This window comes from Lepisma saccharinum, chromosome 24, assembly GCF_977018435.1.
Source record: "Lepisma saccharinum chromosome 24, izLepSacc3.1, whole genome shotgun sequence".
Classification (NCBI taxonomy): Eukaryota; Metazoa; Arthropoda; class Insecta; order Zygentoma; family Lepismatidae; genus Lepisma; species Lepisma saccharinum.
Genome location: NC_139252.1, coordinates 57,564,218 through 57,636,306, shown reverse-complemented (window position 1 = coordinate 57,636,306; position 72,089 = coordinate 57,564,218). Strand labels below are relative to the sequence as shown.

The following is a 72,089-nucleotide window of genomic DNA, read 5'->3' as shown; positions in this document are numbered from 1 at the left end:
ATCAATCTTGAGTACAGGGTCCAAGCACTGAGACTGCAAGCTAGCTATCTCGGACTGGAGGCTGGAGTTGAGCGTGGACTGGAGGGCCTGCAGATCGCTTCGCAACTTCTTGACCCTGACGTCGAGCATGAGAAGCTCGTCGCCATGGTCGTCGCGTTTCGTATGGCCAAAAATATCGTTAGGCATTATTGTTATTTATTATAGGATAGCTAATTTTCATTTCTATGAAAAAAGGGATGAGTTTGTCGTAGTCGTCCAAGAGCTCTATGTACAGGCGATCGCCAGCAGATACATCGTACGTGGTGGTACTGTTCATCCTATCGTGTTTGATGCGATAGATGTTCTTGCCGGAGGAAATTTTGGCCTCTCCTTTATTCTCGGGATTCATGTCAAACTGCAGTTTGCCGGAGATGGGGAATTGGTAATAATTCAAGTTGTTGTTGAATATGTAGAAAGTTTTGCCCACATCCTCGTCGTACTGGGTCAGGATGCTATTCAAGTGTATAATCAACAAACCGTTGAGTTTAGATAATAGGGAGGGTAACAGGTCCAAGCTCGCAGGTGGCGACGGTGCACTTTGGGCGAATGCCTCCATAGCCTGCTTCCTGAAGCCAAACAGGTTCATAGGCATTGTTATTTTATTTTATATTTAGCGATTTGTTTCAAGCGTCAAATAATAATTCGAGCCTCGTCAGTGCTGCCAATTCCTATTTGTAGGTTAGCTTAGCCAGTAAAAAATTATATAGTAGAATTTTCTTTAAATAAATTGGTAAAAAAAAACCAAGCCTCAAAGAAGGCTACGCCGAGTTAGAAATACTGCTGGTGAGGTTAACATACACCGTGAAAGGCTACGCCGAGTTGGCAACACTGCTGGTGAGGTTAACATACACCATAAAAGGCTACGCCGAGTTGGAAACACTGCTTGTGAGGTTAACATACACCATAAAAGGCTACGCCGAGTTGGCAATACTGCTGGTGAGGTTAACATACACCATAAAAGGCTACGCCGAGTTGGAAATACTGCTGGTGAGGTTAACATACACCGTAAAAGGCTACGCCTCGCCCAAACACATGTACACTCACACACAAAAAAAAAGCTAAAAAAATTATACACCGTGAAAGGCTACGCCGAGTTGGAAATACTGCTGGTGAGGTTAACATACACCATAAAAGGCTACGCCGAGTTGGCAACACTGCTTGTGAGGTTAACATACACCATAAAAGGCTTCAAAATATCAGTTGGTGAAATTTTCGGGGGGTGAGTTGGCACCACTGCGAGCCCCACATGATGATTCGAGCCCCAAATGAGGATTTAGAACCGGGCCACCTGTACTACTTCGTTCGGCGCCCAAGGCCGACTTTCGCCATTCCCAGATATGTTTCGGGACTTGATAATACTAAGAAAAGCAGGTACTGCAAGCGAAGCGAGGAAGAAAATTTTACGAAAAGCATTTTTATTTACATAAAATTTGAAGTTGTGGGCGGTAATTGCCCCTTGCAGATGCACTTGGCCGTCAATGTTTCCCCCCCCCCCCAGAACTCATTTCCGTCGAAGGTTGGGGTGGGGGGCAATGCAACCCTGTAGTTGCGCCACTGTTGCATGATCTCCCTCTGCTGAGGCATGTGGGAGTGATGCCGGCAGTATCTTGACCTGCTTGGACCTTTGCGCAATGGGTTATAATTATAATTATTGTTTACACGGAGAGAGAAATTGTATTGTATAAGCTTCATCATCCTCATCGTCGCGATTAAACTAAGAGTTATAAAAGCAACGAAAATAATAAATACAGTCAGTTTATGTGAATTATAAGACTGTGTTTTCCATAAAGACCTCGTATGCTTTCTTTCAATTTTCTTTATCTTGAAACTTTTTCCCATCAAAGTTGATCTAACGGTGAGGTGAATATAAGTGTAATAAACTTAAATATATTGCTCTTTATATCATTAGATTAAGAAAGACGAGATGGAGGAATAAAAATATGAAACTGGGAGGAAGAGCCTCCATTATGGTTGCATCTTAGAATTTATCCGGAGTGATTAAGTACAAACTGATACACGTACCTATATTTTCTACATTTAATGGACAGCCTCAGTGGCCAAATGATTTGAGTTATCGACTCAAAAAATCTCACCGCCGAAGATTCCAGGTTCGAACTTCGCCCTGGGTAATGTACACGTTTTCTTGAAAATTCTATTAATGTTTGAATTAGTAAGATTTTCGGACAGATTTCATTAGTGTATATCCCACGACATATATTGATTTCTGATCATATAAATTAGAAACTATCTGTTGAAAATATAAATTACAAATTTGCGCTGTCTGGATGTCGTTCAATTTGTCTTTCGAACATGGATTCGTATAAAGTGTACGCAATTGAGGCTTTTCAAATCTCATTTCACAGTGGATGTTTTTTATGTGGAAGCAATTCTGTGAAGACCGAACTAAATATAATCTAAAAACTAATTTCTGATAAGCACAGAAATAAGCATAATATTTCTAATGACGCCTTCTTTGACGAGATCCCAAGAGAAGAAATGGAGGACCTCTTCAACCTGGACATTAACGATAGGTTAATTATCATCTCTTAAACATGTAATTCAATTTCTGTAACAGTGCATTAATTATTATAATAGGCCCGAACCCGAAGTGACATTGGAACATGCTCTTCACAGGAATATTAGAAAATGGAATCCAAGAAGTTAAATGAAGATAGAAGTGTTTTAGTGTTCCAATGTAAAAACCTGCAATTTTGTGACTGTCTTCGTTTGGATATCACTTTAATTCATTCCTGAATTAACAAACTTACGGGCAGAAAACGGCAGCAAAAGTTTCACTAGAATAACTTACAAAAAAGAAGCTCAGTTGTAATAAAATAAGCCAACTATTTTTTTCAGCGAGTTTGCAGATTCAAAATAAAATACCAGGCTGTTCCAGAAGACCTGCACCATACTAGAACGAAAACGAAACACAGAATATCAGAAACAAAGACAGACTTTATTCAGCAAAGTACAGGCCTCCATGTTCAATTACCTTCACCCACCTCTGCGACAACAGTTCAATCTGATGGCGATACCAGGTGGCAGGTTTAGAATTGAAAACCTCACGACAGGCAGAATTTACCTCATCATATGAACTGAAGTGCCGACCACACAGGAAATGAGAGAGAGCGAAACAAACCGTAATCCGATGGTGCAACTTCCAGACTATAGGCGGGATGAGGTAACAACTCAAATCCGTCAAGCTCAGCTAGTGTGTTGGTCACTCTTCGAGACCGGTGACTGGGAGCATTGTCATTTTGCAGCAGTAACCTCTTCCTCCTCGTTAATGCCGGGTATTTCCCGTTCAGAATGGCATACGCTCGGCGTAATTGTTCAGAATACATTTCACCTGTTACAGCATGGTCTTCTGGAACAAACTCATAATGGACAATCCCGTCAATATTCCACCACACACTCAGCATGAGCTTTTTCCCAAATCTGTCCTGTTTCACATGGGCGATGGCCTCCTGCCTTCTTTTCACCCACTGTTTACGTGTATCGGGGTTTTCAGAAACACATACTTCTCGTCTCCTGTCACAATTCTCCTCCAAAAACGAAGATCATGCGGGTTTTGTAGCAATGTCTGGCAAATTGCAACTCTGCGCTGGGCCTGCACCTCTGTCAGCTCGTGTGGACTTTGTCGAAACTGTTTATTGGTGTAATCCATGTCATGCAAGCGAAGTTTTACTGTCGACTTGGATGCCCCAACCACTCTGGCTAACACGTGTGCTGGATTGTGGTGTAACATGCACAGCATCCTGCAGAGACTCGTTAATGTCCATCGGAGGTCACCCCGTGCGGGCCTTGTCCGCGAAGCGTAGATCACCCGAAGAGATTTTTTTAAACCAACTGGAAGCTGTCCATCGATTCACCACTTCTTCGTTCTCCACACGACAAATTTCCTCCGCTGCCGCTTTTGCTGTTAGACATTTTTTCCATAAAAAAAAGCTAGCACTGCACGAAGTGCAATTTGGTCCTCACTCATCGTGCCCACTTTAATTTCAAAGGAACACTCGCTACACATGCTGCGCGTGCCTTCACTTGATCGCACGAACCTGTCCTCTATGCCTGCCAACAGCCTTTCACCGGTGGCGCCACCTACCCTCGCAAACTTCATCTCTTAGGGCTCAGTGTGCTGATGGTGCAGGACTTCTGGGACAGCCTGGTATTAGTGTTGAACTAGTGTTTATTGACTAAATTATATATTTTACGCATGTACATATTTGTTGTGTGTATATGATAGGACAGGGTTTCGCCGATAAGCTGCCATTCTTCTGCTGGCTTCCTGCTTAATTGACTTCTATAGTGAGTACAGTTTTAATTGAAATTATTGATTTGATTTGCTTTCTTTTACTTCGCTTTTTGTGCCATTTTTGTCTAATTTGCGAGGATGGTGATGAGGAATGATATGATGAAATTGATAAATGGACACTCACAAACATCCATGCCCAGGCCGGAATTCGAGCCCAGGACCCCTGTCGTCGTAGCGCGATGTGCTAAGCACTCCGCCACGGGGGCCGGCAGTTTTAATTACACAATTAAAATCAATCAATTTAATAAAACAATAATCAATTTTATACGGAATAATATTATATATTTTTTATCAGAAAGGGGTTTGTCAATAATAATGAACAGAAATTAATTTAATGATGATGGCTTGAGGAACTTATATGCTATAATATTGCATTGCTCCAGTGATTGGTAACTAATTTAAATTTATATTTGTCAGTCTTTATGATTATACCACACTTTCAAATTGTTAGTATAAACTATAAAAAAAATGAAAAGTATTTACGAATAAATTTGTTGGGATTGGGCATCGTCCTATAAAATAAAAAAAATACTAGGCGGAGGTCTTGAAAAGGTTGAGAACCACTGGGATAGAGTAACCAACCTACCATCTGCTCTGTGTTCCTATGGACACAAGCAAGTGGAGAATAGAAGCTGCTGCGAATTTTGTCACGCTGCCCCTGCCCATGGCTATAGTAAAAGGCCGAGGCTATTTATTCTGGAGGAGGCAGTTCACTCCCCCCCCCCCTCTCTCTCAATCCCTCGCCATAGAAACCACTGCCCGCTCGGTCCCGTCGATTCTCGAAACCTGTTTTGTTTACCCTCGGAATCGGAAAGTGAGAAGCCGACCATTTAGTGAGGCAATTGTACGCTGTTACCAAACTCAATATAATTAAAATCAAGTATGATATCATTATTGCTACAGAGAATTTGAGTGAATAGATTATGAAATAAACCTTTAAAAAGTGTCCCATAAAAATATGAAGGTCGTAAGTCCAATAGTTACCGAGGAGTGGAATTGATTATTTCTTTTACAAATAAACGGGGAAAACTCGTCTTTCTAGGAAAGGGAGGGGGAGACGGTCGCGCTCGGGCAAGGGGCATGATTTCCTCTTAAAATACTATTTTTATATTTATAAAGTTACTGGACAAATGACAGTTATACAAAATTTTATTGCTTGAGACCTCAATTCGAGATGTTGGAATGAGCTCTAATTTATATGACTGAAAATGTAAGAACATAACCATCAACAAAATTTTCAATATGCAGTTATTCTCACAAAATACTTTAAAAATGAGTATTTCACAAAATAATCGTTTATTTTTTAAAAATAGATTTATTGATTTAGTGTGAAAGTTTATACTATTTGGAGCAGTTCTGAGAAAACCAGACATTCATAGGCGTCACCGTTCCCGAGAAATATCAAACCAAAATAAATCTAATACGGTGGACTATTTTGAACATGGGAGGCATCGGCACGCACATAGCGATTGGCTCCTCGACTGAAAATTCCTTAAATGGCATAACAATTATACTACCAAGTCTCTTGCTTTTATCAAAAAAGTGTAACAATTCGTCAATCATTAGGGACTTAGCCGCTGGACAGTGATCAAGATGGTGGGTACGAGTCCTCTATTTGGAGACACATCTTATGGCGATTCTTTGATTAAATACATTAAAACTTATATCAGTTTAACGCTTATAAATTAGGCTATAATTTTTATTCCAAATAATTTTCTGTCGCATAATTTATTTGATAGTTACAATCGAGAAAATTCTAAAAGTACAGGAAGACTTGTCTCTATTTTACAGGGGAAGACAAGACTTGTCTTTATTTTAAAAGATGATTTCTTACATAACGTGAAAACCACTTACATTCGTATCATTGCCTATCCTTCCAATTTTCATTTATTTCGAATTGAAATAAATGAATATCCCACATCTATCACCACGTGGGATCGTACTACGGGTAATGTAGCTCATTCATCATTCATCACCCCAACTATTGGCATACTCGCTGTTCATGGCAAACCTGATGGTAAGGTGCAAGTGGTACTGACTAAACACATACGTGTGGCTAGGGTTAGCACTTAGCAGATCGCTGTAAGGGAAATGTAGGACATGCTATCCAAAATGTAGGTAGGTCACAAAACATTCTCAATAAATAATATATATTTCTATAGAACACTTTAGAAAGTAGTTGAAAAGTGACACTTTTCAGTTTTAAAAAAAATAATTCTTAATGAATTTTTAAATGCAAAATTTCAAAACTTGCAATCATACTAATCAATGCACCTCTCACTACATGATTTAAGCGGTACTTCTCAAGGAGACAATCTTTATCAAAATTTCAGGTTTAGCCAAACTATATTTATGTTAGAGTGGACAGTCAAACTCTTTGAAATTATAGGGACCAGTACCAAACAAACATTTTACAGACTTCATGAAAAAATAATTTCTCTCGTGAGTCTGTTGTGCTGATGGTAATGAAAGTACTCTCTCAACATTTGAATTATGACCTGTAATGGCAAACAAATATTCAGCAGTTACCGTAATTGAAAATGGTTCGAGAAGTTTCATCTTGAGTAGTGTCCAGGGTGTCTACCAAAATAACACATCCAGAATTCTTGACTTTTTCTGGACTTTTCTATACCTTTTTCCGTTTTTCTTAATGTCTATTTATTCGACCGCTACTTAGGTAAAGTTGAAAATTAGTAATTAAGAAAATAAATATTTATTTAATGAAAAACCCTACTAAAGAGCCTGAACTGTGTTTGGCAGATAAGCGAGGCTTTGGCGTCTACTCATGTGGGGCTTGTGTCGGTTGTCCCTATATGTTTGTGACTGTCTCTTCATCCATCTTATCTTACCACCATTCATCCTCATCTTCGCGATTAGCCAAAGGGACAGAAAAAAGTGAAGTAAAATAAACTAAATCAACCAATCAGTCATTATGATAGCAAAACTTCTTGACCACAAGAATAATTTATTGCCTTTTTATTGACTTCTTGACCTACTTGTTAATATATTTACTTTTTCTTGACTACCATGGCTTTCTTGACTGGCAGACACCATGAATAATTTTGTTATCTATACCCCTGCTTTACAATCAAATTGTATTGAATATTGAATCAGAATGGGCAAGACCTTGTTCCATCAGTATAAACCCTAAGGCAAGAAATTCTGCTCAGGCATTGAACAGTGACGTTATCAGAAAGTGGTCCCAAAACTTTGTTCATTAAGTGCTTCCGTTTTCCTGTTTGTTTAATAGCAGGACAAACTTTTTTTTTTGGGGGGGGGCAATGACTCATGGCCGCGTTCACCAACTCCGATTATTTCGAAGTTCAGATGAACGAGATCAATTTTAATCCACAATAAATGAACTTGGTTTAAGGATTTGCATTGCACCAACGAAAAACGACGTTCAGGAGATTCCGTTCAACTGATCCGAGATTAATTTGTAAGGCTATACCTGATTGGTTGGCTAACACAAATCACAACCAAGAACTCCATAGAGTAATGTGATGTGATAAAGTATCAACATGTAGGAGAAGAAGATAATTCGGGCTGCAAACTTCTCTGAATTTGAGAGATGTACTAATCAACCTTGTCAATATGTACAAGGATGTAGTGGAGTGTAAAGAAATGATGATATTAAAAAAGAACTGACGGCACAACACAAAAGGAGGAGAAAGCATGGAACCTTCTTCTACGGGACTTTAATGCCTTACGAAATACATTCGATTTTGAGAGAACAGTGTACGCTGAACCTCGCCCGCAATAAAGATATATTATTATTATTATTTCTATTATTACTGTACTGTGGTAACTATTTGAATTTTTCATTTCTTAATTCTTATATATTTATATTGTCGTGTCGTGTAAATAGCCAGTAACATGTATTTTCGTAAATTTATACAATCATATTTCCAACACCATGTAGCAATATCGTAAACATTGCTGTGTTCTAATTTACCTTGCGCGTAATATATGACATTTATATATGTTTTGTGTTCTGGGATAGAAAGTACAGTATTTATAAATATTACAACTTTGCACCACAGAACCACAAATTATTATTATTATTTTAACAGTTTTTAGTTTACATAGTTCTCGAATTATTAGCATTGTACATCCAACATCTCTAGCGTTTGCACGCCCTCGATATCACTTTCCGCTCTTTTTATATTAAAAAACAACTGCCTGCAGTCGAAGCGTCAGTATCGTGAACCAGGATCACACACCAAAACGGTCGCGAATGGCCGATCAGAAGGTAAACAAGTGTTGAACCGTCTTCGTGCAATGGAATTTTCCAGTGATCCTTTCCCGATCCGAGTTTAAAATTTGATCTTCGTTCGTGCACACGGACATCAATGACTGAAGCAAAATAAATTTCACTATTGAGTTTGGAAGCGTAGTCCATAGACTTGTAACTAGCATGATTTCTTTCTGTTACCTATTTTCCTAATTAATATTTTGTGACGCTCAAAATGTAGGACTTTTATGATATTTTTCAAATTCCTCCCGGACGCCGGACATAAGGCTAAAATGTAGGACATGTCCGGGAAAAACCGGACGTCTGGTAACCCTACGTGTGGCAAGACACACCACTTGAGTTTTAAACCCCCAAAGACTGGATCAACATGACTTATTGGAAAGGGTATACTTGTCTCTGCACTACTGAAGATATGCGATGAGAGGTTACGCTCGAGACCATGGTTCTAAGACTAGTAGGTTGGCTCATCCGGCGGACGACTTTCGTCCCTTCCAGCGCATTACGTCATCTGGTGAGCAAATGTCGCAGCCAGCGGGTAGAAAACACATAGCAGGGGTTCTTTTTCATTGAATGAAGTTTTCCGGGGAAGGTTTAAAACCTTATTTACTGCTTAAAAGGACTGGTATTTCTTTGTGTACAAAGTCAGTAAAAGTAGGAATGAATAGAGCGTAGGGGAGGAGCATACGGAAGAAAACCTGTAGCTAATTTAGTCGCTTTTTCGTCTGTATCTCAAGTTGACACATGTTGCATTGATTCTTGTAAGTGTTTGGACAATGTGATAATATTTTCGCATTTTCACCATGGCTGTTGCTTTTTTCTTCTATATTTCGCAAAGGCAAGTAACAGAAATGCTGTACCCGGTATTCGAACTTTTGTAACTCACTACACACTACTTGCGTTTACTAAATGATATATTGTCTGATGATACGTAAATTTAAAATGAAGCCTACGTATTTAAATTCCTAAAATGTAACGTGTTAAAACACATTCTAAGATCCTTCAGTGTCATTGTACTAATTTCAGTTAGTTTAATATACCCATATCAGCGTTTGTGAAAAGTAGTAAAAAATAGGTTAAATATAGTACATAGGGAGGTAGTCACATTAGTCATCCAAGATACAGTTCGTCGGGTAGAAACAGTATCAAAGAAACAACAAAAATCTAAATTGAATATTTTCTTTAATGGAAGAATGAAGAATATAAATATAAAATTTTATATAGTGTTTTTTTTTTGTAAATGATATTTCCAAAACGCCAAATGTTTAGTTACATTATTTATAATGTAAGTTTGTACTGCAATTTTTTTTTTGTTCAACACAAATTTTATAAAGTACTCAAACAAAATTACAGTACCACACTGGGGGGGGGGGGTTTACAGGGGTACATTGTACCCCCTACATTTTTGAAGGGGGTACTGTACCCCCTAAATAGATTCTAATTGTACCCCTTGTACCCCCCTCAGATACAAGATGCTACTGTTAAAAGAACCTAGTATTTTCTAATTGCTCAATATAAAATGTGTAAATTGTAAGCATTATTTTCCTTACCACAGGAATTCAAACCGTTGTAAACTTATTCTACATGTACTACATTGTTCTTGCTACTACAGTTAGTTCATTGATCTTTTTAAGGAGATGAAAATTATTTAAAATATGTGTGGAACGATGGAATGAGCTAAAGTTTACTTTCAGAAAATCACGCTGCAGACGAATTTCTTTCGTATAAGGGGGGTACATGTTTTGTAAACAAGTGATCGCGTCGATTCGAAGATATATCAGAAGAGTATATGACTGACCTTCTTTCATTTTGAATTTTTCAAATGGAATTTTCCGAAACGAAATACTTCCACAATTCCTGCCTCGTCTTGTTTTCGAGACGCGACACGACAGACCAATTTCGGGAGTACAATATACCTCACCGATTATATTTATAACTTCGTCAGAGGGTGTTCGGAAAACTGTACTTAAACCTATATATTAAGAGATTTTTGTCTCATCTCGATACTATTCCTAGTTGAAATGGATCAGCGATATTTCCTAGACATTAAAACAGGGTGCCATTTGTGATTTTATCAGAAGGAGACATTACCTATGAATTAGATATGCTTAGAATTGGACATAAATTGCTTAAAATCTAATTTTGATATTGAATGCAACACAAACACAACACCATTTCAAGTTAAATTCTAAAGTCAAACTGTAAGAAAATTACATTATTCAGTTGAATGCACGAAATTAATGAGACACTGCAGGTTCGATGATTTGCCAGTTGGCTTGTCAAGGACACTGCAATGCTTGCTACTTGATCCATTTTGTTGCAAATTTTTCTGCATTAAAACAATGCACTGGGAGTCTACAAGTATTGAAAGAAAAAGCAGGTTTAAACTTCTAAATGATTTCTCTAATCAGTTAAGGTAAAGTTCATGGCACTGACCCCGCTTTCACACTCAGCTGTCGATATTGGTACAATTTGGATTGGATTCACAAGGTCTTTGAGTGAGGTGGGAATGTCTATTGAATTTTCTTTGTAGATGCGAAAATCTTCGACTGGTGACGCGTACATGCTTTCGCTTACATTAAAGTTCACTTTTTGATATAAAGGAGGAATTAACATGTCACCATAAAACACACATATGTATCTGCATTTAATACGACTACACCCGAAAATAAACCTACCTTTTTAAACCGGCTCTTCATATTGTCCACCAACCATTGAAAAATTTATTTCGAGCGTATGGTTTTCCTCTAACTTTGCTTGCTCTGAGATATGAAGGATTTCGGTTTAGCATATACAATGATAGTACTTTCAGCGTTTGAAGAACAACATAAGGTACAGCTAATTACATTACAAATAATTACTATGTCAAATGTTTTACAAATACCTCAAAGTTAGATCTGTTGCGAGTTGATCGGGAATCATCTCGATTCAGTATTTTTTAAAAAAAGGCAAGACAACGCTATAGCTGTCAACAAGCGTTCGAAAAGTGCTGTTAACATACGTCAAAGTTTTCGTATTTGATAGAAAAGTACATGTAAAACACCTTCTAGAAGTCTGAGAAAATACCGAATACATGGCTTCTAAAGGACACTGCATACGGTACATATCTGTCAAAAATTAGTTTAACCTTTAAAGAGCCGAGTCGGTTTTCGGAAGTAACCCTTCTCTCGCCGCGGCCTTTGTGTGCGATTTTTAAATTTTTACACTTATTTCAGAAAAACGTTATATCTCTGAGACTATTTGAGCAATCTACTTCGGATAACTTTTGTTTGAAAGCAAGAACATTGGATTACGCGACCGTGTACAATTCAGAAAGCTCAAGTAAGAAAAACGGGGTTGGGAGGGGCCAAGTCCCGAGATTTCAATGAAAAAAATATCTGGTGTTCGCCCCCTGTTCTCCCGTTATTTTCAAAAAAGGGCGCAAACTTTTGCATTGTTTTCAAAGAATAGACCTTCTACAACAAAGTGAAACTTGTTTCAAGTGCCTAGTCCTCATACAGGCTGAAATATGACGCAATATGTACAATCCTGCATTTTGGCAAAAAAATAGCTAATTTGCATATTAGAGAAAGGGAGGGAGGGGGCTGGCTTTTCTTCCACATGACATTTCAAAGTCTTATCTCAACATCTGTCAGCGTTTACAACCTCACATACAAGTATAAAGGTCCTAAAAGCACGTGAATGTTGTAATCGGCACCATGGGTCATATATGACCCATTAGCTGTTTTCGCCTATACTTTCTATGGGTCATATATGACCCATTGGCTGCTTAAAGGTTAATGATATTTTATATATAGTTATGGAGTTCTAAAAGTACGATATCTTTAAAAATATGATTTTCATATTCAGTGGGTGGGAAATGTTTATTCCTGATTTGGAATGAATCAAGTTAGAGGAGGGGGAATACTCCTCACCCCTTTTATATAGCAACCTGCATTAAAATGAATACATGTAACTTTGCTCGCAATTTTCATATTACAAACTCCTGATTTTCCATCCCATTAAATTCAAAATGAGCTCAGAATAAGCTCCAGAACTTTATATGTTTTGGAATTGTTATCTGGTCTTGAAACCTGTTTTGAAATAGTCATAAATTGTAAAAGCTAAATAATAATAAATAAATAAATAAAAATCATTTAGGTAAATTTTGCATTAAGAACTCTATATTCGCGTCTAAAATGGAATTCCCCATGCTCCACATTTTACCTAGGTATACATATATGTGTGAAGTACATACGCTTCTACAAAGCGAAATCCACTGTTTTCGTGCATTTTCATCTCTCGGAAATCTAAAATACCTAACAGCTCCTTCTTTAGTCTTACGGTTGTAGTTATTACATCGGAACACAGCACAAGCCATTTTGAAGAAAACTCTCACTAAAGAAAGAAACGTCTATTTGTTAGCGAGAGACAAAGATTCACTGCCAGATGTAGCGGGCGAAATCTCGAGTTGCTCACCAGTTGACGTCACAGCGGTCCCGGGGAACCCCCGGCGATGCGCAGGAGCCTACCATGTCTCTTAGTATCATGCTCGAGACTATACAAAGAGTCTGACTTGCGACTCGTCTCGACACGGTCTTCCCAAGGCGTCCTCTTATCTCTCTTCGTAATCCTCGTACTCGCTCATCGATTGACTGACTTAGAACTGACCACTGACCTCTCTCCTTCCAGACATTTATTCCAATCGAATTTACTAAGTAATGCCGACTCAGTTATCTGTAGACTCTTCCTTGATTGCGATCGTTTACACCTGTTTGCAACGATGGCGATCAAGGAAGCTCGGCAATGTCTGACAAGACATTCATTCCTTAGATGGTTCTAGCAATTTCCTGATTTGGAAAGTGATGGCTAAATGTCTGGGATTTTAGAGTTCGTTGTACGTTACATTTAAAAGATTCTACAGATCGTTACGATGCCCCTCTCCGGAAAATAATTCCTTTGAATTCGTCTTTATATGTGATCCAATCTTATAGGGGTATCGTTCATTACCAAAACATAAAATCCTACAGATCGTTACGCATTATTGAACAACGAAACATTACCTTTTCTTCAGTCTATCTAATGAGGATCAAAAGTTTAATAGAAAAATAACTGCTTAGATATAAGCCAGTAACTAAGAGTCTGTGAATCCGATGCTTGAGGGGAAGCACAGGGGAGAAGGACGTGAACTTTTGAGATTTTTTTCTTCTAGTAGAGGTCTAACAACTGACCAAAATCCATCTTTTACGGAATCATTCCCAACATTCGTCGTTTTCAACTTAATTTTTTTTGGCTAACACAGAAGTTTTCACAACACTCCCACATCTCGTCCCCATGAACGCGGCTAAAAATATGAAAACAGTAACGTATAAATTAGCAATAACAGCACAAAATAAAGGCAATTATCAAGAGGAATATCATCTCTCCCTGAACACTACGTATGTATATCCTCTAGCGCGACACAAATGAAAAGTCTCATTATAGCTCAGTTCATTGCTGATGCAGGACAAATTTCAAATTCATTTTTCTCTCTTATATAAAAAAAACACCTTGATAAAACTTTATTAGTATGAAGAGGAAGGATGGTAGTTAAAAATATTCAAAAATGAGAAAAATCGATGAGGGGATGTTTTGAGCTGTTCAAACTTGAAATTTGAACATTTGAACAGTGTGTTCAAATTTTACAAAGTTTCAACATTTTATCATCTCATAATATGCAACCGTTTTTCCCCTTTACAACGAGCTCAAGAACGCTTCTGTATCTTCGTTCGTTCCCGAGATATACTTAATTGAAAAGAGCATGATGCTCAAAACTGACATTTTGAACAACCCTCATATAATTCGTAATAATCATATTTCAGCAAAATCCTTTCACAGGTTCTGGAACAAAGCAAAGCTGTGTCCGAAATATCATCAACATCGTGACTATGAGGGTCAACTCCTGCCTGATTTGACATGGAATGAATGACCCGACACATATTTATATATATAATGTCATTAAATGTCTCAAATTATTTTATAATATATACAATATATTATATCGACTGTCTTTCATTCAAAATGTATAATTGCAAATAGATGAACAATGATGTGCATAAGGGAGGAGGGATAAAAAATAAGATATATATTAAGATGATAATAGTTTCATGTATAAAATTCACATATAAATGCTATTACGTGTTTTATTAATATATCTATGTACTTCGTGGTTGCTAACGAAAGACGATGAGAAATGGAGAAGAAGTAACAAGTCGGTCCAATTTCTGTGTTCTGGGGATTGCTGGGTTTAGTGTCCTTAGAGGTGAGGCTCTTTGTTGTCCGTTCTTTTTGTATGTTCTCGATATTATTCCAGTCATGTATATTCGAATCTCAAACTAATTGTTTATATTTGTTGTTAAAACAAAAACTCTTCCCCCCTTGGAAGAATTTTTGTAGGGGGAGGGGGGGAATTTCAAGACAAGATCGTTGGTGGGAGGAATTCCCCCGTCTCCCCGGGATTCCGCACCCTGGTTTGGAACATTTATGTTACATATTATGCTGTTCATTAAATCACATTTTTGTAATCTGTAATTTTAAGGCAGTATATTGTTTGAAATAAAATATGCCAAACCATTTCAAAGGTAGAATTACAAGTATTGTCAACTGACCCCGAACATATCGTCAACTCACTCCACATACAGGTTGAATTGACAATTGTCACTCTTCAAAAAAAAATAAAAAAATAACAAAATAAAAAAGCAATAATTTTACAAGTTTTTTGGAGCATGGTGAATTAAAAATTTGTAGTGGTTCAGGAAAATACAAATATTGCTCGTAGGATTTCATCAATAGTATATCTTAATTTTTAAAAGCTGCAAAAATTTAAACATAAAAACATGGTCAAGTACGATTTGATGTTGCTCTTAAAGTAGGGTGACCATAATATTTTGACCCAAAGGTCACTTTACTCCCTCCTGAAAAATTGGTTAGGCCTAATTAGCTATAAAATTATTGTCATTAACGTATTATTATTATTATTTATAGTAACCGCTGTAGCTCAGTCGGTGGTCGGCCTCCGTGGAGGAGTGGTTAGCATAGTGGTCCCGGGTTCGAATCCCGGCTAGGACTTGGATGTTTGTGTTGTCCGTAAATTTAGAAAACCGAGAATATAGAGAAAAACTGATATGTACGAATGTTGAGAAAATGTGTGTGAATGACGGGGGATACCTCGAATAGGGGAATTTATTTATTTTATATATAAAAAAGTCGGTATGGCGTCTGACTACCATGCGAGAGGCTCGGGTTCGATCCCCGGCTGAGAGAACCGGGACTCACCTGTTTATGCGGCTCCGGCGCTCGCCCAGTGTTGTATAAAGTGGATACCTGGAGAAAACTCTGGGAGGTAAATGCGGCCAATGGCGTGGTGGTGATCACATCACTCCAAGCTTCGGCCGAGATACGCCTTCATGGCGTGGTGCAAAGCACAGGGGAGCACTTTACCTTTTTTATTATTTATTATAGTATGGATCACATAAATGATACATCATGAACAATATCTATGTAAAATATGATCTCTCGTTGTCAAGAGCTATTAATTTTTATAATCTCGGTATGACTACTATGCCAGAAGTATTTTGCAGAAGGACCAATCTTCTTGAGAACAACTTTATTCTTTATTAACCGTTAATAAAGCTCCCCGGAAAAGTTGCATCACATATTAATATCTAACACAAAACGCGGGATTTGACATTTGAATTTCCGCCAAGACACAGAAAGTCATTCTTTTTAAGAATCTCTCAAATTTAGACTTGGTTTTCAAGCTAATTCCTAGACATTTAAAAAACGGGACAAATAGTGTTTCTTGTATAATATCGACGGGACAACTGGGACACGCCTATGAAACGGGACTCTCCCGGTCAAAACGAGACGAATGGTCACCCTATCTTAAAGAAACGATTTTATTTCGAGCAAAGTGAAACAAAAATTATTTGAATTTCACGCTATTCAGTTCATTTTCATTTCTTGTGCGTCGGGGTCGAGTAAAGATTGTTGCAGTCAAGAAATGATTGTTGCGCCGGTGCATGGAATTCGCCGCCCCCCGTTTGTACTTCAGTTATGAGCTATTATTTTTTTCTTTTTGCTCAGGCCAATCGGGACTAGACCTACAGTTTAAAGTGGGATCCGAACCACTTGTAGCTCCACCGAGTATCGAACCCGGAACCCCTTGATTACAAGGCGACGACGCTACCACTGAGGCCCACACACTGTACTCGTTATTTCAAAAGTGGTAATGAAAATTTCCACAAGCGAAGTTGAAATATTTTTAAAAAAAAGTTTTTTGAGAACTGAATTTGAAAATTCAGGCGCCAGTTGAAAATGCCTACATTTTACATTCCCAATTTCGCCTTCAAATAAACACTCAAAGAATCTGTTAATTGCATAGGAAAGGCAACCTTACTTTCGAGTAAAAGATTCCGAAGAACTTTGCGGTGGCGGAAACGCATCACCCATCCCATCTCTTCACCCCACCCCTAACAGCGGTGCTTGGAAGGGAACCAGCGAAAAAGAAAGCCCTTGCCATTGGTAACAGACAGGAGGTCCTCTGACGTCATCACTTAGAAATGCGTGCAGGCGGGGCTTCTGCTCGTCCCGACAACTTAGCATGAGCCGCGGAAGCGACAGAAAATTCACTTGCTACTGTGTAAAACAAGTATCTTACAACTTCCTGTGCAAAAATCTGTGCTCCATTTCTTGGAGATGAATTATGCCCTAGCAGTATAGTAGTATTTACTATAATTCAGCCACTCGGTAGAGGGTTTTCCCATTAGGGTGACAAAGAAAACCTTGTAACAGTCAATAGCTGAACACGTGAACAGCCTTGTTCGCTGAGAATACATAGGTTAGTTCTGACTGGCAAGAACTTAATGTTATAGGAATGCCTTTTCTGGAATTACAGTTATTTTCGTCATAATATTTTCTTCATAAATTTTAAGATAATACTTTTAGAACACACTGGTTTACCCGCCAATTTCTGCAATATAAGAGGTGATACGGTATAAAAAGGTACGGTGAGTTTTTCAATTTCCTGCAGTAAATGACAGTTCTCTTCAGTTAATATATATATTGCAAATTTTTGTATTTAGCCTACTTTTACGTCGCTTTTCCCCGTTCACTTTGTTTAACCGCAACGATGAGAACGCATGGTTAATTTATTAATTATCATGTCTAACATCACATTTCTTCCCACTTTTGGCTAATCGCTACAATTAAGATGAATAACTACAAGCTGTACAAGCAGGAGTACACCCCCCCCCCCCACACACACACACACTACTACTAACTGCACAATCTAAGTATCACCCAACCTGATAAGAGACGAACTTTTTCTTCTGTCCCATCTCATTTCGAAAACATTCACTTGTCCCATCTCCTTTTATGAGACGAGACGGAACATGCCTCGTCTCGTGAGCAACACTAACATTAACAATAGAAGCATCCCCTTAGCTGTCCCCAAAGTCTCGAGCAAACATCCTCCCATGTAACAATTTCCAGTTCAATGAAATGTCACTCACAAGGAAACAGTCATGCCCAGGTCGAGAGTCAAACCTGGAACATGCGACTTCCTCAGATAAATCATGAATTTTGTGTATAATAATTACAACGCCAGTTCATTCCTGGTAATTCTGAATCAGCAGTTTGGTTTGCATATATAAGCAGGATAATATTTAGTTTTCGAGGGCTGTACCGTCGAAACGAGGAGTCAATAATAATAATAATAATAATAATAATAATAAAATATTAAGAAAGGATTTTTTTGTATTTATAATGATAAGCCTCTGCATACGTTGTTAATTCTATATTTTTTCTAGACTTGAGACGAGAACGAGAATTGCCCTCCCAAACCGAGACGGATGTTTATAAATTGAGACGAGACTGTCAATGAGACATTTACAAATAAACACGAGACAGACATTTACAACTCTCAACGAGAACGAGACCAAGGCTGCCATGTCTCGTCTCGATAGGATCCTTAGTGGTGAAGTTGTGAACCAACCAATTAATGCGTTCGAGGTAACGAGATGAGGCGGCTTTTTTCGCAGTACAAAATTCAAAATAATTATATCGTACCATTTCAGTATGGTATATTGTTATACACATGGGCGTATATATAGTTCACGGGGGGAGGGATGGATCAACTTTTGGTATGATTAGGGTTGCTTTATTTCGTAAGTGAAAATCCAGGACACTGCTGGCCTGAAGCTTGTTGGGGAGCATGGGGGAGGGGATGTTGGACCCGACAAAGTTGTGTGTTTGTAGTCACGAAGTATTGATACTTTTCTGTTCATCTTCTGTTACTACGTTTTTAAGAACCAAATTTCTTTAATATGATTCGAGGGGGAAAAAATAACTGATTTGATAGTCTCAATGCAGTTTCTTATCGCAGAAATTCCGAAACTATCAGGAAATTGCAGATATTGGTCTGCAGTCCCATCTGGTTTGTGGAATTACGAAATTTCCTTCCCATCCGTACCCCGAAGGATTTTTTTATGAACAAGCGGATAGAACAAGGAAACTGGTAATTTTAGTGAACCAAAAAAGAGAGGGGTTGGACTCGTTGAATCCCCCTTTCCTTAAATACGCCCATGGTTATATACATTATTTCCTTGTAATAATTATACATAAACTAAGTACAGATATCATGGACGTCCGCAGGATTTTTTCCAGGGAGGGGCAAGGAAGGTATTTTTTTCCAGGGGGGGCAAACAAGGCACATTTTCCCCAAAAATAGTGTTGTTCCCTAAAAAAACATTGCTTAAATTTGAATTTATGGTGTTCATGCAATAATTAACACATATTATTGTGGCTAAAATGAAATTATAAGTGTGAAATACATAATTTTTGGTTGACTTTCATTTTCCAGGGGGGGGGGCCACGGCCCCCCCTTGCCCCCCCTTGCCCCCCCTTCCGGACGCCCATGACAGATATGTACTGTGCAACTAATGTAATCTTCTCAGTGTGTTTTCTCTTATCTGCACAAAAATGTTTGATCATAATTTGCGCAACAGAAATGGAACACAAACTGAAATTGCTTTATGGAAAAGAAAGTTAAATAGGCTTTATAAATAAAGTTAAGAATGTGAAAATTCCTATTTTGCACTACATAGGTTACGGTAAATATCGATAAATATAAGTTTAAAAAATATTTTTGAGTGTCGTGTCAGCAACCAATTTTATAAGCAATATTTTTCGCATGGCCTGAGAACACACACGCAGCTGAACCCTTTCATTAATCTTGCACGTGAGCACCACGGATATTTCATAGAAGAATGATCATTACAAAGTATAGCTTTCCTTTCTCCTATCGCTCCTTCTTCCATTATTTAAATCGGTACAGATTTGTAAAACTGCTGCACGTGTTCGCTCACCGTGGGCTACCCATCCGGAACTGGACGCTCGAAGCAGACGACAAACGAGCTCTCCCTAAGGAGTGACGTAATCAGCGGCGTATACTCTGGGTCACCTAGGTAATCGGAGATGACCCGGCTATAATTTTTAAAAAGATGTTTTTTATTTCTTTGCAATATTCTTCCGAACCAATCTTCGATTCACATATTTCTGTGCTCCCAGTGCGCGAATGTTTTCAACCGTTTGCCGCGGAATGTCCGCGAGGCTTTTTCTCCAGCTGGTGGAATCTGGTGACGTCAGGGTGAGATTCCGCCGGCTCCCTTTAAATTCCCTTGACGGGAGGGAGGGAAAGGAAACACTGCTTCTCAGGCGCGGTTATTCCGTGGCAAGGGTAAGCTCCTTCTGGAGGAGAGTCCATCGGTCGCACTCTCCACCCCAGAGTCTTTGCCGTTCCCTTGGCTGTCACCCTCTTCTGCCATTGTTCCCCGATGGCCTTTGTATCGTAGATAGGAGCTGTGTTGTTTACGACAGGAAAATTTCTCTGGAAACAGAATTCTGGGTTCACAAATTACGTACTGAAAAGGAAAGTAGAGAAAATACATCTGAAAATGCGCGAGAACAGGGAAATCTGAATAACATTTGCGAACCTATTCTGTTAATTCTCAATCTCATTTTACGTTTGCTCCTGTCTTCCTGATCTCTGCTATTTCCACAGATATTGTCAAAATAAAAAAAAAGTTTTATATTGAAGATGAAGGTAATTAAATAAATTAAAATTTGAACTTGAAATTCAAAAAATTACACCGACCTCCGTTGCGGAGTGTTAGCACAACTCCCTACGACGCCAGAGCTACAGGGTTCGAATACCGGCCTGGGTGTTCTTGGTAAATGTCCCTTCATCAATTTCATATCATCACTCATAGTGATTAGCCAAAAGTGGCAGAAAAGCGACGTCAAATAACAATTTAATCAATCGATTAATGAAGTAATTAAACTATTTATATGCTTACTTTTTCATTTTTGTATTTTAAAATGCGTGATTACTTTCTTTGTAACCTTCAAAACCAGTGAGAGTACTTCTTTCACAGAAATGAATAATTTTTAAAAGGGAATGCTATCAGAAATAAATTATATATATACGTATACACATATATTAGGTAATTTAAGTTGCTTTTCCCCCCTCTTTAGATTAATAATGATCATAATGATAAAAGATGTTTGAATGTAAAATATATAAACAAAAAACGCAATGATTCCAACTTATAGAACCTCGCTCATCGCAGGGAATATAAAGCTGGGAAAGGGAATTTTTCAGCATCCATAGGGAACTTAATTCTGTGTCAAGCAGGAATGAACCACAATAGAAGATTGGCGCAGGGAATTGAATGCGTGTTGTAGCGATTCGAGAATTTAATATTTGTTTAGCTGTTAGTGGTTAGGTATTCGTGCTAGTTCTGTGTTTACTAAAGTTAAAGGCAATGGATATAATACAATATTTACGTGTGAAAAATATTTGGAACGGGATCTTTTCCGAGAAATTGGAAATAGTTAATGTAGGTAGGCATGGGCGTCCGGAAGGGGGGCAAGGGGGGCCACGGACCCCCTGGAAAATGAATGTTTACCTTAAAATTATATATTTCACACATAGTTTCATTTCAGTCACAGTAATTTATGTTAATGATTATAAATTCGTTGAAGAAACATGATAATTTTAGAGTGAAATAGTGTTTTTTGAGAGGACATCACTATTTTGGAGGAAAATATATGTCCTTTGCCCCCCTGGAAAAAAATTACCTTGCTTGTCCCTCCCTGGAAATAATCCTGCGGACGTCCATGTAGGTAGGCCAGTAGAGTCTCTTGTACCACAGGTCTTGAACTTAAACTTCCGTGTATAAAAAGAAAAATCGGGAATGTACGAGTAACTGGGTACTGGGGTAACGTGAATTTTACACTTCAATTAATATTGAGGGTTTTTATTTCACTACCGCATTCCTTTCATATTCTTTGTTACAGGTTTTTTCTTATAGATTTATTATATTTTCTTATTTTATTATTTGAAATTCTAAACGTAGATTAACTGCAAGTGCAATCACAACAATTATTCGACAGTGGTTGCAACAATAAGGTAAAATTTTTAACACATATATTCATAAATCCTGTATGGATGTTGAGGTATATTTGCATGGAGATTTCAGGAGTGGTGAATGAATCAAGTGTCGGAGATTACCCACTAGTTAAAACCAGCATACGCCACTGGACGTAATAACATGGCGGCGGCGTGTTTTCAGCGCAACGCTAGCCTCACAACTTTGGAAGTCTCGTTTCTGCCTTAAACTGGACGCAGAGACACGCGAGAACTTGCAGGGGTCATTTTTCCAGGGTGTAGTTTTTAAAATTGTTGTAAAAAAAATTGAGTGGAAATGTCCATTTACGCCACCTCAATAAGTAGGCCCAAGTCGAGATTATAGGTAGCCTAGATTTCGGGCCAAAACATAAGGCGATAGGCGACAAAAGACTGGAGCCCAATCATTCAAGCGATAAGTGTGTCTTGGCAACAGACACTCAGAAATAAATGCAATTTTTTAAACCAAAGCGACACTACATACTGCACTTGTTGTTCAGGTGTCACTCGGACTGGGTCATTTTCCCAATACCATACATAGTGTCGCTTCGGTGTGTTGTTCGTGCATCCGCGATGAATATTTTGCTTTGGTGAGAATTCACACCGAAGCGACAGTCGTCACTTGTCGCTTGAGAACGAGCCAATCAACAGCAAACATTTCACACCATAGCGATATGACAGGCTGCACCATCAGAAATAAATGAGACCTTCCAAAGCTACGTGCCAAGCTGCACGTGTCGCTCGGACTGTCCATTTTATTAATACAGTCCATCGTGTCACCTCTGTTTGTTGGTGGCGCATGCACAGTTAATTTTTTTGCATCAGATTGAAGGGGCTCGTGTCGCTTGTGGCCTTAAATAATGGAGTTTTCAGATCTAATATACACGCAACTTGTGTCCGTCGGAACGAGCAAGCCGACGTTTACTTACACCTGCCTTAACGGCAAGACAAACCGCACAAGGCTGCATTGGTGAAATCCTCAAGCTATATGTCGTGTCCCTTGTCGTTTGCCACTCTGGTGTGAATTCTCAGATGCTCACGCGACACATGCCGCTTGGGAACAAAACTCAACAGCAATGTTTCACACCATAGAGGTGTGACAGGTCACACTAGCCTGCCTTCGATGGGTGAAATCCTTAAGCTACACATGCTGCTTGTCACATTTCAGTGCAAAATCTCCCTAAGCAAGCATTCACCGCAAATGTGCTAAAAAGAGACCAAGGTGACACGCTAAACGCTACTGGGAAAACGGACCATTCTGAGTGTCACAGACAGCTTGCCTTGTCACATTGGTTCGAAAAGTTGCATTGATTTCTTAAGGTTTGCTTCCAAGCAGCACGTGTTGCTTGTTGCTTCGATAGAGATATTTCACACCTAAACATCAAGCGATGCCTGCCGCTTTGAGGATTTCACCAATGCAGGTAGGTGTAAACGTTGGCTTTGTCGTTCCGACGCAACATGAGTCGCATGTACATTAGATCTGAAAACTCAGTTATTTGAGGCCACAAGCGACACGGGCTCCTTCAGTCTGAAGCAAAAAAATTAACCATGCATGCACCACCAACAGGCGAAGGTGACACGATGGGGCCAGCAACACGTGCAGCTTGGCATGTCGTTTCGGTTCGGAAGATCTCATTTATTTCTGATGGTTTGTTTGCAAGCAACACGTCTCTCTTGTTCCATGTCTGAAGTCTCTCTTTGTCCGTTCAATGAATTTACATTTCACAAAGTTCTCAACACGTATAAACATTTGCAATAGTTACCTTTATGAAACGTGCGAACAATTTTCGGTAATCTGATGTGTCACAAATTTGAATTTAAAATTTTATATATACCATTAATAATAATACCAGTAAAAAATACACAACAGAATGTGTATATAATAAACTTAAATATGTTGTAAGCATGTTTATCTGGGGACCTCTCAATTCCTTTTTTAAAACATTTCTTGCCGCTTCTATTGTTGTATCTGAAAGCTGCGTAAAGAGGCATAGCTTCTTATTTATTATCTACTCGTAGTGTCACTGAAATGTACAGATAGTATGCACTATAAATGAACTTTCCACTCTCAAATTCCTACTCCCACAACTGTATGCACTGTATCATATGTAACTGTGGCACATCCCAAGATGGCAGTTTTACCTCACCCCCTTCCCCTCAGGGCTTCATTCCCCTCGCCCAGAAAACACGCTTGCACTCTCTCTATTCCCTTCTATACTCTAAGGTTTGACCAGTTTCAGGTTGAGAAGAAAGGGTGTGTGGGAGGGAAGTTTTCGGGAAGACATATGTTCGAAATTTTCCAAAACTTTTAAAAGCTCGAATTCTACACACTATATCCCAATCGAATGTGCTACTAAGTACGATTATTTAGAATATCCAGTCTCTTAGAGATCTCGAAAAGTTGGGATTTTTTTCCGATCCCAGCACAGACTTCTCGAGATCTCGAACACCCCCATATGAGAAGTACACTGGGATCCATAAGTATTGCTCACTAAATTGTTAACGACTATTTTTGTTTGTTTTTATTTTCATCCTACGTATTTTTATGTATACTGGTTCAGGGGTTGTTGTAAGCAGATTGTTTGGTGTTTTGTCAGTTCTTTAATCTCTCATTGTATAAAACAAAGGTAGTAAACGTGGTTATGATCAATTTGCTTGGTAATAGTTATGGACCCCACTGTACAGGTAAAAAGTAAGTAAAAACATAGTTTTAATTATTTTTCATAGCACTTCTCATCGCACTTAACTACAATCTTATACCAGCGTTTAAGAAATATTATTTTTCATGTAATAGTGAAGAGAACATGGGGAACTAACAATATACATGATTGCTAGAAATTCCAGACTGTTTGGGATACTGAATTGTGTGGGAATTACTTTTTTCCTGTTGGGAATTACTTTTTTCCTGCTAAGATTACAGATTCTTAGGGATCCCGTAAACCTGAACAATTTTTGCCTTCGTAAAATGATGAATGTTGACCAACACAAGTAGCAAGTGCTGGTTACAATGGAGCATTCCTGTACTGAGAGCTTTTAGTTTTGTGCTACTGGGGGACAACCTATTCAAAGGATGCCATTCACCAAATCTCAAATATGTAGTGTTAACCGGTTATATTTTAAAATCAATAGCTTTGGAGGATCTTCTTGTATCCTGCAGTTTATTGCAATGTTTGTGCAACAACATGGATATGAACAAAAAAAAATAGAAGCAGAAACATTCATGAGAATTCGTTTCAATGTGACGTAAAAATTATTTGGTATTAAAAAAATAGTTTAATGAGAACTCCCCACCAAAATGCATATCTTGTTCCTCCTGACAGTCTAGAAAGAACATTGCAATTCTAGAGTGTGATGCACAGGTGCATGACTTTCCTGCCACTTTTGAGTAATCGCAATGATGAGGATGAATGAAGATTTGATTACATTAAATTAGTACTGGGATCCTGGCAAACAAAATACTAGCTGGAATATTCAGTGGCATGATTCTGATGAACCAAAGCAGCACAGAAAACCTAAAACCAATTTCTCTGTTTGTTCTCGTGAACGACATCATGTAGGCATATAGGGGAATGCGGAGGTAGGGTCCCATGCATTCATGGTAGCACTTCTGGAGGTGATGTAATCACACCCTGTTCTCTTTTACCCTCCCAGGGTTATCCCCAGGTACCAATTTTTGGAGCCTTGGTGAATCCCAGATCTGCTTTATGCAGGAAAATTTCCACTTTATATCACCTATCCAGGAATCGAATCTGGGTATCCTGCATGGCAGTTAAAGATGCCCTACAGACTGGACTGCCATGACTCCCAGAAAACTTGAGCCACCAATAATATTTGACATAGTATACATTTCAAAAACTTGGTCTGGAAAGTAGGCAGGGTGATTGACTTCCCTCATGGATCCATGCCTGGTACAGATTTATTGTTACGGTGTATCACTGTTATATACTGAAGAACGTAATGGAAGTCATTCACAGGAGAAAGAAATTACTGCGTTGTGTATATGTTAAACCCATTCATCAAATATTAAAACAGAAATGCTGTGTGATGAACAGTTTTCAAATGCCTTTTATCCACAGTTGGCAAAATACAACTGGGAAGCAAATTCAGAAGCCCCTTATTGCAAGGCCACACCATTACCATTAACACCAATGGAGGAAATGCACCAAAATGTCATTGCAGCAATCCACTGTGTACAAATGAGTGAGAATTCACTGTGTGAATTTCCATTTATAGTCTTCCAGACAACTTGTACCCACAGTACAACACTACTACACACTTTTAGTTCTCTCACAATATGAAAATTCATTAGGTCACATAAAAGTGGAATGAGTGCTTCATTTCTTCCTGGTCATTGTTACCAACAATCCACAGAATTCACTCAGTGACAAACTGCTTTGTGTTGCAACCTCACAGTGATGATGATACCTTAGAAGGTGGTGCTTGGAAAATGGCATCAAACCCAGGAGATTGGCTTGTCGCTTCGGTGTAAATTCTCTCTTACTGATTCCTAAAGACCTCTGTGGCAGGGTGGTTAGTACATTGCACCATGATGCAAGGGGTCCCATCCCAGGTTCAAACTCAGGACTGGGTGTTTCATGTTCGCAATTAGCCAAAAGTGGCAGAAAAGCAAGGCAAAATATTTTTTGTCATTCAATGCAGAACTTTTGTGCTTTTTCATACATTAGTAATTGGTCACCATGGTTTTTAGTTTTCAATCCACCAATACAAAAACATGCACTTCAATTCAGAGTACAGCCTTATTTCCACAACTGAACAAAAGGAAAAATATTAGCAATAAAAATTACAAATAAAATTCAATTCATTTATTCTCATTCAACATTATGGCTTTTCCCAGAATTATAAATAATCAAAAGTCCATAGAATGCAAGAATCAATAATACTATATCACAAAAACTGAAACCAATTATTATTTGATATCACACTCAAACAGGTTCAGTTCACTGACCTTCAAAAAATCTCCACCTTGCAATCATCCGAAGCTTGTAACGATCACAAAATATTTATCCAAAAACTTACACACTAATAAATAGCTCAGCAAGAGTTCATAAATATATATATGTATTTGTATGTACAGTCACAATGGAAAATATAACTTATGCACACAATATTTTAATGATTGTATTGCATAATAAATACCCCACAATTTCCCCCCCTCTGTCTGTCGGAATGTGTCTAAATAAATTCAATTCCTTCATATTTTAAATCACCTATATTAGTTTCTTGTAAAAGAATCTTCCCTTGTATTGTGAAAGCCATAATGTATGAAGCAATTTTGCCTTTGTTTTCTTCTGTCTTCAGGGCCACTATCACTCGATCATCAGTTCCAGGAATGAACTTAAAACTTGAAAATCCATGTGTGGGAACCACATCTCCAATGTAAGATACCTTGAAGAAGTAATAAAGGTAAAATCATACATCGCAATACAGTAAAATTTGACACAGCATAAATACAAGCAGGATAAAACAATAATACATTTAAGAAGGTGGAATTATTTCCATGCTGCTGTCTATTAAGCCTTAGACGCCGAGGCTGATTTTCCAGGTATTTGCACTAATGACGAGTGTGTTTTCAGCAGGAAATTTGAAATTCTGCATGCTTCTAAATGAAATTTTATATTTCCGGGACTAAGAATGTTAGAGGTACAGATGATACCTTGTTTTGTTCAGTATACTTTGGGCTAGAATCCTGTTGCACAAAAAATAAATTCTCTGTAATCAGTTAGAAGAAGAAAAAAGGAAAGTAACTATTTTTGTGACAGAGAAAAGCAGTCGGATGTTCTCCAATCCTGGAGGATTTGGCTTTCTTTCCCTGCTGCTTCCCCAACCAATGCTTTTGGCACCAGGAATGTAGGAAGGTCGTACTTCTATTGCCAAAAGTGTGTTTTGAAACATCAAAATTGAGAAACAAGCAATGTTTTCGAAACTAATTAAAATAAATCAAACAAAAAACAAAAAAATCTGACACCTTCCAAATAGTAACAATGAAATTAAAAAAAAGGTAAAGTGTTCCCCTGTGCTTAGCATCATGCCTCACCATGAAGGCGTATAGGGGGTGTGGGGGTAACGCTCCACACTTTCTTGATCCGGTCGTGAATGGGGGTGATGTGATCAGCATCATGCCCCTGACCGCCTTTACCCCCCACGTACCCATGTTATTCCACGCTGGGTGGGCGCCGGGGCCGCTTCCAACATTAGAAAAGTTTCTGGATTTGAACCGGCCGGGGATCGAACTTGGGACCTTTAGCATGGTAGTCAGATGCGTTACCGACTGAGCCACCGCGGCCAATTAACAATTTTCATTAACAATGAAAATAAACTTGATTAGTTGTTAATTACATACCTCTGGACCCATGCAGAACTCAAAACATGTATCTCAGATCATTAAAAAAGTAACATAGTACGAGAAAAAGCTGCTTGTGACACCCTTAAGGGAAATACTTCCTGCTGTCAGTCTGTCCTTTAAGGGTCAAAGAACCTATGCAAAAATCCATCAACCTGATGATGTTGAAAGTGGATCTCCCAAATGATTGGTTTCCTGAACAACATGTACATAAGAAAGACACGAATCGAACTAAGATATAGATACACATTTTGAAATATGATCTTAAAACATTTAATTTATCCAAAAACTCAATATGCTGACCAAGGCAGAAATTTACTTTATTTTAAAACTAAATGTTACATTTCAACCTTCCAACGTTTAGTTTATATTTTAATCACTTGCCTGATTAACCGAAGTTAACTCGGAATTTGTTTTTGCTTTACATATTATTTACCCGAGTTATCTCATTAAAATCGTACAACTGCAGTGCACTTTTCTGCCTACCCGGACAGTCTTGTTTGAGCTTTAATAGGTGTTAATTCCCATTTTGGCCACTAGGTGGAAGGTGTAGATAGCTTGTTGAGGTACTGCTGCCATCTACCAGATTCCCGTGACACTACATAGTTGTCGCCTTTCCAGTGCTGCGAGAGGAAAGAAGGATCATCGCGAGCCAAGATACTATTGCCCAGATTGTGATGTTGCACTCTGTGTTAGCCCATGCTTTTGGATTTATCACACTGTGGGTAACATTTGATGTGAGACAGTATGTGTGATAGTCTGTAAACTTGGACAGCATTAAAATGTGAAGACATTTTATTTTCGACAGTTTATACATATTTCAAACATTTGTAGTACTTTGCATATATGTACGAGTTAACTCGGGTTAATAATTATGGAGGTTTATTTGAATAGTCTTGTGACCTTATTTGATCCTAAAAATATAATTCCGTTACTATGCCTTAATTGCCGATATTGGTACATTACAAACACACAATAAAAAAATGTGTAAAATATGGACCATTTTTGGGAAAAAAATGTGTCAGGCAAGTGGCTAAAATAAAATAAATATTTGCCTTGGTCAGCATATTGAGTTTTTAGTTATCATGGAAACAAGGCTTAATGGTGTTATAAGTTAATATATTAATTAATACAAGATTGGATTAAAAGTATATATTCTTGCGCCACAGTGGCATTCCCAAAGAAGGCTCAAGTGGTAGCGGCATGAATAACTATGAAATACATTCTAATATATGTCCAACTAACATATCATCGCAGATTTTAAAATGTGGCTAGCAACAGTGCAAAAATTTGTAATGTCATGTTCATATTCTGATTTAATGATGTACGCAATACAGAAAAAAGACAGAAACATTAAAAAACACATACTGTGCTGTAATTTTAAAAAAAGCACTGAATTAGAAAACTCAAGTGCCAGGTGAAATTTTTCAGGCACCATGGTAAGCAAGTTCCCTATATTTGGTACTACTTTACTATAGGATTGACACCTATAAATCATTTATTTCGCACTTTTTTACATTGCTAATGTACTATTCTGGAAGGAGGAAAGTTTCTTTAGGTGAAATAATGAATTTCTAATGAAAATAATGTCTATTTCTTACGAGTACTTACTGTTACTTGTTATTTCGATTCTGTAACACACATTATGGCGATAGCGTACTGGTTCATCGTGCATTGTGAGAGTGTTTTGTCGATTCATGCAGTGTTGCAATCTTGTTCACCGGAAAAGACCTACTTTCGTGCCCGGATTTGAAATTATGCTAATACTTCGCAAACCATTGACGTTAGCCCCACAAACCATTTTCCGTTAGGTTAGGCAAGCATAGTTAAAAAAAATATTTAAAATTAGGAAAATACTCTACACGTCATGTTATAGTGAAAGCACTGTGAGTTTGAAACACTAACTACGGGGTTTACGTCATCTAACACACGGAACATTGTGCTCTCGTGCAGAAAGCAAATGGCGGCAGCAGAAACAGCATGATGGACAGAGATTTTCGCATAAAACAACATGCATTCGCATTAAAATGGATCCAAACTACATTCACGAACTTCCACAATGCTACAGAAAATTATTTGCGTTAAGTACTTTCTCCTGTAAAAAGTAAGAAATCCGTCACCCCTATAGTAAAGTGTTACCCTATATTTTTCTGCCCCTGATTGGTACCCATTTTACACAGAAACAGGTGACAAGCAACACATGTCGCCTAGGTATGTTGTTCATGCATGCAGGGTGAATGCTTGTTTATAGGCTGAAGGAGACAGTGTCATCCATAATAAAGAAACAAGTACCTGAATATCTGTAAAATGTTCATTTGTAGTTAGCATGATGTTTGTCCCTCTCTCTTCATCAAGGTTCTCATTATATCTTTCCTTTGAGGCACGGCGAGGTAAAAAAAACCATCTACTGTGAATATCACTCCAAACTGCAGATTCATGAATAACATATCCTACCGAAAGAAAAGTTCAATAATTTCAGCATGCACACATCAATCACCACTTCACACTGTATGTTTGATTGCATTAGTAGTGAAAGCAAGAAATATAGAATAACTAATGACATCTACACAGTATCATGTTTCACGCAGGGTGTCATGTTTCACGCAGGGTGACACACACACATTCAAATTACCCAATGCCCCTAAAGAACTACTGTTCAAAAAATGCATCTAGATGATATCAAACTACATATCTCCCCATTGTTCGTGATATTAAAGCATTTTTCGATCATCCATACTTCTGAAAGACAGAGAGAAAGAAGGAATCCTCTCTTTCTTCTTTTTTCTTTCTCTCTCTCTCGCTTCCTCTATCCTTCGATCTCTCTCTCTCTCCACTCTTTCCTTCTTCTCTCTCTCTCTCTCAATCTTTCCTTTTCATCTCTCTCTCTCTCTCTCAGAGTAAGAGAGAGAGAGAGAGAGAGAGAGAGAGAGAGAGAGAGAGAGAGAGAGAGAGAGAGAAAGAAAGAAAGAGAGAGATAGAGAGAGAGTGGGAGTGAAAGAGTAAAAGAAAGAGTTCTCTCTCTCTCTCTCTCTCTTTCTCTTGAAAAGAGAGAATAAGGAGAGAGAGAGAGAGAGAGAGAGAGAGAGTATCTTTCTCTTTCTTTTCTGGAGAAAGAAGGAAAGAAAGGAAAAAGAAGAGAGAGACAGCTCTCTCTCTCTCTCTCTCTCTCTCTCTCTCTGAAAGAAAGAAAAGGAAGGAAGAGAGAGAAAAAGAAGAGAGGGAGAGAGAAAGAAAGGAGACCTTGTTTCTCTCCCTCTCTCTCCCCTCAGAGAAAAAGAAAGGAAGAGAGAGAGAGAGAGAGAGAGAGAGAGAGAGAGAGAGAGAGAGAGAGAGAGAGAGAGAGAGAGAGAGAGAGAGAGAGAGAGAGAGAGAAGTACTACTTCAGAGTTAGGGCCACATATTTATGCTGAATAAAAGATCAAGAGTTCATTAAAAAAATTGGACACATTTCAGGATCAAAAGCAGTATATAAAATAGCAATTCGTTGTAAAAATGGTAAACATAATTCTGAATTTGATATTAAAATTACATTTATTACGCAAAATGAAAATTTTCCTTTTAATAGTATATTTATGTAGTTACCAGAGTAGGTAAGTTTATCCCTGTTTAAAGAGTCCATCTTTGCTTCTCAAATATTTACAGCAGAATTAAACAATTATCTGTGAATTGCATAACTTACAGGTTAATTCAGACTTGAGAAAGTATCACGTCGATATAGAAACTCTAAGTTTCATGTTTTACGAGTTTATTTTGCACCATTTCTGGAGGAAACATGGTAGGAAAATGTACCTCACAACTTTCAATATGAAAAATGAAGATTCCAGCATCCACACTTTAGTCAGGAAGTGAACACAGGACTACAAGCTTCCCGGAGATATTACCCAACCTAGCAACAGCTATGAAATACATACCTGGAAATGCTATACCTATGGCTGACCTCAAGGCATTGTACTTGTCGTGCCAATCAATGTGAGTGACTTCGCCATTTACAGTAACGGTCTTAATAAACTGCGGGTTCAAGTTTATAAGTTCACCTGTTCCGGATGTCCACTCCTTCCCTAAACCACCAACATACAATTTATGTTGTTTCACAGCAGCCCACTCACACTTGAAACCTGCAAATAAAGAAGTTCTTCAATGTTCAAATGGAATATGTCTAATTTAGTGTTTTAACATTCTTGTCAAATGTACAAGTTACCACATAAATGTTATGAAATGCTTGAATTCTAATTAATTTTATCAGAATCACCCTTCTTACATTACTATTCAACAGTTTTTCCAAATTTATTGATGTACTTTTCACAGTGGGATAATATTTTTTACTCTCTCCTCTTAGAACAAAGTTGATGAGGTGTGGAGTGCATGCTCTGTACATGTATGTAAGGATATACTGAACAGACTTAATTGATTATTAGCTCTTTTCTAGAAAATACTTTCTTCACCTTCTTTCGTCCAGAAGTCAATTATGAAATACTACCCTAAATATGGGATAATAACTATTAGACAGAACCAAAGCTACACGAGTAGGTTAGGCGCTCTTAGCCTTTCTCTCTCCACTCTCTCACATGCTTGAGGCATTACTATTTATACATTTTTTCTTTATAGGTTAGGATTTATGTTTCATTGCCTTATTATTTTCACACAAAATGGTACAGACAGGAGCAATTTGCGCAATATATTTCTCACCATAGCACAGTGATCTAGAATTCTGAAAATGGGGACAAAAATCGAAATTCCAATTTGAAAAAGCAGAGCCTTTAAACCATTTGTTACCTGTAGAACAATGATGGGCCTGCCTCAAAATGCAAATATTCCATCCAGGCATTAACATAAATGACGATTTAAGTTGGGCAAAACCAATACGATCGGCAAATGTCGTTTCACAAACGTCTCGCGCAAAGTTTCGTTTCATCCATTGAGACTTGTGTTGAATTATCAGAACATTATCTGTGTGGGCTACTGTGGTACATATTCTACATATCACCAAGGTATCCACTTTCTGTGGGTGCAGCAATAATTCATTTGCTGAATTGTGGGGATTGTTACACGAGCAGGTTCATACGCTGCAGTTTTCAGCTGAGTTGCAATGATGTGTGTTTCTTCCCTTTGACTTTCAAAATTTGTAGGGTTAGGTGGGATGAAGATATCTATGCCGAATGATTCAATGGGGTCTTATAAATGCAATCAAGAGAACACTGGCTGCCAACTTGTGCCAATGCGGAGTTACGAAATGCAAAAAGAATGTCAGTTGCATACGACTTCACACTGCCAAATAAGCCTGTATTGAAATGGAATTGCAATAAAATGCAGTTTTTAACGTAAACCGAGCAGAATCGAAATACAGTGGTGACCACATACAGCATCTCAGTAATACATACCTCTGTGTTGGCATTCAGGAAGATCTGACAGTTTTTTTCCACATAAGTTTACAATAAAGTAAGTGATACAGCATCTACTCAGATGTGTTACATTTTTGCCACTTGGCCGACAGAAATCAAAATAATTTACACAAGATCACTCAAAGAGCGGCAAATACTCAGTTCTGACTGTCAATCCTAAATGCATCGATATGATTCTTGAGTTCCTCCTTCACATGTTGTATCAACTCGAATTCAAGAGGAGGCAGGCTTGTGGAGAAGACAAAGCAAAAAAGAGAGCCCGGAAACCGAACATCGAGGTAATTATGGTCATTATCGTTGATAAGCCTAAACAAGGTGGTAGTGACACCTCCAATGATTGCAAAACAACACACCAAATCTTACAGAATCCTAAAACGTCAGTTGAAATTACAGGCATCAGCGAGGTGTAGCTCTATTGTAAACACTATCGTCAAGTCACCACACAAACATCTACAGTTTTCCTGAACATGCATTGGAAACTGCAAAACGTCTTGTAGCAGAATGTTCCTGGTATTAAATGCCCGGTGGCGTACACATCAGATGCCATAGCAGCAGCTCTTCCTACGGTTGGCATCTCTCTGAGGAGGCTCAAGAATAAATAATCAAGAACATTAACCGATTGACATTCCACGAGATATCCCGAATTTATATCAGCAAAATGTAGTGCACCATCTGCTTATTTCGTCTGATCCAATAATATCAAGACATCAGCCTTTGCCTGATAAGAAATCATGTACGCTTTCTCGACATTACGGAGTGTAAAATGAACCCCAACAATCACCTGGCCAATGAAAAATCTATACTACTAACAGTGAAGGGTAAAGTTTATTTCAGTCAGTATGTGAACACACTGTGCTTTAATAAAATATATCTCGTAGTGTAAGGTAGGTGATATCCACCGTGCATACTGCACCTGGCCATGTAGGAATATAGGGGAATGTGAAGGCTCCACATATTCACGATCTCAGTCATTTGTGGAGGTAATGCGATCAGCATCAAGCTGCCCCCCCCTCGGAATACCTCCAGGTACCCATTTCTTGCATTTTATGTAAACAACAGTCGCTTTTATGCAGGAACAAGGCCGGAAAAAAATGCGACCATAGATCACGCACCCCGAAAATCAAACCATAGACACTCTACCGACTGGGTCACAGTGGCTCCATTTGATAGTGTTTTCATGCCACCAAGCACAGGATTTACCTGATTTTATGTGATGTTGCAAACTATAGCTTTTCTCAGTAGATGAGCACAGGGCATTGTTTGTACACAAGACGTTACTTCATTATTTTGCACTGCCATCATGCGAATAATTACAAAACTTCAATCATTTTATTTTTTTATGTATTATATTTGGTTATTAGAAATACTGACAACGTAAAGTATCTCTATTCACCAATTCAGATTCTTGTCCCCATTTTCAAAATTCTGGCACACTGTGCATAGGTATAATTTGTCCAAACTTAGATTGCCACTCATTTCTAATAATCTAGACGACTTCCCCATGCACCTGAACAACTTTCAAAAATCATTACACAGTTGCAAAGTAATATAATACAATTATTTTTAGTGATTTTTATTCTTCCTGCAACATTTCATCCTGGGTTTACAGATCTTTTTCAAGCTTACACAAAAAAAAACACGGTAAGTATGCGATATCGCCCGAACGGATTTCTTCAAATTTACAGGAGAAACTACTTACTGAAATCAGTTTCTGTAGCATTGTCGAAGTTCTTCGAGGTATTCTCTTTCGCGAAAACTGAAAACTTCAAGATAGAATGCTGCAGAACAAAAAATAAACTTGCATTTTCTGACATTATGCCGTTGTTTCCATTATGTACCTGCAGATGGCGCGAGCGTGGAAAGTCACGCGGTCTTGCCAGTGTTTCCAAACGTGCCTTTCTCTTACGAGAATTTTTTTTAACTATGCTTACCTAACCCAACCCAGCCTAACCTAACCCTGCCGGAAATGGTCCGTGGGGCTATCGTGAATGTTTTTTTGGAGCTATCCGTCAATCGTTTGTGATGACATAATGAACATGAAAGTAGGTATTTTTCGGTGAAGAAGGTTGAAACACTACATACCCACTCCAAATCGACAAAACAAAAGCACGACGCGTGATGATCTGTGACGAGTGCACGTCATATTGTCTGTTACCCAAGCGGAACAAGGAATACAAATAATGACTCTTAATATGAAAAGTTGGTACTATTTTATGGAAAAGGGCATAACTTCACCTTAAAGAATCTTCCGCAATACAGAATAGGTAAGTATCAATGCTAAAATTAACGAAATAAACAAGTGAGAGGTGTTCGGGCAATATCGCATATTTTCCTAAAAAACACACCCTTTAATGGCTAGTCACTCTACTTTTCACTACAAGCTTGAAAAAAGTTCTGGGACACCAGTATGAAACATCGCAGGGAAAATAAAAACCACTAAAAATAACTGTATTATATCATTTTGCATCCACAAAAAGCTGTTATGCAAAAGAACATAAACATTACACAGTTGGAACTCAAAACAAAAAATGTGTGTGTATTCATTGACAGGTTAATTTATACCAATTTTCTGAGATAAATGGACAGTTTATTTATAGTTTGTTCAGCCTGATTTCCTCACTCACATTATAGAAAAAATGTAGGAACACAGCACTATTTCTCCTCACCTTTTGAAACTTTACCATCTCCATCTGTTAAAAGCACCCATGGTATCACTTTGTTTCCTTCTACTTCATACACTACACCTGTCCGATCGTCTACAGCATACAACTTCCCATTAAAAACCAGAAGTTCTGAAAGTTCCATTCCTCTCCCTCCTTGTGATAATGTTGATTTTAACACATGTGGTTCTCTGCTGTCCCAATTCACTGTAACTGAATCGGAAACAGGATTCCACAGTAAATAACCTTTATGAAAGTAACTTATCCACGTATTATCTTCAGTTTTACTCTTAGAGTTCGAATCTAGATCACTTATAACACCTATTCTGTATTTTACTCCCAACCTAGATTTTATAGGTTGTGTTAATGGGTATGTAGTATTATAATATTCAGTAACCGGTAATATATGCTGATGTCCGAATTCTTCATTATGAAGTTTCAAACTACTAGTCAAACTTGTTTTTGATCTTGTTGAGGATAAAGCATATAAAATCAGCAATGCAACTAATCCTACAACAGCTATCAAAGTAACAAATTGGGTTTGTATTCGAAGTGTACTATTTCCTACCCGGTACGTTGGGGGTGTAAGAATGGCTTGTCTCCAGTCTCGAAGAGACATGTTCATGTCATCTTCCTCCAAATTTTGTGGCATGTATCAAAATACAAGCAAATCTGCTGCACGTTTCACAACTCACTCATCTCTTTCACTTTCAAGCATAACACTTTACGCTGAAAATTTAAGGAGAAAGTACTGAATATTACAAAAGGCGAAATAAAACAGAAAATCATCACAAATTTCAAGTTATATATAGAAAATTATTTCCAAACTGAACGCACTTTACATATAACACACGCATCTTTGTAGAAAGTTTACCGAAGAACTACATTTTCGTGTAAAAAGAATGCCAAATTATCTTGCAGTGACGAAGACAGATGTCTTTTGTTGCTGAAAGGCAGGCAGGTGTAGGCTTTAGGAATCGTTCAATGTGACGAAATTAATGATGAGTTAAATTACTTGCAATATGCATTTTTATGTCGATATCGGAACTATAAAATAAGTGTACTTTTACTAGTGCAGAAATTATCAGAAACATTTATTCATAATTAGATTAACAAACTAATTATCTTACGGCACCAGAGACTATTACAAGGACGCCTCCACAAACACCCACTGTTGGAAAATGGAATGTTACGGCTGATGGAAGCAAACTTAAGTGATTAATAGCTATTATAGATAGTGGATACAAGAAGGACACATTAGCACTGGAATGTATGTTAACTTTCATCATGTTTTCTTAGAATACTTATGATCTGAGATGTAGTAAAGGCGTATTCGATTTTTCCCTTCAGATGTATTCAAACTATGCATGCAAAGTGTACCACAACATTATGTGAACTTCACTCCTCTGCAACGTTTAGTGATTCTGGAGATGCCTGTGTGAATATTTGTGGTGTTCGAAACACGATGAAATAGCATATAATCTTTAACATTAGGTCTGCTTCTGTGTAGGAGAGCAGACGATTTGTCTTCAAATTGTAGTGTGTGTATTTCAAGTATGTCTACAGAGAAGATGTAGCCTAGTCTATTTTGGATATATATGATGTGAGTCTCCAAGATGAGTTCAGGAAAAAAATATGGGCGGTAAATATTCTTTGGTTGTAACTATCATACACATACAGGCATTTTTTAATGATGACATATTAAACAGTAATTTTTACTGTATATTTTGTATGTTAAGAGAATAACAATAGTGAGAAAAATAATAAAATTGTGGAGATGCTAATAAACAGTCACGAATCAAATATTTTAAATAATTAACGGTGAAATGCATAATAATGACACCTAGATATTTACAAAATGAAATGTTAAGTATCCCCGAAACGGCTGGAATTCTTATAATTTCTTCTTTTTCACATCGGTACTTATGTATTCTGCATTCCTAAGGATTCTTGAAGGTGTCATTTCATTTGTTTTTTTTCACGCAAATAATCTCAATTTTCGACATATCGAGTAATTCTTGTTTGTTCGTTTTGGTACTACTTTACTATACCGCAGACACTTATCAATGATTTATTTCGCAATTTTTTACATTGCTAACGTACTATTCTGCATTGCGGAACATTTCTTTAGGTGAAATAATGAATTTCTAACGAAAATAATGTGTATTTCTTACATTAACGAGTACTTACTGTTGTTCCTATTTCCCACAAACCATCCACGGGTAGCCCCAAAAACCATTGACGTTAGCCCAAAAATTCACGAAAGCTCCACGAACCATCAGGGAAACGAAGTATGCCTACTAGGTTAGGTTAGGTTCCATTAGCACTCCTTTCGTTCAATTTAGCATATACGAACAATACAAGTGTATTGTGCTCTCGTGCAGAAAGCAAATGGCAGCAGCAGCAATACCGCGTCGGAAATAGATTTTCGTAGAAAACCACATGCATTCGCATTAAAATGGATCAAAACTACATTCCCGAACATCAACAACGCTACAGAAAATGATTTGCGTAAGTACTTTCTCCTGTAAATTTGAAGAAATCCGTCTCCGGTATAGTAAAGTGTTACCACCCCATGAACCATGCATGGATAGCCCCACGAAAAAGGCATGGCAAGGTTAGGTTAGGCAAACATAGTTAAAATTGTCAGTTTGAAAATTGTTAAAGAAAAAACATTCATAAATAGCCCCACGAACCATTCACGGATAGCCCCATGAACCATTCATAAATAGCCCCACAGTTACATGCACGTTCATTTACGTTATACTACTGTTACACAGTGGGAGAACCGCGTGTTTGGAAACACTGACTGGTTGTTACATCATCAAGCGCACACAAAATTTTGTTCACGTAGTAGAAGGACATCAATGAACAGGTTTTGTGCATCTGAGAGACATTAATGTTGAAAAATAAATGGTTTTCCGCGAAAATTCATTCAGCGAGGGGAAAAAACACTTCCGAGACCTTTGTAGAGTGTACAAACTCTTTTCGTACTTTCTCCTGTAAAATTGAAGAAATACGTTTCAGAGATACTGAAATTTTACCCATATCGAGTAAGTTTTCTTAGTTTCTTTTTGCCTTCGGTAACACGCAAAATGGCGGTCACAGTTTCACTATCGTACTCGGCATGCAGTGTTTCCACCCCACTGCACCCAAAATTACCTACGTAGCCCCACAAACCATTGACGCATAGCCCCATGAACCATTCATACATAGCCCCCGAACCATTTGCAGTAAGGTTAGGTTAGGTAGGGTCACGTTTAGGTTACAATAGTTAAAAATTGGTATAGAAAAAAAAATGTGTAGCCCCACACACCATTCTCGCATAGCCCCACGAAACACGTGTTTGGAAACACTGACCGGGATTACGTCATCACACACAGGCTACATCCACCTGGAAGTAAATGGATGCAAGAGATTTTGTGCATCGGTCACACATTTATAACATTTGATGTGAGACAGTATGTGTGATAGTCTGTAAACTTGGACAGCATTAAAATGTGAAGACATTTTAGTTTCAACAGTTTATATGCCATTTTCAAACATTTGTAGTACTTTCCTTATATGTACGAGTTAACTCGGGTTAATAATTATGGAGGATTTTTGAATAGTTTTGTGACCTTATTTGACCCCAAAAATAGAATTTTGTTACTGTTCCTTAATTGCTGATATTGGTACATTACAAACACACAATAAAAATGTGTAAAATATGGACCATTTTTGGGAAAATAATGTGTCAGGCAAATGGTTAAAGGCTCTGCTTTTTCAAATTGGAATTTCGATTTTTGTCCCCATTTTCAGAATTCTAGATCACTGTGCTATGGTGAGAAATATATTGCGCAAATTGCTCCTGTCTGTACCATTTTGTGTGAAAATAATAAGGCAATGAAACATAAATATGGGATAATAACTATTAGACAGAACCAAATTTCGTGGTGTTTTTAAATTTTTTTTTAATTTAGGTATTTTTCGGTGAACAAGGCTGCAACACTGCATGCACACTCCAAATCGACAAAACACTTAAACACTGGCACGTGCGATGAATGGGTAAGCTATCGCCATATTGTGTGGAAATAAGGAAGAACAGTAAGTACTCGTTAATGTAAGAAATTCGTTAGAAATTCATTATTTCACCTAAATAAATGTTCCGCAATGCAGAATAGTACGTTAGCAATGTAAAAAAGTGCGAAATAAATCATTGACAGGTGTTTCTGGTATAGTAAAGTAGTACCCTTTTTTATACTACATGCAGTGTGGTATTTAAGAAATTTCCAGTGGGGGTGGATTCTGCTGACTGTCCAGGGACAGCATGAGATAATGACTTCAAGCCGTATAACATATCCCCCATGGATAACATTGGGCAAGCACGAGGGGAGGACACAAGTACCCAGAGGGGAGAAATCCCCATACCCCCTTAAAATTACCACCCTGACTACATGGAAGGGAGGTTGACATGTGGGTGTCTTTGCAAAGGGTCAGCCTGGTCACATTACACACATCCAAATAAGACACAGTAAATAAAAATGTTGTGGTAAAATTTAAATATCCCTGAAACGTATTTCTTCAATTTTACAGGAGAAAATACTTACTGAAAAGAGTTTCTGTATACTCTACGAAGGTGTCGGAAGTGTTTTTTCCCTTGCTGAATGAATTTTCGCAGAAAACCATCTATTTTTCAACATTAATGTGTCTCCGATGCACGAAAGCTGTTCCATTGATGTCCTTCTACTACGTGAACCAAATTTTGCATGCGCTTGATGATGTAACAACCGCTCATTGTTTCCAAACACGCGGTTTTCCTACTGTGTAAAAGTAGTATAACGTAAATGAACGTGCATGTAACTGTGGGGCTATTTATGAATGGTTCATGGGGCTATCCGTGAATGGTTCGTGCTATTTATGAATGGTTCATGGGGCTATCTGTGACTGGTTCGTGGGGCTATTTATGAATGTTTTTTTTTTAACAATTTTTAAAATTACAATTTTAACTATGTTTGCCTAACCTAACCTTGCCGTGCATGGTTCGTGGGCCTATTTATAAATGGTTCGTGGGGCTATCCGTGCATGTTTCGTGGGGTTTTCGAACCTGGAAAGAAATACGAAATCAGTAACACGAAAGTAGCTATTTTTCTATGAAGAAGGTTGCAACACTGCATAACCACTGATCATCGACAACACTAGTCAAGATTTCTTCACCATATTGCATGTAACGCAAGCGAAAACGAACAAACAAGAATGACTCGATATGTCGAAAATTGAGATTATTTGCGTGAAAAAAACGAAATGGCACCTTCAAGAATCCTTAGGAATGCCGAATACGTAAGTACCAATGTGAAAAGGAAGAAATTAAAAGAATTCCAACCGTTTCGGGGATACTTAACATTTATTGAATGTACTAACCAAATAAGTTTTCCTGATGAAGTATCAGAGGTTCTCATGATGTCCCAGTCACTGTTTGAAATTTGGATATTACGTGTGTAAGGTGTAATATATCGCTTTTCATAATGGCGATATTTCTCCGGAAAGAAGTGTGGAATGTAGGCACTGAGTTGTGCTGTCTTACTGTCATTTGAAGTATGTTAGCCAAACCTAACCTCACCTAACGTTACATGAAATTTTCAAGTTACAGACGTGACCAGGAAATTGTAATGTCAGATTTGTGTTGAGGAGGCCTCTTGTAGAAAGTATACACAATTTTAAACAAATTAGGGAACACTCCCGTCATCTTCAATTAAGCCGCAGTTTGAGTTCTCAGAGCATGTTCATGCCATGTCCTATTATTTGCATAACAGCACAGTCTTAAATTAAATTTCATACTGCGTGATGATGCAAATTGTAAGTATGCAAACTGTAAAGAAGAATCATTGTGTATATGATCTGTAATGAATTTCTGGTTTTGGATTTACGGTTAAGGAATGGAAGGTGACATAAGACAACAAGACATATGCTTGCAGAGGTTGGGCCATAGGAATCAGAATGATGGCAATTTTTTTTCAGTTCACTTAAATAGAAGGCATTCTTTATGTAATTTTGTCCTAGTAAAGGAGAACAGCAATTAGAGCAATAATACTTACCACAGGAATAATTAGATGATTTAATCAACAATGAAACTTTATACTAATTATGTGGGCAAGATTCAATAATTCAATGATGACAAGACGTTTCTCGAGAGGGAACGTACCAGGGCTACATACAAATCAAGTTAAAATTTTTCATGAACATTGGCTCTCCATATTTACTCTGGTTTGAATGTTATATTTACCTTTCTCATTTCTATTTTAATCACCTTTGTTTAGTGTTCATTAACTTTTTAGTGTAAATTATAAACGTATAATACGTACAAAAGTGAATGCATGGTAATATCTTCGTAAAAATTATAGCATGGTGTTCAATAAAAATGTGTGCCTTTTTTTTGTGAATGAAATCCCTGTTTGACTCTAAATATCAGTGGCGTAGCATGGACATTTCGGGTGGGAACGCCAAGTCCGAAGGAAGAGTCGGCCCTTTCTTGCTTAATAATTTACTTATGGTATTAGTCGCCACAGGTATTATTTGCCTGAAGTAAGCTGGGTTTTCAATAAAACATCATCACTGCATGTTTTAGCTAGAAAATTAGATGCATCACTATGCCACAGATGTTTTGAACTCTGGTGTTCTATACCTTTTTTTATATCTTTCTGCATGACGCAAGTCATTAAAAACCTACCTGAATCACAAGCACCTCTGCACAACAGTAGACGTCATTGTTGTGGGCGATCCAACTACTGATTGATTTGGTTTATTTTACTTCGCTTTTCTACCAGTTTTGGTTAATTGCGAATATAAATATGAGTGATGATATTGACGAGGGGACACTGACAAAGAACACCCGTGCTCACACCGGGATTCGAACCAGGGACCTCTGTCGTCTTGGTGCACTGTGAAAAGCAGAGTGCATGATCCAAATATCGTACACTCTACTGACGTAACAGTGCCGATTAGTAATTCAGACCACTGTTTATTACATCTTGAGAATGCTGATAAACATTTTAAAATAATTTTCTCCAGAGACCATTCGATGTTAAGAGTTTTCAAATGAATGCTAAACATTTCCATTCACACAATATTAAGTAGTTAGATAATTACGAAAAAATACAATAAAAAAATAATAGTTTTGCGGGTTAAGTGGTAGAGCAGCCACAGGCTGAATTTCTATCACGAGGACTTCACCAACTTATTTGACAAAAACTGTGTTGATCTTTTAGTTTCTAATACACATCGCTGTTCGTGCGATAAATTATACAATGCAGTGGCCATTAAGAAGCAGTATATTTGAGATTGGTAAAGTTACATCAGTCAATATTGCGTATTGTAGCATCACACAGCACGAGTTGCATGAGCGCGAAGAGCGAAGAACCGGGTAGGAATTCTGCCGCTGTCGTCTGCTTCAGAAGGCAGGAAGGGTCACATGAACCAATCACGGTAGACCTTTCGTACGCTGGCGTAAGAGAGCCCATTTACGCGCGTGCTGTAGAAATGGAAGCTTTCCCTCCATAAAGGCAGCAAGGAATATAGGAGTCCTGTACGCCGAACCTGCTCGGCGTCCGGCCGGGAAAGGCATTGAAAAGAGATGCTAGAACGAGTGGTGAGAGTGGAGCGTTGCAAGCGGATCGCGAAAAATAGCCATTATAATGCCATGAAGGTCAAACATATATGAAATTAGTCACGTTTTACTTTATAATCACAGCATTTAAGCATTTTTGAAATTTTAAATCTGGGAACGCCGGGCGTACGGGCATACTTTAACGCTACGCCACTGCTAAATATACTGACTGAGCTCTCTCCTGCTTACAGTGAGCATGAAATCAGCATGGTAGCTTGCGATTTGACATTTTAACAATCCCTGTTATTTTTATGGGTAACAGTTCCGATTGTTTATCGTAGCACAATGATTAATTATCATAGAATTTTGGAAATCATTGTCACACGAAATTTGAACCTTTCTTAAAGTAATGAGCCCTGTTTCGACTCAAATTTTTTTTATTTATGTTGAAATAAACAACTTGAAAATTACCTTACACACTTTTCATGGACAAGATATTCTCTGTCGACAAGCGACAGTAAATATCGTAGAAGCATGGGAATGAATGTAGAAGTAAATTGGAACCTTAGTAGAATGCATTTAGGGACTTTATTTTAATGCTATGGGAACCAAACCTAACCTGCCTAACCTAACCACGAAAGCATATATTGAACAGAACCTTAAGTAATCGCTAAAACTCCACAGTATGTGTTAACAGACATACATCGAAATCGAACCATGTAAAAATTGCATTCGTAGCATGATGAAATTGCAATAAAACAAAAGGAACTTGGGCCTTTTTATGATTTTGCCAAGAATTGTTAACAATTTTATCTGATTCAGTTGTGCTTTATATATTCCAGGGCTGTGAATGCCTTTGCAAATCCGGGCAAAGTCAAAACTTACCATGGACGAATATAGCTCCTTTGAATACCAATACTAAATCTCAAGTGATGACTCAAAAGTCCAGCTAAAGACAAAAGAGGATTCACAATGCAGGCTAAACAAAGCGTGGAAGACTGGCACCTAGCAAAGGAAGGGATTCAGTTACTTCTCAACAACAACGTAAGCGAGGCAGAGGAATTGTTCAAGAGTAAGAAGAACAGCCTCCAAATGACAGCCGGGCATTGCTTTGTAACCTTCATGGTAAGTATTTACGTTCTAATAATTTATTTTTGTTCCACAGTGAACTGCGGCAGCTCAGTCATTAGGACATCTGACTACCATACGAGAGACCCGGGAACGATCCTGGCAGTTGAGAACAGAGATTTTTCCACCTGTCCAAGTGGCTCCGGCGCCCACCCAGCATCTTATAAAGTGAGTACCTGGAGGAAACTCGGGGGGGGGGGGGGGGGGGCTAAAGGTGGCCAGGGGTGTGGTGCTGAACACACCTCCTATATGTCTTCATGGCATGGTGCAAAGCACAGGGGAGCACTTTACTTTTTTTACTTTGCAGTGTACATGGTTATGGAGAAATCATCATAAGTAATGGCTGATATCAAGTGGGTATTGTAATTTCTACCTGCAACATATGGACTTAATGGCCTTACTATCTAAATAAGCCTATAGTTATTTGTGAATAGTTACCCATGCCAGTCCTCTCACGTGAGCATCTGCCAGCTTAGCACAGGGTAGAAACCTCTAGGTACAGATCTGGGTGACTAACACTACGAATATATTGGAAAGAAACAATAGATTTAAGCCACTACGGAGGGTACAATTCGTAATATATTCTTGAATAATATGTACAAATACTAGATAACTTTGGAAATATTTTCATACAATATTTTTTCTTGTATTTCTATTTCTTATTAATTGCAGCCAATCTTCTTCTTTGGGCTTCTTCTTCTTATAATTACTAAGGCTTCTTCTTCTTATAATTACTAAGGCTTCTTCTTCTTGTAATTACTAAGGCTTCTTCTTCTTATAATTACTAAGGCATCTTCTTCTTATAATTTCTAAGGCTGCTTCTTCTTGTAATTATTACTAAGGCTTCTTCTTTTATAATTACTAAAGAATCTTTTTCTTGTGATTACTAAGGCTTCTTCTTCTTGTAATTACTAAAGCTTCTTCTTCTTATAATTACATACTGTATATTTACATCCTTATTTACAAATTCCTGATGCTACTTGAGTTTCTTCATCTATGTAACATCATCCTTTCCTTATTCTTTATTTACATCTTTTGGTTCATTCATTGGTCTTGCTAACCTTTGAACCTTTTAGATCCAGGCTGGATTGATTTTGACTTGTACATGGATCATTAGATACGCTTCCCTTTGTATCTTTGTATATACTTCCTGGAACGGTATGTATATCTAGGTTCTGCAGCTTATATACACGTTCTTGTTTGGAAACGTCGTGCAATAGACCCAGTGGATCATAGTTGATGATTGGAGGTTGTATGATTTCTCTTCCTTCCCTTTTTCGTCTTGCCAGAATAGATTCTCTTGTTTTCCTGCCTCCTCTCTTTCCTCGTTTCTTTGGCATCACCTTATACAAATTGACGGAAATATTAAGAAAATCTATCTCCCAGATAGACAAATAGAAAGGGGTTAGTTAAAGATCGCCGCCTGGCTGGCGCTAACCTTAACTTGGAGCTGCAATAGATGCGCCTACCAAAAGTGCTTGGGTGCCTGCCGTGAAATGGCACTACACCTGGGAAAACAACCCAAAAGCCGCATGAAACTCTCAGTTCGTGGGAACCGTAATAGACCCAGAATCGTAATTACAATTCGACTTCTTTACTTTTATGTAATGATCACTTATGCTATTATTGAATATTAATTACCCTTTCCACCTTATTTATATCCTGTCATTGTGCTAAGTTAATTTCTTTCTTTCATTATAATTAGTATTAATATCTACAATCATTATTTCACCACATCCGCGCTTTTCCTTTTTCCTTTTTACAATGGTAGCTGTTTTCTTGAGTGCTGCCATCTCTAGCCCACTTTCTAAACTGCTTTATGCATCATCAGATATGAGCGTTGTTCTTTTTGCAGGCTTCCATCTATGATCCTCTACCTCAAACAACAACAATGCAGTTTGTATACGTGACACCCACAAACTAGTGTCCATTAATTTAAACCTTACATGTAGTTTTTTTGTTTTTTTTTATCCAAATAATATGTATGGTTATAATTGGACGTTAATAGCTTAAAATCTAATTTGAATTTTGAATGGAGCATGATCTTAGAATGTGTCTTACGATGGGCATCCCACATTGCCTTTGAACTTGTTTATAAGTTGCATGTGAACTGATATGTGTTCTCTGTTTATTTCAGAATGCTTTAATGACCTTTGAAGAAGATAAACTTCAAGAAGCACAAAACGAACTGAAGTTAATGGAGAGAAAATGTGCCCAAGATATTGGATGGCTCAAAGCTGTGAAAAATAAAGTGTTTGGAGGAGGCTGTAACGAGGTAGGAAAGATTGGTGTCTGTTGAGATTAGCGTTTGTTACTGGAGTTGCATGATTTAATAGGAAAAGGCTAATGATGCAGTTTAGGTCACTAATACAAAGACTGTAAAGTTGGCTGTAATATGCCAGCAATTATTCACACAAAATTGCATTCCAAGTTAGTGATTTACAGCTTTTCATGTGAGTATGATACATTTCTTTATGTAGGGCTAGAGAAAACACACCAGTAATTTATTTGTATGCTACATCAAAAAGCATGTTTAAATGCTTGTAACAGTTGTTATCTGGCAGAACTCTAGTGCTAACAATACAAACAAGAAGAAATATGGTACATATATCTGTGCAGAAAGTTCAAAACTTCAATTTTTCCCATCCTACATAATATTATACTAAGAATAGTATTTTTCATATTGTCCATACTAACAACGTACATGGGTACGTTAAGAAATGGAAGTTTTTCAGAAAACTACAAAACATTGTATGAGAATAGCTGTGAGTTGAAAGTCTTAACTATGATTCTTTTTCAAAAATTATATTGACTTGTTGTAAATTGTATTTCTCTTAAAATGTTATTTAAGGTAAATTTATAAATCTAGAAAAAATAGGGGTTCAGTTCGTCTAAAGACTTCTGACAAACACTAAGTAATCTTAAAAAATAGAAAATGCCATTGTTTGGTTCGAGAATTATTAATTACGACTTTCTGAAAAACTTCTATTTCGTATTTTTCAAAAATTGATTTATTGATTTATTATGAAAGTTTACACTATTTGGAACATTTCTTAGAAAACTGGATGTTGATAGGAGACACCGTTCCCGAGAGATATCAAATCAAAAAATATCAAATATGGCGGATTATATTCAAGATGGCTGCCTTCAGAGTGCAGATGTCGATTGGCTACTCTACTGAAAATATCTTTAATGATAGAACAATTAATCCTACCAAGTCTTGCTTTCATTTTTTTTTCAAATTCAAATTCTTTATTCTTTATTTACGTGGGCGAGGTTCAGCCTGAGGCTGTTCTGCCACCTGTCTGCAACATGTCAGTGATTCGGGACTTAGTCTCCGGCCTGTGATCAAGATGTACTTTCTTGTGCTTTTGTTATGAGGTCCGAAGTCATTTTGCGGCGGGTGTATATGTCACTGTCGATTCTACATTTGTGATTTCTCTTGGCAGTAACATGTAAATGTTTTGCATTGCAGTATAGAAGTGAAGCGGAAAGGATAGAACAGCAGCTAATCCTGGCTGATTCCCAGGTCTGCCTGGCCTTGCTAACGTTCCTTCAACAAGATCTCTCCAGCTACGTGAAAGGTGGGTGGATACTGAGGAAAGCATGGAAGGTTTACCACCACACACATTCCATCATATTGGACATGTACAAGAAAACGTTCGGGTCAGCAAGTGAGGTGCCAGGTAAGAGTTTTCTTTTTTTAAATTAAATGCTTGCACTCTCATTTTGCTGTATGTTCACATCATTAACGTATAGCTGAGCCGATGCTGATGAATGGGATGTTGACTGACTGATACAATGGAGCAGGCTTCCTTTTATACTGATGATAAGCTGATACATATGCTAGTATTTCACAGCAGAGTCATTACATGCCAAATCATTCAACCATTTAAATCACCATCTCAGATTTTCTCAAATTTGTTCCTCATGTGATCCTTAAAAAGAATGTAAATTTTTAATATTCTTCGACATTTAGTTTAGAAGACACAGGGATGTAATGATGACAAAAAATAGGAATGATGCATTTGTCTTAAAAAATAAGTGAATTTGCTTTGAAACAGTAGTCAATTTTATGAAATTTTGAACCCCCCAAAATTCTATTTGTGCTGTCTGTGTGTGTTTCATTAATGGTTTCAGACTTTGCTCACAAAACAATGAGCAAAAGGATGAGATATTAAATTTGATGTATGTTTGATGCAGAGAGCTCATGAATAGCCCAATTGTTATTGCTCTTGTCTTTGAGTGGTCCCATGTTTTATTGCTCATAAGAGCTCTAAAAGTTTTTTTATTAATCCAGTATTATGAGGGTAATTGAGAGCTACTTGAAAGGAAGTGGTGTTTCCTGGTCTAGGAAGCTAGGAAACAGTGCCAATAGGGTTGGTGACCCTTGTAATCAAGGGGTCCTGGGTTCAATACCTACTGGAGGTACAATTCGTTCAGATCCCACTTTAAACTGTAGGGCCAGTCCCAATTAGCCATCGTCAGGGGTCCGAGGTTCGAATCCTGGCCAGGCCATGGATGTTTGTTAGTGTCCATTCATCAATTTCATCATATCATCACTCATCCCCATCTTCGCAAATATAAATATATTAATAACTTATGTTTTGCGAGTATCTATGTTGCTCCTGCGACGTTTCGGGACGCAACTTCTCCCTTCTTCAGGCTGTATTGCAATTGCAGCACACGCGGGCCATGGCTATTCATAGTTTTAAAGTTTTAACATTCCAAAGAGCAGTTTGTAATCGAGGAAACAGCATGGTACTATGACGTGCACCTGTAATGGGTTTTAGATTTTTTTTTTTTAATCACACACCTTTTACCAATCCCATATCCTGTACCTATGGAGAGGTCGACATGGTTATGAATTATATATAACCTAAACGTGAACAGCCTGAAGAAGGGAGCAGTTGCATCCTGAAACGTCGCAGGAGCAACATAGATACTCGCAAAACGTAAGTTATGAATATATTTATATTAAATTTGTGAGTAATTCGCACAACTTTCATCATGAATTCATCTTCGCAAATTAGCCAAGAGTGGCACAAAAAGTGAAGTTAAATAAAGCAAATCAATCAATCAATCAAACCAATTAGCCATCGTGTACAAAAAATGAACTTAAAACCAAAAACTCACCCAGCTCATTAATAATATTATTATTATTATTATTAAGAATGGAGCATTATTAACAGATTGTTTTGAGCAGAGGTGGTATTTGGAATTGTCTTAAACATGTGTTGAGCCAGTTTTATCATAATTATATGGTGTTGATTTCTGTTCCTCTGCTTGAAATTATTTCTTATTGAATGTATCATTTTCTTCCTTTGTAAGGAATTAACATTTGTGTTCATTTGTTGTAAGGATCTGAGTTTCAACCATGGAAAGTAATTGTCCGTGATCCTAGCAACCCAAATTTGCTGAGCCCGATGTCTTCTGAGTGGTCTGTCCCTTCTCCAACAGAAGAGACAGGGAATGTAACCGGATCCTCTGCATCCAATATTCCAAATGGAAGAAACGGCTACAGGAGTCCTCTTTCATTCATCACATCATCTTTTAGTTATTTTACAGAAAACTCAGGCACGTGAGTAAGAATGATGTTATTCATTTTTCTGTAAATAAATCCTACAAGAGATGTATACATGTGCATACATGAAAAACTAGGATCAGCATGCCATTCTATTTTGTTAAAATTCTGAAAAGAATAAATGTATTGATTAAAAAATATCCTGAAATTACTTCTTTAGACAGATCTTATTCCCATCTTGTTATTTGTTAAGAATACCATTACATATAAATTTAGTATCAGAAGGTAATAACTTAGTTTTGAGGGAATTTAACGTATTTCTATGTTGAGTCTTTTAATCATACACAATAGGTCTCAGATCCAATATTTATTTATTTCTTGTTTAGGTTAGTGTAGTTAAGGCACAAGCATTTTCTTGCACTTAACCATCTCTACTTTATATTTTACAAATTGATTATAATACATTACAGCTTGAGAAATTTATATGAACTAAAATCATTTAAGAAGAAAAAAAGCATACAGGAAAAATCACACATACACTGGAAGAACACTAAAAGTATTCGTAAAATATAAACATACACTTAATAAAAATACACAATATACAGAAGAGTCAAAGAGTGCTGGTCCTACAAGTTTGCAACTATGCGTAAATAGGGGTTTATACGATTGAATTTCCCTGTTTTCAGCACTGGTAACTCCAGATGATGATTTCTTAGTTTTGATTTAAATTGGCTGAGAGAAGAAGAATTTCTTTTCATTTGGTAGATTTCTCCATGCTCTGGTAGCAGTAACTGTAAGGAATTTGCACAAAACATTGAGATGGTGAGCAGAGAGTTGTCTCGCGAAAGGGTGGTAGAGAAGTGTGCTGCACTTAGGGGCTGAAATTGTGATAGTAGGTAGGGGGAATCCTCGTGAATTTACTATTTTGTAGAGCACTGTAAGATCATGGAAGTGACATGGTGTGGAAAGGTCGAATCAACCTGGAGCTGTGAAACAATATTCTATTGGTTTCCACGAAAACTGATGTTTAAACATTGTAAAAGTTTAATTTTGGCATGTCGTTTCTATTGGACATTATCTGTTGTACAGTTATTCTAATACTACGTGTCTTACCACCCTAGTGCTCAAGCACACTGAGTAGTCCACTAACAATCTCACTGTCAAAGGTTTGTGGTTCAAGTCTTGACCTGGATGTGACTTGTGAGCATGCTCATCACCAGAAATTTTCCTAAGGGGGGGTTGAATCAAAGATGTTGAGGACACCCACTCCCCTCAAAAATATTGTGACATAGACCAGTGGTATATGCAGAAGTTTGTTGAGGAGGGGTTAATTTTTAAAATTATTGCCTTATCGGTATTTGAAATTGTTAGTATTATTATTATTACTACTAGTAGTAGTACTAGTAGCAGTAGCCGTTTTAGTTTAGTTTATTTTAGCATCCAATAAGTTTATTTATTCATTTTAAAAAATGAACCCTCCAGTAAGTTTATCGTCTGACTACCATGCTAAAGGTCCCGGATTCGATCCCTGACCGGTTCAAATCTGGGAACTTTTCTAACGTTGGAAGCGGCCCCAGCACCCACCCAGCATCGAATGACATGGGTACCTGGGGGAAACCCTGGGGGGTAAAGGCAGTCAGGGGCGTGATGCTGATCACATCACCCCCACTCACGACCGGATCAAGAAAGTGTGGGGCATTACCCCCACACCCCCTATATGCCTTCATGGCATGGTGATAAGCACAGGGGAGCACTTTATTTATTTATTTTTTTATTCAATAAGTTTATTATATGAATAATATAGTATTTGTTACAACCAAGATTACATAACAGTTACTTCTAACATTAGTAGCAGTAGTAACAGCAGCAGCAAACGCAGTACTATAAGAAGCTTCGGAATGTGTGAAAGTTACAAATTAACAGAGTTTCAGTGTTGCAAATTATGAAAGTTTCGTACCAAATTCGATATCTCAATACCATTTTTAAACAATGACCCAAAATGAGGTGAAATAAAGTGCTTCGTTTATAAATTGCCATAAATTGAAAAAAAGTAGATGGAAATTTCCAGGAGAGGTCGACCGACCTGTTCGACACCCCCTGCCAATGCCCATGCTTGTGAGTGTCACAACCATTAATTTTCTCCCTGATAAGATCAGATTGCATCCTTTAGCTTAGCGAACATTACAATTACCATCCTCCAGTGAAAATACACATTCTATTCATCACTGACATGTAACATAAGAAGATGAGTACATGAATTTATGTAAGTGCATTTTTGTGTATTTCAGTGATATACCTCCAGCCATTGTGGCCAGATTGATGTCTGCTGTGAGTTTTGGTTACGGCATCTTCCAGCTTTGTATTTCCCTCTTGCCTCCATCTTTGCTAAAGCTCATTCATTTCCTTGGGTTCGAAGGCGACAGAGATATCGGAATTTCAGCCCTCATGTTTGCCAGACTGGGAGACGACATGCGTGCTCCTCTAGCCAAGTATGTATGCTTTGTCTTTTTTCTTGTATGTACGTATTGCTTGCATTGTAGAATTATTTCTCTTGTAGCTTATGCTGCTTACAAGCACATAAACACAATTTTCAATGTAATGTTTCGGGAGAACACACACTCCCTTCATCAGACATTTTTTTGTTTGATTAATGTTATAGTTATAACAATATAGTAAGTTTAACATAAATAGAAACCAGCAGTTGTTAATGAATTTTGTTCATAAACGTAACAACTGTGAAAGAAGCAAATTTTTAGTAAATAATATTATTTTAAATGGAGATGTTTTCAAATTTTAATCATGGATCCCAATTATCATCATACAATTTAAAATCATTCTCTCTCTACAAAAATTATTGATCTCTTCTGTAGGACTAAATTTCAAAGGTGCAGCTTAGCAGCTTATCCCATTTGTGAAGAAGATAACTCCATAGTGAATCTATATTTACATTCTCGTTATTTAATGTAGGGCAAACATCAAAGAAAATGTTAACAAGATGGTACAAACATGATGTAGACATCACAGATTTGGACCCATCAGCTCATATCATCGAAGAGAAACATGATTAAAAAGAGAGATGTTTTTAAAAAAATAAACTGGAGACATAGATTTAAGTGTGTGAGAGGTGTCATTCATTATAAGAAGAACACTGGAAGAAATTAAGAAATTTACCCACAAAGTTGTTGCAATAGGAAGAGAAATATGAATTTTTGCATAATTTTTAGGATATTTTGACCTCGCAAAACTGTCCAGCAGCAGCATTTTTGCAGGTTTCACATAACATCCAAACTCTGGAACGTATTAGAAATTAAATACCAACAGATACCCTTGTATGTTTTTACCTGTTTGGAAGTGTTCCTGTCGCGCTACTGCAATAGAATCTGTTGCCTTTGAAATACTATAGTACATACCCTGTGGGCCTAGGTCATGCATGGAAAATGTTTTGTGGTGCTTTCCTTATTTTCTTATGCATGATTAATTTCAAAGATCCACTACCTTCATTATCATGGTTATGTCATTTGGAACAGTACCATCTCTATTCCAGACACCATAATCTACAATAATGAAGGCAGTCAATTGACTGTCTGTTCAATATTTTCACTGTGCTTACTGCACCATGCCATCCATGGTCTTGCTCTAAAAGCTGTCATTTTTTAAAGGGTTGCTTTGTTCGATTTTTGTGCTTTAATAATTTCTAACTCTTGATTAATACAGATTGGCCTTGTTGTGGTACCACACAATTGTCCGGCCATTCTTTGCATTGGATGGGTCCAACGTACGTGCGGGAGTAGAAGCGGCTGAGGAGCTAATAGCAGAATCCCAGGATGTCTTCAGCAACTCTGCGCTCTTCCTGTTCTTCAAAGGGAGAGTGGAGAGGCTCAAGGTAAGATTTTAGAAAACATTTATAATACACCTAATCTAATCTAACCTAACTGAACTGAACTTCAATTAACCTAACCTAATCTTACCGAAATAGTGGAACAGAGTTTGTCTAATAAATATATACAATAAGTAAGAATTGTTGCTGTAAACAAGGTCAAACTTTCAGAACATGCTACTGCAGTACAGTGCTGATATTTTCTTCATGTAGTAATGTGTGGTTTGGTGCAGTTGATTTGTAACTATCTTGCAGATGAGGGTAAGTTGCTGAAATCAGTACGAAAATTCTCCTTTGCCTATATTACCACCAAAATGAAAATTTTCAAGATGACTTTATGATCTGCCTAATTATTTTGTTCCTTTTGTATTTATTTTTCAGTCTCAAATTGACGAGGCATTGAAAGCATATGAAGCAGCGGTGAAAACATCCCCTCAGAGGGAGGTGCAGCTTCTCTGTCTCCACGAAATAGGGTGGTGTCATCTCATCCAGTTACGTTGGGTCCAGGCATATCAGTCCTTCCATAAACTTAAATCAGATTCTCGATGGTCCAAAAGTTTTTATGCTTATCTGTCCTCAGGTAAAGATATGTAATATTGTATTTGCTCAATGTACAATGACATATTGTAGGTGTGGTAGGAAATTCAATATTTGATTTGAAGAAAACCGTGCATTGTGCTACAAGCAGGTGGAACAAAGGGGTCAAAGCTGGGGTTATTTCATTGTCACAAGATGCACAGACTACATTTTTGACATTAAAGATTAAAGTAACTAGTCTACTAACAGTTAAGCAACATTTTTCTTACAGTTTCTGTTGATTAAGCAGAACTACCCTTAGAATAGTTTCCCAGACTTATAGCTGTAGATGAACAATTTTTTGTCAGGGATGGGACAGATAAAACACTTCCTCTTTACTTAATAAGAACTTTATTTTAATTTCTCTGAATTTTCGAATGAAAAAATCAATTATTTGAGACAGAGAGAGAAGTACGAGGGTAAGTCAAAAAGTAAATGCACTCAATTTTTTTTATTTTTCACAGCAACAATAGAAAACTTACAATGACATCATTTTTCAACATAGTCACCCTGCACTTCAATATACTTCGTCCAACGTTCCACAAGCTTTCCGATACCCTGACAAGAAAAAGTTTTTGGTTGAGCAGCAAGCCATGTATGCACCGTATGTTGATCTATGGGGAATCGACGGCCTCTTAAAGCATCTTTAAGTGGACCAAACAGATGGTAATCTGATGGGGGGAGATCGGGACTGTATGCAGGATGCTCCAACACCTCGAAGCCCAGATTTCACCTTCGTTAGCATGACGGTCCAGTAAGTGCTGACAGATTCTCACATGATTGCACTTGTGCTCTTAAGTGAGTTGTTCAGGGACCCATCTCGCACAGAGTTTATGAAAGTTGAGCCTGTTGTGGATAATTTAATATGCAGAACCATGACTAATGTGCATATGGTTTGCCACTTCATCAATAGTCACTCGTCGGTTATTCAGAATCAGTACACGGACTTGCTCAATGTTGTCATCAGTAGTTGATGTGGCTGGACGTCCTGATCTTTGCTCGTCCTTCACACTTGTTCGACCGCTTTTGAACTTTTTCAGTCCCCTGGTAAACACTTCGCTGCTATAAAACATTGTCACCATATTGTGCTGAAAGTCTTCTATGGATTTCAGCTCCTGGTACACCTTCAGACCACAAAAACGGATTACGGAACGCTGTTCTTTCATGGTGCACATGGACAGTGGCGCAGCCATGTTTACTTCGCAACAGTGCAGAGCGAACTGAAGTGATGACGCTGTAACCTGCCACAAGTGAAGACAATGGTGCCATCTATCGGCTTGCGAGCGCAGAAAGCTGTACGTCCAACCTACAGATGAATAGAGAAAAAGTGCATTTACTTTTTGACTTGCCCTCGTAATTGACCTTTGAATATTCTAGTGGAGTTGATGAGGAAATTAATTGTTTTTTGGTGTCACGGGTGGGGCACAATACAAAACTAAAGTAAATCAATATGATAAAATGAACAAATAATATGTAAAATACGTTCCACTATCAACTAAATTATGTATAATATTTGAATTTCTATCCAAAAGACAGTTTTAAATTGTTGACTCACAAGATAGAATAAAATTACGGCATTGCATTTAATTTTAAAAAATAGAGATTCAGGGACACTTTGTCATGGCGTATCAATCTCCTCTAAATAGAGAATCATATCGAGTCAGGATTCATAATTTCAGTCATCGGCCGTTGCTCTTTCAGGCATTCAAAGAATGCCATGTCAGTAACAAATCTTCCTGGTTTACTAGAGTTAAGGTGCTGAGCAACTGGCATTTGCAGGGCAATGACCAGAGTTACAGGGAAGAGAACACAACTGAGAGCAACAGGCGGAGAGGAGTCTTTTGCCTGGAGTCGTCAAACAAGAAGTAACTGAGGAGATTGAGCGATCGAACACAATTCGATTCGAACAGCTATCAGCGGGGAATTTTATCATCAGACAGACAGGTATTATCCTAATTCAACCATGTTGATCTAGACTTGAAGGTATAATTCCAAATGCTAGTGTTTTGCCATTTCTAAGTGTGTAAAGTAACCTCTCGCCCATTACCATTAAGTTATCTGCCAGGGGCGATTGCTCACCAGTGAGGATGAATGATTAAGTGAGCTACGTCACCCACCTCAATGGTTAAAGGTTCTTGGTTTGATCCCCGTTTCTCAGAGAACGTTACGATGGAATGTCCCAGGTAAATCTAAGTTCTTATGCTCCAGAAAACAATAAAGAGTAAGTGTTGTTAGTACGCAAGTGAAGATTGTTAATGACTTTTAGTTAGATTGAATACAAGCTACACCCCAATTTGTCAGTTTAATTTTGGATTAAGAAAGTGTAGTCTATATGCATGTAAACAAAGCTTTTTTAGATTTGTGTTTCTCATGTTATTTCAGTATGCAGCGGGGCCTCAGGGAACTTCCAAGAAGCTCTTTCCCTGGCCCAGGAAGTGCCTGTCATTGCAGTGGCTCCCAACAGTCAACTCGAAACGTTCATTCTACGCCGAGCCAGGAGAATGCCCAGCAACGACTTGGATCAGCAATATTGCAGGTTGCTAGCATTTGAGCTTCTCTTCCTGTGGAACGCATTACCCTCGTGCAGTGTGGAAAATATCAACAAAATATTGGAAGGTATGTTGGCTGTATTGAAACTAGCCAATGCTTAATATTAATGGAGAAGTTTGTTTTTCTTGCAAGCTAATGAGGCTCTGTGCCTGGAATCATACCCATCATAGCCACTACACCATGGGGCTTGGTGGGGCTCAAGCCCCACCCCAATATTAACAATGTGGGGGCAGAGCCCCCCAAAAAAGTTGCTTAAGAGGATTTAATGTATTATTTTGCTTCTCTTGTAAAGTTTACCGAATTGTGCCACATGAACTTAACTTTAAATACACATTTCAAATTTTCTAGACCATCAACTTTGGTGGGCTGAGACTGCTAAACCTTCAACTTTAGGGAGGCTATGACCAGAGACAGCAAAACACATGACTTATAACTATATACTGAGTATGTAATTATGAGTATTGTTAAATTTTTTACTAAAAAGAGTTTCAAAAGACGATGTGCATGAACTAGGGTAGTGGATGGGACATTCGGGCTACAAATGGCTCTCACATGACATTAAGAATGAGATCATTCATATATTAGGGAGATCTGTTTTGTGAGCTGTGAATAAAAAAATTGATATTTTTGAGGAATTCATGGGCTTTTATTAGGGGTGTGCGGGCTGGGATCAGGACGGGAAAAATTTTCAATTTCCCGACTAAGTCAAGAAATTTTCGGGGCGGGAAAGGTTCGAAATTTCCCAAAGCTCTGAAAATCTCAAATTCTACACGTCATTTTCACTTTTAAGTGATTTCTGGATTAAAAACTAACAAATTACAATAAGTTCCAGAAATTGACAATGCAGAAAACATCGAGAAATAACGACATTTTAAAATGAGCATTCGGTATTTCCCCGACTGCTCGGGATCCCAAAAAAGTCGGGAAATCATTTCCTGAAGTCAGGATCGGGATTGGAAATCTTTTTTCCCTATCCTGGTCCCGACTTTTTGGGATCCCGCACACCCCTAGCTTTTATGAGATTCCGAACACTGAGATCAAAACTTAAAAAAGGGAGACAGTGAGTCATTCATTAATTTATTTCAGTAATCAGAGCCCTCCCAATAATTTTGACAAGTCAGGGCCCCTGATACCCATGGGGTTTCATCTTGCCCTGTGGTTTGTCCTCTTTTGTTCTTTTACAGCTGCAGTTGTTGTCATTGGTTTAGTTCTTGTTAAGAACAATATCTTTCAATCTAAGGTAATGGTCTCGGTTATTTTAATGTATCACTTGAGAATCCCCACTTCCCTCTCTTCTCCTCCTCTGTGAGAGCTGTGAGGAAGTTCTAAGTTATCACTGTAAGAGTTTTGGGAACTCATCAGGGTTGTTTCAATTTGAGATGCTGAACTGTTTGGTGTTCATGTTTGTACCCGAAGTTGTATAAAATATATTTGTCCATTTTTTTTAAAATATATAATTACAAAATTTTGCAATATGTTATTTCATAATTAGATTTCAATACATTTGAAATTTGAATTATAAAATACACTGGATCCCTGATTTTATATTGACAGGGTTTGTTTCACCTGCCTGGTCCCAGTAAAGCAACGTTGAAATTTTTCCCAAATTTTCATTTTCTGCATTATAAATTGCAGCCACCATGGGAAAACATGAAATAAGGGTGGTTCTGTGGTGCATATATGCATTTGTTTCTGATATATTTTGTGAGAATATTTCCACAAAATAAACCAAAACATGCTTGTTTAACAACACAGCTGATTTTAATTTTCTGTTTTGCAGACTGTCAGTCAACTTCATTAGAGCCAATGGATGGTTTGCGGTATTTGATAATGGGAGCTTCATACTGCTGTCTGCATCAGTATGAAGAAGCAGTGGCAAGTTTTCGAACATGTATTGAAAAGCGAGCTCAGATTCCAATAGAGAACTTGCAGGAAGAGCAGAATCAGCATATATCCGCCTTTGCCATGTATGAGTTGGCTGCATTGCTCTGCAAGAAGGAAGAGGTAGGTGTGGAGTTATCACTAAATAGAGCCCATTCTATATGAAACCCACATGTCACATTGCACTTCGGTCTGAAATCTGCAATAGTGTAATCACTGCATAATCAGGGGATTGCTCAATTCTGTATGAAATGCCTGCAGGGTGTCTACCAGTCTAGAAATCCTGAAAAAGTCAGGGAAATTAATTACATTTCTTTTTTGGGGGGGAGGGTTGGGCAATTTTGTACTTTGTACTAGTGCACTAGAAGTAGAGTTTTTGAAGAAAGCAAGATGACACAAGCAGGACAATTTTTACAATGATGTTTTCTCGCAATATCAGCCAGGTGATTTCCGGATAGGTTTCCGAGCTTCCAAGGGATCCCTGAAGATGATAGTGACGTTAGCTCTCGAAAGCTCGGAAGCCTATCACAAAATCACCTGGCTGATATCCCAAGAAAACCTCTTTATTTTTCACCGCCAAGAAAGCTTCGAGAATTATTTCTACTTCAGTTTGATATACTGAGTAGAAATTGCATAATAAATACTTGGAAAAGGGGTCATGTTTTGAACTATTTTCAAGTAGAAATCTGCTATAGAAGGCTGTTCTTGGGTTGTATTTGGTTGATATTACGAGTAATACATATATTACTAAATTTTACTATAATTATGTATTATTTATGCTATAATTGTTATGATTTTCATATAAAAAAGAATTATTTGTGGCAAGTTATATGTAAAAGCTCGCCCCTAATGCTCCTATCCAACAGTCAATTTCTGTTCAGTTTTCCTTCTTGTTATTACTTTTAACATATGATGTGAAAACATTCTAAGACTTTGGTGAAGCAGGATATTAAGTGTCATGTTATGTAGTGACCTTCTTACACACATGTTTAAATACATGTAGAGTTACTTTAGTCTGAAACCTGCCATAGGGTATTCACTGCATAATCAAGGGTTTCACATTCAGTTCCCACTTGAAGGGGAAGGGAGCACATTTCAGTGCTTCGGAACCACATTAAACTATAAATCAGTTCCTGATTAGCCTTTGTGTGTGTAAAGTAGATTAAAATATGGTTTGCTAACGTTTTGTCGTCGTGCTTTTTCTTTTGCAGACTTTACAAGAGGGCAAATCTTTGCTGATGGAAGCTCAGCAGAAGTACAAAGGATATGACTTCGAGAACCGCCTGAGTGTTCGCATCCATGCAGCTCTGAGAAATATGGGTTCATAGTCCTGGTAGAAAATCTCCGCTTGTAACCTTGCATCATGAAGTAGATGTAATTGAATGAAAACAATTTATTTTTCTGAGATACTATAGATCTTAAATATTTACATAGTGTCGGCACTCGCTATGTAGTTCTTGTTGCAAAATATATAACGTACGGACACATTTAGGTGGTAATTTGAGAAGAAAACTAAAGAAATAGCTTTGAAAGGGAATAAGCTGCAGAATCTGTGCGAGAGTCAGACAATGTTTGGAAGTAACTAGTTTTTTGTAATGCAGTAGCATTATTTTTTTGATGAATTCTAATTACTAGTGTACACAGGACCACCTTTTTTTTTCAGAAGTGACTGTGCTCTAAGGGGAGTGGAATAGCCCAAAATAATATTAATTACCATTTGTAGCCTTCATTTTGAAATTTGATCAAAATCAAAAATAGTAATTGTGGATTATTTTAATGGGGTTTGCATTTGCTACTTTGGTTTTTCTGAGTTCTTTAATTCTTTCATTGAAAAATTTGATTTTTTCAAAATTTTGCAGAGGGATGTAGCCGCAGCAGCTCCCCCCCCCCCTTTCTGTGTATACTGGCAGTGATTCTAACTGTAACTAGCATACTTTTAGTTAGTTTACAACACTTGAATTGTTGTCTTGAATATTTGTACCGTGGGGAAAAAGCGCTAAACTTGATAATTCTGTTTTCAACTACATTGGTCAAGTATTCTGAGGACCAGAATCGCAAGGCTTTTTTCCATGCCATGGAATTTTAGTTCACTAACCAAGATGTTGCTATGGCTACTGCTGACTTACGCATACAAGACAAGGCTTCCAAACCTGCATATTTTTACTTACGTGAAATTTAAAAGATTTCGTACTTCCGCGTTGCACAATTTAATTGTTCAATCCTATTAATTTCGAAGATCCACTGTCTTCATTCACAAAAGGGTACGGCGTTTGAAGCGGAGATGGTACCGCGTCACTACATTGTTTGTTCCCGGGCGGCGGTAGTTGCGATTTTTCCCGTTCGGCAGCACTGGCGCGTGCATCTTGGTTTGCGTCATCTGCTTCCTGTTGTCCGGTGGCGTTGTCAGTTGGGGGTTGGGGGGCTGGGCCGTGTTGTTCGGTAATGTGCCGTTCCTGTTCCCCGCGTGGCTGGAGGGGGGTCGAGTATGTGCATGGCATCTTTTCTTTTTCAGGTCGGGGATCTTTCTGAGGACAGGGTGCCAAGTTGGGTGTGCTTGTCCATTGTCCAGGTTTAGTGCTGGTTTTTGCTGGATGATGGCATGGGTTTCTTTGATGGTGTTCTCTATGACAGAGCCGGTTGGGTGAAGTATGGATACAGAGGAGATGGTGTGGTTAGTGGAGTGGAGGTGTTGGGAGAGGCCTGATTTAGGTGTGTCGTTTTTGGCATCTTTTACATGTTCGTTAATCCGTTCTTGGACGGTGCGGATGGTTCTGCCAATGTAGGTGTTGTGGCATTGGCATGTGGTCTTGTAGACACCGGGGGATGCAAGTTTGGGTAGGTAGTATCTCTTGAAGTTGGGTAGTGCTCTTCCGATTTGGGATATGGGTTTGTGTGCTACTCGGATGTTGAAGGGTTTGAGGGCCTTGGCAAATTTTCCAGATGTGGTGGGGTGGTAAGGAAAGGCGATCCATTTGGGTTTGGGATTTTGGTTCGTGTTATCTCTGTTTCTTGGGTGTCTGAACTGGGCTTCTGTTTTTGCGCACCACATGGATAGTTGGTGCTCGGTGTAACCGTTGTTTAGGCCTATTTCAGTTACGCACGCTATTTCATCTTGCAGGTCATCCTCCGTGCAGCTGTGTGTGAAGGCTCTTCTGTAAAAGTTCATCCATACTCCAGCTTTCTGTTTTGGTGGGTGGTTGGATTTTGCATGGATATACTGGGTGCCCGAACCTGGTTTCATGTATACGGATGTGACGAACTTGTCTTGGAGTCGTCGGATGCTGAGGTCGAGAAAGTTGAGGTGGCCATTTTGTTCCCTTTCAACGGTGAAGTTTATGTTGGGATGTATGTTATTGAGGGCAGTTAGGAGATGGGTTAGGTCCTCTTCCTGTTTGTAAATGACTATGGTGTCATCGGCATATCTTTTGTATCTTATATGAGCAAACTCTGCTTGGGTGAGAATTGACTTCTCGGCCACATGCAGCACTATGTTGGATAGGGGTGCAGAAAGGGGGTTGCCCATCGCTAGGCCCCCTGTCTGGTGGAAGAAACTGTCCTCGAACTGGAAATAGTTGTGGGTGAGGCAGGCTTGTAGAAGGTTGCAGATTTCATCAGTTACAAATGGAGGCATGCTATTGCTGAGTAGCCATGTTCTGGTGGAGTCAAGTGCAAGGCTGATCGGAATGGAGGAGTACATGTCCACTATGTCTATGCTGGCTAGTTTGCAGTTGTCGGCTTTGACGAAGGAGGTGACAAATTCTTTTGCTTCGAGGCTGTTTTTTAGGCAGTAGGTGAGTTTGTCGTTGTGGGCGGTCAGTTTCTGGAGGAGCCATTTGGTCAGGTGGACACTTGGTTGATTGAAGCCGGCCACTATGATTCTCAAGGGGGTTCCTGGTTGGTGAGTTTTTGGTATGCCATATGCACAGGGAAGGCTGGGGTGGGTGTTCCTTAGTTTCTTCTTTTCACTATCTTGAAGGAGGGCGCAGTTATCTATGGCTCGGCAGACGGCTGTATTGTATCTGCTCGTGGGGTCACGTTTCAGCTTTTTGTAGCCATCAGAGTTTAGTTTTGCTTGCATTTTGTCACTGTATTGGCCTTTTTCCATTATGACGTATTGGTTACCCTTGTCCGATTTAATGCACCAACATTTGTTGTCCTGTAGCCACTTTCGGAATTCTTGTGTTGTGTTCCTTAGTTTATTGTGCACTGTGGGTTTATGTTTGTTAGTAGGTTGGGCGTGTTGGCGGAGGATGATGGAAGCACATATAAGGCGAACACACTCGGCATCTTGGTTAGTTTTTCGGCAGAGCAGATTAAGTCTAGGGAGGGGGGGGAGTCATTTAGGAGGTTGAATTTGAGGCCGTGTTGGAGGAGGGAGAGAACACCATCAAAGAAACCCATGCCATCATCCAGCAAAAACCAGCACTAAACCTGGACAATGGACAAGCACACCCAACTTGGCACCCTGTCCTCAGAAAGATCCCCGACCTGAAAAAGAAAAGATGCCATGCACATACTCGACCCCCCTCCAGCCACGTGGGGAACAGGAACGGCACATTACCGAACAACACGGCCCAGCCCCCCAACCCCCAACTGACAACGCCACCGGACAACAGGAAGCAGACGACGCAAACCAAGATGCGTGCGCCAGTGCTACCGAACGGGAAAAATCGCAACTACCGCCGCCCGGGAACAAACAATGTAGTGACGCGGTACCATCTCCGCTTCAAACGCCGTACCCTTTTGTGAATGAAGACAGTGGATCTTCGAAATTAATAGGATTGAACAATTAAATTGTGCAACGCGGAAGTACGAAATCTTTTAAATTTCACGTAAGTAATTTCAAACCGCGTTTACCGCAACCACCATGAACTGCATATTTTTGTCTTTACATATGAAGAGTGTATTCATGAATATTGGCAGCATGGCATTATTGGGTGTTGGAACTTCGAAGACTCTGAGAATCATCACCTACTCCCCCTCCCCCCAGCTCCCTTTAATTTGCAAATGGACTGATCCAAAAGTTACACTGTCCTATGTTAGTGCGTAACCAACAAGAAAGCCAGGGAAAAAATCCCTTTTTTGTTGCGTTGATTGATTTGGTTTATTTTACTTCGCAGTTCTGCCACTTGGCTAATCGCAAAGATGAGGATGAGTGATGATATGATGAATTTGATGAAGGGGCACTCACAAAGAACACCTATGTCCAGGCCTGGATTCGAACTCGGGACCCCTGACATCATAGCGCACTGTGCTATCCCACCATGGAGGCTGGCTTTTGTAGCTTTGATTTCAATACAATGAAAGTACATAATGTGAGCAATGTGCATACAAGAATAATTATGTACGAGGGGGTGCTGAAAAGTTCGTAGCCCAACCCAGAAGGAGTGCACGTGGAATAATGAAATTTTACAGTTATTCTACATACTCCCCTCGAAGTTCAATACACTTCCTTGCACGGTGCTCCAATTTTTGCAGACCAGTGAAAAATAATTCTGAAGGCTGTTCCACACACCACTGTTCCGTAGCACTAATCACCTCCTTATCAGATCCAAAATGGCATCCTTTCGAGTGTTGTTTGAGTTTGGGGAATAGGTAATAGTCTGACGTAGCTAGATCTGGGGAATAAGGGGGATGATCTAGACATTGGAACCCTAGATCATGCAATGTCAGTTGTGTTTGCAGTGCTTGATGGACAGGGGCATTGTCTTGCAGGATCAAAATTCCTTTTTTTATTTTTCCGCGGCGTTGAACTTTCAATTTGTCTTTCAATGTTGTGAGTAATGCAGAGTAATACTCTGCATTAAATGTGTGACCCTTGGGCAGGTAGTCTATGAGTATGACTCCATCCTTATCCCAGAAGAATGTTGCAAACACTTTCCCAGCCGACTTCTGCCTCTTGAACTTTTTGGGACGAGGGGAACCTGAGTGCCGCCACTCCATTGCCTGTTGTTTCGTTTCAGGATCGTAGTGGTACAACCATGATTAATATTTGTGACAGAAATTGGTCAGCATTGCGTTCAAAATTGCCAATGACTTCCCTTGATGTCCTCACTCTTTCACACTTTTGATCTGCTGACAGATTTTTGGGAACCCATTTTGCCGAGAGCTTGCGCATGTCCAAGTCGTCATGAATTATGGTACCAACGCGTTCCCGAGAAATGCCCAAAATCTCTGCCACATGTTTTGCTGAGATTCTGCGATTTTCAAGAATAAGGTCATGAATTTCATCCAAGATTTTGGGGACAGTCAATGTTTTTGGTCTTCCTGCACGTGGAGCATCATCTGTTGAAAAATCGCCACATTTAAACTGTGTCACCCACTTCTTCACCACTGCATATGATGGAGGAGAGTCCCGTAGTGTTCCACGGATTTCCTCATGAATTTGCTTCGGCGACTTTCCTTGGTGGAACAAAAATTTGATGACAGCTCTGATCTCGATGTTTGTAAACTTAGCTGGCTGGACACACATGATCACTTCAGGGGCTTTAAAAGCACAATAACAATTCCGTCATTAATATGAAAATTTGCATGTGTACATACCAAGATATATTCTTTAAAACTGTAAGGTTTCATCATTCCACGTGAAATCCTTCTGGGTTGGGCTACAAACTTTTCAGCACCCCCTCGTATAAATGAAATGAATGTTTTAAAATGTGCACTAGATTAAAGAAACTGATGGTAAAAACCTTTAAAGAAGTGTTGCTCCAGAACAAAATTTCACCACCGTATAAGCACACTGGGACTATTCAAAGCTTGTCACTGCCCAACTGCTCACAGTATTTCTGCCATAAGCTGAAATTCCTGTTTAGTCTTCTTTGTAGGGATGGAACCGATTAATTGGTACTCTATCGGTAACGGCCGATATAGGCACATCGGTTTATCGGTAAAATTACCGATCTGATATATTGATAAATATCTGATAATTTAGTGGAAAATTCTGCCATTTTGTTGTATGCCCTACTTTCTAAAAAAGTAAATGTTTAAATATGCAATTTCTTTTTCACTGCAGCCACCTTGAAACACTCATTTATTAAGGAGGAGAATGAACGTTTCAGGTTCTTCAAGGACCATTTCTAATTTTATATCGGATTGGTTATCGGTATCGGTAAATTTTATGTTGGTAATTTATCGGTAGCAGCCAAAATTTCATATCAGCCCATCCCTACTTCTTTGTATTTGATTGTTGCAGAACAAATGTCCCTTCCTCTTCTTATTATCGTGTATATGCAGTACTCTCATGTTCTCTCTTATTACTACTGTGCACAAATTCTGCAGCTTATTTCGAACACAGTAGGTTAAAATTATTTTTCCTTGTCAATTTATGTGAATACTTTATGGAGATTTCACACCAAAGTAGTAAGCGACACATGTTACTTGGTGATTGACCAATTGAATTCAGGCTTGTGCAGCATGTCTTGCCGTTAAGGTTTCAGACAGTGTGATCAATTGGTTCGATATCAACTAGTATGTGTCGCTGATCAGTTTGGTGCGAAATTTCCCTTACGGTATTATGTAAAATTTACAACCAAATTTTACATATTATATACTGCATTTACATGGCTAAAGGAAGAATATTGATGGTCTTGAAGAGATTTAGTTCCATATTGACAGTATTGCATTGCATAATGAATTTTCAGTGATAATGAATGTAAAAAGCTCTCTGTATTAATAGTAACTATATGTATGTATGTCTTTCCCCATGACAAATTTCGAAGAGATTTCTCCAGGCTATCTTGTATTGTACAAGATTCCAAACCCAAACTACTGACTGCTAACATATGCTAATAATAGTGTTAGCTCCTGAATGATTCGAACCCCCCGCCCCCCACACACACAAACATAAACACATTCATAAATATATGGCAGATAGCCAGGAAGAATTTCTTGATCATTTTTGTACAGTGGTTATAAGCAGAGTTACGAATATTGTGAAGCTTTAATAGATTCTCATTCATAATGTTAATTACATATAAGTATTTGAAGCATTTAAGTTTTTTTATATAATTTACGCAATAAAGAAGTTAACAATGACATTACTTTGTGTATAAATATTTGTATTACATAAAGGTGAAATGATAGTACCCAAAGGTATATTTAGTATTTTGTACGTTTTTTTTTTTTACTTCATTTACACTTGCTTCTTATAATATGTGTAGTATTCAGAGAATAATCTTAGAGTAGAATTTCCAAAATAAACAATTCACATAATATATAGTTTCCAGATAAATATTATTTTTGTATTCAACTACTAATGTAAAGTAGAACAGTTGGTGATTTAGAAATTTCATTTTGTTATGCACAATCTTTAATGTACAAGTTTTAATTTAATACATTTGCTGCATTCCTACATAGTTTGTAAAAATGTTATATGTTTTTGCTGCCGTAGGATCAAATTAATGTTTATTAACAGATATTTAATATGTTACCTGTTAGTGGACATACTCATACTCAAAATGCAAAACTACGAATTATGGAGTGTATTTACTGTGATATTTATGTATGTAGTCAGTCTCTCTAGTAACTAGTAGTTCTCTGCGATAGGAATAGTTGAATTGCAGAGTTTGGATTATGAAAGATATGGTAAGTGTTGCATTGTGCAACTCTCAGTTGTCTTGTGTTGGAATGTTGTTTAACAGTTGTTTTTGAATATGCGAGAGTTGTTCAATACTCAGCGATGGATGAAAAGAGTGTTATACGTGACAGAACCAAAATACTCATAATTTTTATTTTTCACTTCCTTTTCCAATTCGCCCGAACAAACTATAGTTAAGAATACATTAGCAAATTTCGGTGCATTATATTTATTCCTGTATGAGGTAGGTTGTGAAAGAATGTTTGTATGTAAATAAGCCGAATTAACTAATACATAACTTTACAGCTATTGATATACTCATAAGATGAGAGATGTAAGAACGATTCATAAATCTTAAGCACGATACCTACTCATATGAAATACATGCTTGTATGTGTACACTAGATTACAAAGGTAAAGAAGTAAATGTTACATTGTTATGCAAGGACAATGCAATAAATGAACTTCGTTGAGCAATGTGATTGTGTACATTGGAAAATCTGTAGGGTATTTAGAAAGTGTGTCCCTTTAGTGAAAAGCAGCAAATTTTGCATGAATGATGATGAAGTCTATGCACAACTTTACGGCAGGTTTCAAACCGTCAACAAGTAACATGTGAGATGCAAGTTTCACACTGAAGTGACGAGTGTCATGAATTGGTAATAAAATAATGAGTTCGCAAACTGCAACCAACTTCCAGTGGTGATTTTTCTTGTTCATGTAAAGGAGATCCATGTGAAGAGCCTCCCCGATAGCATAGTGGTAATGTTGTTGCCTTGCATTCAAGGGGTCCAGGGCTCGATACCTGGTGGATGCACATTGCACATTGGTTTGGATCCCATTTTAAACTGTCGTTACCCCCACACCCCCTATACGCCTTCATGGCATGGTGCTAAGCACAGGGGAGCACTTTTTTTTTAGGTCCAATCCCGATTAGCCTATTTGTGCATAAAGTGGACTTAAAACAACAATTCAACCAACCAATCAATTCGAGCCAAGCCCCATGATAGCTGTTGATGCTGCAATGTGACGTTAGTGATCATGGAAGAAAGAACCCAGACTACAGATACTGCGAGAACATGTCATAATATTATCAGTGTTTAATAGTCTCACAATCCACCTCCTCACATTGCAGAAATTGTAAATAAATATTGGTGAAGGGCATAGTCTTAAATGATTCAGCCTTCCTTGAGATATGCACATGTAGGTACCTCTCACAGCCAACAGATTAAGCCGACAAAGCAGCCTAATGTGATGCAAGCGACGTAGGCCCCTCCCATCTGATAAAAAGCACATGCGAGATCAACATACTGAGGGGGGACAATGCACGGTATAGAGAAAATGGCCCAATCTGAGTGACATGCAAGAGATGACATCTACAGCCTGTGTCACTTTCCGTATGGAAGGTTCCATACATTTTTGAAGGTCTGTTTCCAAGTTACATGTGTCATTTGTGGCTTCGGTCTGAAAGCTGGCTCACAGTTCAACATGACTCGGTCTTCCATTTTCCATTTGTAAGCACAGTCCATAGTGGCTTGAAAATATTTTACAGTGTATCTGCTAATGCTATTAACTATTATCAGAATTGAATTTGTAATGTCTTGGAAACCATTCACTTCCATTTCATAAACCTTAGATACAATAAATCCGAAGCAAAATAAACATCTAAAAATTGAACCGAGGCATTCTCTCCCTGAAGTGCTCTACTTGCTTCATGAAATGTCACAAACTTATTATACCTGTATTCCAAATTACGGTAATAATAACCTGTTTCACAAGAGCCCGTGAGGGTCAGGATCTACGTACTGACTGCCAGCCTCGCTCCCACCTGCCGACGTGAGAGATAGTCCAACCAGTTATGGGGTGACGTGTGGTCAGCACGACGAACCCCCAGTCGTTATTACAGGTTTCCTTGACCGTGTTGCGCTACTCATTCATAGCTCCCCAATTTCCTCAGGATGGTGGGTGGCCACCGATCCTGTTCACGGGTCGAAATCTCGGGAGTAAAGTTCTTACGCTTCCCCCCCCCCCCCCCCCCCCCAGGATATTCAAACCTGGTTGCATCCCATAGACGGAGCCCAAAGCATGATGACAGACCGGACGGTGCAGGACTTCCAAATGAAGGCCATGTATGAATTATCTGTCTAAGGGTGTTGAGTAGTCAAACCACGATCTTTCAAAGGTTTCCGGGTTTGAATCCCATCCTGGTTGTTGTGTTCCTTTGGAAATGCCCCTTCCTCATTATCATGCATTCTTTTGATTAGCCTAAAAAGGCCAAAAGATGATAACTAACTGCATATTGGTGTTGTTCATAATTCCCTTTAATAAAAATATCCTGTCATGTATACTGACAGAGGTTAATTTACACATATGTAGGTTCTTCATGGAATAAAGTTGATCATGAGAATTCACACTAACAAAGACTCAATACATAACTATATCCTATTTCCAAGATGTCTGATCTTCCATTTTCATACATAAATAATTTTACAAGCAATTGAATGTTCAATTATGACATAATGCAATTCAGCCTCATTTCCTGATGGAAGTACATTTTAGTGGTTTTAAATAATTAGCCTCTATGCATAAAGTGCATTAAAAACAAACTTCTGATAATTGTAACAGGCTATAGAAGCCAGTCTATACAGCTCCGAACAAACAAAGTAAGTTTGAAGTTTTATTCTAACAATCTTGTCACTTCAATGTTGCCAGGTCTTGTAAGGACACCCACATTGAAACACCAGTGGTGATTGGTGTAGAATTCACTTTCATCAGGAAGTTCAGAAGATAGCAAGAGGGGGCAGCCGAGACAAAAAAAAATGTAACCAAACCGTAAATTTATCCTCGGGCTACATTTTCCTATTCATCTATTAGGAGAAATAGGGAACGTACTGTTAACAGTTTCCTATCTTTACCGGGGGGGATTATGTTTAATTAAACTTTAGTTATTATTTCAGCTCATTCAAGTTCATGTAATCTTTCATGTCTAATACTGCGTAGAAATTTTCAGCGAAAAATGCAGGCTCGACCAGGACTCGAATCCGGGTGTCTGGCATACCGTGCCATTGCTCTAACCACTGAGCTACCGAGCTAGCCTGGCCTCCTGATTTTTCGCTATCACTGTTTTACCTGCATGGAATTGTCTCTGGCAGTGCTACAGCAATGGGATCTGTTGTCTTTGAAACACAGTAGACTTCGACGTTGCCTGGTTCCTCCCCGCACAGAGATGCTAATTATTAAAGATTAGCATGTCTAAGTTTATTTCGGTAATAACTCGGCCTTTTCATCAATTATTACCCTTGTTCAAGTACACTTTTATATTGTACACATTTATATATGCACCAATAGTTCTGGAATTTGCGAAACTTGTCCTTGCACTATAAAACAATGTAGCAATTACTTACGGACTGTAAAAAATTTTGTTCCATGGAAATACAGGGTGTAGGTTAAATTAGGTTCATATGTGAAAACAGAAATGGAAGTATTCCGAAAGGCATATTAATTGCATTTTATGCATGGTTATTCAAGTTCAAAAGTTCATGTAAATACAGTATTGAAAACAAAATACATTTATTTTAATGTTGTTTCCTTTAGGTCTATTCTCAGTAAAACATTTGCCACAGTAGTCGATAGATTCATAATTGTCATAATATATTTGTCATATATAAAGAAATTACCCACATGTGTAAGATTATATAACCTTTAAATGGCAATGCCATTAGCTAGATAGTAATTTATGTTCACAAATATAATGGTTTAAAATCCTGGTACATATATTTGAATCTTGATAAAGTTACAAGAAATTTAGTCTGATTCTATTGTTAAAAATGTATAATCGTGATACACAATCACACACGGCATACTCAAGCGGTTGTGGTATTCAGTAT

At 38.1% G+C, this 72,089-nt stretch overlaps 3 protein-coding genes across 4 annotated transcripts; 1 reads left to right on the top strand and 2 right to left on the bottom strand.

The window, feature by feature from the left end:
- Window positions 1-26,897: 26,897 nt before the first annotated feature.
- LOC145978283 (soluble calcium-activated nucleotidase 1) lies at window positions 26,898-37,513 on the bottom strand. Its single transcript, XM_083110807.1, has 4 exons — window positions 36,516-37,513; window positions 32,362-32,565; window positions 30,743-30,900; window positions 26,898-27,495 (listed from the first exon to the last, which is right to left on the bottom strand). The coding sequence occupies exons 1-4, from the start codon at window positions 37,159-37,161 to the stop codon at window positions 27,283-27,285; spliced, it is 1,221 nt and encodes a 406-aa protein (XP_082966933.1). The 5' UTR covers window positions 37,162-37,513; the 3' UTR covers window positions 26,898-27,282.
- Window positions 37,514-38,010: 497 nt separating this feature from the next.
- Window positions 38,011-61,783, top strand: LOC145978282 (tetratricopeptide repeat protein 39C-like). 2 transcript variants are annotated; one of them, XM_083110805.1, is made up of 11 exons: window positions 38,011-38,151; window positions 44,934-45,216; window positions 47,357-47,494; window positions 48,695-48,905; window positions 50,581-50,800; window positions 53,032-53,232; window positions 54,458-54,626; window positions 55,002-55,200; window positions 57,579-57,812; window positions 59,527-59,750; window positions 60,839-61,783. In XM_083110805.1, the coding sequence occupies exons 2-11, from the start codon at window positions 45,064-45,066 to the stop codon at window positions 60,953-60,955; spliced, it is 1,866 nt and encodes a 621-aa protein (XP_082966931.1). In that variant the 5' UTR covers window positions 38,011-38,151; window positions 44,934-45,063; the 3' UTR covers window positions 60,956-61,783. The 2 variants fall into 2 exon arrangements, with proteins under 2 accessions (XP_082966931.1, XP_082966932.1); XM_083110806.1 differs by lacking the exon at window positions 38,011-38,151 and adding an exon at window positions 40,512-40,595.
- A 3,803-nt stretch (window positions 61,784-65,586) lies between these two features.
- Window positions 65,587-66,099, bottom strand: LOC145978192 (protein GVQW3-like). Its single transcript, XM_083110633.1, has one exon. The coding sequence runs from the start codon at window positions 66,097-66,099 to the stop codon at window positions 65,587-65,589; it is 513 nt and encodes a 170-aa protein (XP_082966759.1).
- Between the last annotated feature and the right edge of the window lie 5,990 nt (window positions 66,100-72,089).

Bases quoted from the DNA above. Each gene is read 5' to 3' on its own strand.
- LOC145978192 (XM_083110633.1), bottom strand. From the start codon at position 66,099: ATGTGTGTCCAGCCAGCTAAGTTTACAAACATCGAGATCAGAGCTGTC.
- LOC145978283 (XM_083110807.1), bottom strand. From the start codon at position 37,161: ATGCCACAAAATTTGGAGGAAGATGACATGAACATGTCTCTTCGAGAC. The intron at 32,566-36,515 runs GTGAGGAGAAAT...CTTTATTTGCAG, and splicing joins AGATGGTAAAGTTTCAAAAG to GTTTCAAGTGTGAGTGGGCT. The intron at 30,901-32,361 runs GTATGTATTTCA...TTCTTTCGGTAG, and splicing joins CATAGGTATAGCATTTCCAG to GATATGTTATTCATGAATCT.
- LOC145978282 (XM_083110805.1), top strand. From the start codon at position 45,064: ATGCAGGCTAAACAAAGCGTGGAAGACTGGCACCTAGCAAAGGAAGGG. The intron at 50,801-53,031 runs GTGAGTAAGAAT...TGTGTATTTCAG, and splicing joins TTTACAGAAAACTCAGGCAC to TGATATACCTCCAGCCATTG. The intron at 59,751-60,838 runs GTAGGTGTGGAG...TTTCTTTTGCAG, and splicing joins TGCTCTGCAAGAAGGAAGAG to ACTTTACAAGAGGGCAAATC.